Here is a 70,191-nt window from a genome sequence, read left to right as displayed (position 1 = left end):
TCCATTCATGGCCTCACAGCAGCTGTTGTTACCTGCACAATATTGGGCCCATCAACATGTCATCGTGGATGATGGAAGAAGGGGAAAATAGCATAGAAATAGAAGAGCAACTTGTTGGAAAGAATAAGAGGTTCAGTGGAAGAAGGACAAAAGAAAGTAATGGGAAGAGATTATGGTGAAAGCACATACATGTATGAAAATTGTCTATGAAAAAGGTTGCCAGGGGCTGGAGAGATTGCTTAGTGATTATGGCACATGCTTGTAAGACCCAAGGACACACATTCAACTCCCCAGATCCCACATAAGCCAGACACACAAGGTGACTCATGCATAAGGTCACATATGCACACAAGGTGGCATACATTTCTGGAGCTCAATGACATTCATGGAGGCCCTGGTGTACCAAGTCTCTCTCTCTCTCTTTCCTCACTAGCTTGCTTGCTCTTGTTCTCACTCTCTCTCATAAAAAATAAAATAAAAAGCCAGTCTGTTGGGCTTGCCTCAGAAAAAAAGTTGCCAGGAATGGTGGCACACACCTCTAATCTCAGCTTTCAGGGGCTAAAATAGGAGCATTGCTGTAAGCTCAAGTTTGTTCTAGGCTAGAGTGAGTTCCAGATCAACCTGGACTAGAGTGAGGCCCTACTAAAAGAAAGAAAAAACAAAAAAACCTAAACAAAGGAAGAAGAAGAGGAGGAAGGGAAATAGGTAGTTAGTTGAATTGTAGGTGATGAGCCTGAGAATGTGTAAAGTTTACTATATCTCTTAAATGTCATAAAGTATTTTCAGTCTATTTATTTGAATTATCCAAAGGTTACTGGAGTAAGCTCCCTGATGCTCATTACTCAAAGACCAATATTCAGGAGACCAGCACTGAAGGAAGAAGGCAGCAGATGTGGTCTTGGGTAAGATAAGAGGGTTACGCTCCTCAAAGCTCCATCTTGGAGGTCTGTGGTGGTTAGTTTTGATTGTCACCTTGACTGAATTAACACACTATTACCTCATGTGGTGGTTTGATTCAGGTGTCCCCCATAAACTTAGGTGTTCTGAATGCTAGGTTCCCAGCTGATGGATATTTGGGAATTAATGCCTCCTGGAGGGAGTGTATTGTTGGGGGTGGGCTTATGGGCTTTATAGCCAGTTTCCCCATGCCAGTGTTTGGCACACCCTCCTGTTGCTGTGGTCCATCTTATATTGGCCAGGGGGTGATGTCCACCCTCTGCTCATGCCATCGTTTTCCCCTGCCATCGTGGAGCTTCCCCTCGAGCCTGTAAGCCAAATAAACCTCTTTTTCCCAGAAGCTGCTCTTGGTTGGGTGATTTCTACCAGCAATGCGAACCGGACTGCAACACCTCATCAATGCACTAATCCTTTGATGGATCCATAATATGCTGTCATCATGTTTATTGCTGCTCAATTTATAATATCTGGGAAATGGAACCAGCCTAGAAGTCCCTCAACTGATGAGTGGATAATGAAGATGTGGCACATTTATACAATGGAGTTCTACTCAGCGATAAAGAAAAATGAAGTTATGAAATTTGCAGAAAAATAGATGGATCTGGAAAGGATTATACTAAGTGAGGTAACCCAGGCCCAGAAAGCCAAGCGCTGCATGTTCTCTCTCATATGTGGATCCTAGCTACAGATGATTGGGCTTCTGTGTGACAAGGAAAAAACCCAGTAGCAGAGGCCAGTAAGCTAAAAAAAGAGATACAAAGGGAAGAGAAAGGAAGGGAGGAGGGTACTTAATAGGTTGACATTGTATATATGTAAGCAGAAGAATAGATTAACTGGGGTAAAAAGGCCCAAAGTGAGGTCAGGGGAGGAGATTGAGTAAAGGAAAGGTGGAGGGAGGGCTAATCAAAATCTAAAAGGATATAAATAAATCATATGGAATTCTCCAATTTTTGACAATGGAACACTTAGGAGCAAGAAAGAGATCGTTGCAAGAAATTTTTCAGTGCCAGGGATGGGATACCTTCCAGTGAGTTGTTGGCCAGGGAGGTCCCCGATGCCCCCAAAACATTATAGGCCATTGCCGAGGCCCTTGGTTTCCCACCAGGAATAGATGGTAAGACCCTATTGCTGAAGACTCCACATACTTGGGCTGCAAGGCCACTGAGAAATCCTGCTGGAACTGAGCTGATAACCTCCTCCATGTAGACCAGCTGACAGAAAGCTGGAAGAAGCCATTCTACATGCAGTTCAATGGGAGAAAGAGATACCAACAGTGAAGATACTTAACAGTGGACACTGCAAGCCTTATAATTGGCCAGCCAGGCCAAATGAGCCAACAGGTGCAACAGTGGCACATCTGTCATGGTGGAAACCAACTGCCCTCCAATTGGACTGGAAGCCTGCTCCAAGGGAGGGAATACATCCCTGATACTGTAAACTTAAAACAGGGGTAGTCATGAGCCCTAGGGGTGTAACATCTGCTGATGTCTGGATAAAGGTATATAATATGCTTATCAAACTGCCCAGTAAGCACTTCTCTTAATATTCATACCCTTATATTAATGCTACTCCTACTTTGGGTAGAGAATCTTCTCTTTTCAGATGGCAGTGACTTTGGGATGACTCAGAAGGTATCATGGTGCTGGAAGAAGTGACTAGAGTACCAAGTAACATCTCGATCACACCTTCCAAGCTCAGGGTCTAATGCAGAAGAGGTGGTGGAAAGAATGTAAGAGCCAAAGGAAGGGTTGGACTTCTTCCAACGTGCTCCCTCCAGACATAAAATGGCCTCAATATCCATGACCTCATAGTGCCTGACACTACCTACACAAGACCATCATAAGAAGAGGGAAAGATCACGACATCAAAATAAAAGAGAGGCTGATTGAGATGAGGAGGGGATGTGGTAGAGAATGGAATTTCAAAGGAGAAAGTGGAGGGAGGGAGGGTATTACCATGGGATATTTTTTATAATCATGGAAAATGTTTTTAAAAATTGAGAAAAATAAAATAAGACTTTAAAAAATAGCTGTCCTGGCAGCTCCCTCTCCAGCAGATACAGTGCCATTGGGCACAGAACTGCTGTGTTTCTTTAGCAAGTAGAGCTGGATGTCATTTTTCTATGATCTCCAGATCCTCTCTACCTCCACCCCTGTGTGCCTCTGCCACACAGATAACCAGAAAAACTTACAAGACCCTCTGGAAACATCCCTGGCTCAGAAAGGTTCTCTGGCTTATGACTCAGCCAAATGTTCGTGTTGTCCCAGTTGGCCAGCCACTGAGCACAAGTGTTAGTCTCTGTGTGCATCACAGCAGACATATGCCTGCCTGCTCTGCATAGTGGTACTGGGTGATTATTGCAGGGAAGAGGTCCCCTAGTCCTCCTTGCAAAACAACAGAAGCATGAGCAAGTTCCAGGCACCTCTGTGCAAGAAAAGGTCATGCTTCTTAAAGCCAGGTATGTTGCAAAGCATTGACACATGGCATCTAAGAGGCCATGGACTTTGCTGGATAGAATGTTCAGCAAACAAACCAGCATTTCTTACCACATAGCCTTGGGCAGCCCATTTATAAATAGAAAAGTCTGGAAGAAAACATAGCATCAGTGTTTTGAAAACCATAGACCTCTCCTGTCTCTGTAGCTCAATGCAGAAGCCAGCTCTGCTCGATTAGGATTGGTTGGACACAATACCAAATGCTCTGCTCACTTGGGAACCTCAGTGGTTGGAGCAGGGCCTTTCTTCCTGTGTTAATGAAACACATGCTTTGAGCTGTTGTTCACTGAAGTAGAATAGAATATCTTGGAAAATCACTGTAGATCTGCTGACCTGTATCCCTCCAACCTACCCTCTGGAAATCTCTTGGGTGGTTTTACTTCTACTGGTCATCAGCTGCCTGATCTATATATAACATGAACAGTAAAGTCAACTTTCTCAAGCAATCTTATTTCATGGATCTGATTTACACTATGTCCCAACGGAGGGTAGATGGAGACCTCAGGCTGAGAGTCCACTGTACATGTGGATGTTTTGGTAGGGGTGTGATGGCTCAGTAAGGAATGCCAAGATTTTCAAGATTCTAAGCTTAGTGGCAAATTAACGAGAAACATCTTTTCAAAGGTGAACTTCTACCAGTGCATTGCTGTGCTAACTTACTTGGGTGCCTTACCTCTTTTCTGATTTGTATTGCATGTGAGCCTGCCCTTACTCTCTGAACCTCCGAGAGCCTACAGGTGGCTGGTATGAATGGGAGGCTGGCTGGAGGACCATCAGCACAATGATTTGCAGTGTGGGCTTCCTTTTTGGAAAGTTTTCTTAGAACTGTGTTCATTAAATGCTCAAATTCAAATGGAGTGTGGAAGTAAGTAATCTGAGAGTATCTGATTTATTGTCTTTCATTATGAGATAATGGTGGTGGCATTCAGTGGAAAGTTTTCTCTGTGGCTTCCTGGCTCCCAGTGGTTCTCTCTCGGTAAGTGGAGCTCCAATGGGTTAGTGTGAAAGTAAACAAAGCAAAGTGACCCATGTTGTGCTGGTGGCTAAAGACAAGGTCTGTCTTACCACTGACTTGCTAATGTGATTTTTCTCTTTTACAACAAACATGTTTACTTCAGAGATAAGATCATTGCTCCCTTCAGAAACCTCCTGAGCTAATCATCTAGAAGTCCCACTTCTCAAACTGTTATATTGTGGGTTAAGATTCTCAAAGATGAACTGTGGGGGTCATGCTGAAACAATTGCACTGGATGAGTCACTTAACTATAATGTAGCCTCACTTGTCAATTGTTAAAGTGCGATAATAATACTGACCTACCTCAAGGGGCAGTTTTGAGGTGTGACTAAAGCTTTTTGTTAAGCAGTTGAGAGCCTCAGCAGAGGAATTCCTATGTCTTGCAAATTTTGACAGTAGTAGTGTCCACATGAAACTGACATGTTCATACGTGCTGGGCGCCATCATGAGTCAACACTGTTCTCCCCAGAGACTGATTGTTTCGGAGAAGTGTCTAAGTAGTCACAAAATTGGAAAAAGCACATTCATTGTCATGAAAACAGGAAGGACACCTTTCCATTGCCTGAGTGGAAATTTTCTCCTTTTTATGTGGGACTGTTGTAACCTAATGATAATTTTCAATACTTTCTATTAATATCAGCTCTGAAGCTAGTTGTACTGATCTGAGCTTGTGTTTGTTCCTAATAAAAGTGAAATGAACCTGGAAAAAAATAGCTGATAGGAGGAAAGTTTTTATTTATTTATTTATTTATTTATTTATTTATTTATTTATTTGACAGAGTGACAGGGAGAGAGAGAGAGAATGAGTGCATCTGGGCTTCCAGCCACTGTAAACGAAGTCCAGACACTTGCGCCCCCTTGTGCATATGGTTAATGTGGGTCCTGGGGAATCGAACCTTGCTGGGCTCCTCCCCGGTGGGCAGGTAGTGCTGTGGAAGGACCAGGCCAGCTGGTTCCCCCCAAGGGGTTGAGGAGAAGGGAGAGCATCAGACAACTCAAAAACCTCTCCTAGTCACCGGAGAAAAGCCACACTGAGCTGGGAGTCTTGTGGAAGCAGGAACTCTCTTTATTGTTACAAACGATTGCCTATATCATGTTGGGGACGAAGGCGGGGATTTTAGGATGGGAGAAGAGGTAAGGGCCAATAGTAAACTGTGACTATTAAAATGATAATTCCAACTCCTGCACGGAAGTAGCAGGCAAGACGCCATTAGGCGTCTTGCTGAGTCCTAGCTGGCCAGAGACAGGTCGCCAAATTTTAGCTAGGCTCAGGAAGTTCCACTAGGTCTCACGCCCAGGCCTTTCAGGGCCCAACAGAACCTGGGTCCTTTGGCTTTGCAGGCAACTGCCTTAACTGCTAAGCCATCCTTCCAGCCCCAGGTTTGACTTTTATAAAGCAAGATGGCCTCATGTCCGTCCTACAGAAGGTACAGCATGTGCTTGTCTCTTGTTGATGCTGCTAGCAGCCTTGGATGCTCACTCCCTAGATCCATCTATTCATTAGACAATGCAAAACGCTGACTTTCTAATCCTAGCCTTGCTTCTTCATTGACCAGTGATATTACTTCAATAACTGGATCCAGTGGGTTCACAGCTTGGTGAATGTAAAGCCAAAACAAAAGCCAAAAAGTAAAAGGGTAGAGAAGAATTTATCACATGTCACAGGTAAGGAGAGCAAGGGAATTCCAAAGCAATGTCTCCCTTGAACAAAAGAAGCATGAGGGCCAGGTGTGATGGCACATGCCTTTAATCCCAGCACTCGGGAGGCAGAGGTAGAAGGATCGCCATGAGTTTGAGGCCACCCTGAGACTACATAGTAAATTCCAGGTTAGCCTGGGCTAGATTGAGACCCTACCTTGAAAAACAAAAAAAAAACAAAAAATCCTAAAAGGCTAGCTAGTGGGGTAGTTCATTTAAGAAAGATGAATTTGGGGCTGGAAAGATGGTTCAGCCATTAAAGGCACTTGCTTGCAGAGCCTGATGGCCTGGGTTCATTTCCTAAGTACCCATGTAAAGCTAGATGCACGAAGTGGTGCATACATCTGGATATCATTTGCAGTGGCAAGAAGCCCTGGGACACCCATTTTCCTCTCTTTTTCTCCTCTCAATTTGTTTTTGTTTTTGGAGGTAGGATCTCATTCTAGCCTACAATGTGTAGTATAAATTAGTATGACTTTTTAAGAGCAATTTGAGAATGTGAATTTCTTTATTTGTCTTGTGGTGCAGGGGATCAAGCCCATGGCTGCATGTATGCTGGGCAAGTACTTTACTATAGCCCTGTGTTAAATTTTAATTACATATATTCTTTGACCTGGCTATTTCTCTTCTTGGAGCTTAAATGCAATTATACATGCCAAAATAAATATGGACATGGATGTTTGTTACAATATACACGGGTGGAGAGGGGGAGGTTAGAATGGGTACAGAGTTTCAGTTTCGAAATTTGAATAAAGTTCTAGAGATGAACTGTACAATATGGCTTTCTCAGTGTCTTTTTAGCTCCCTTGTATTGTATTCTAATGTAACCATGCTAAAAAATATATTTTGTTATATGCTTCATACATATTATTTTATCAGGGAGAGAAACAGAGAGAAAGAAAAAGAATTGGCATATAAGGTCCTCAGCCACTGCAATCAAACTCCAGACACATGCACGATCTTGTGGGTATGTGCAACCTTGCACTCTTGGGTCATCTTGTGCAGCTGGCTTATGTGGGATCTGGAGAGTTGAACATGGGTCCGTAGGCTTCACAGGCAAGTGCCTTAAACACTAAGCCATCTCTCCAGCCTTTATATATATATATGTATATTTCATTTCTCAAACGGAAGTTGGTGGAAACTGTGTGTGTAGGTGAGTTTTATTTTCTATGATGCACTTTCTGGATAGTGAAAGGGATGTGATAATATGATTGTTATATGAAAGGAACATTTGAGTGGAGAAGGGCTCCATGACCCTTGGTTCCTGTTCTAGGCTGTGTCCTCCACAGACTGGAAACTGTTTGGTGCTGGAAAGTAAAGGACTCAAGCTAAGAAGAGGCCTGGGAACACAAGCATGAAAAATAGGAAAAGCAACATAAAGGTCTACAGGCTTATGCTAAAAATACATATATATTAGATTCATACCTATGTGAATCAGCTTATCCTTTTCCTGGAAAATACTTATCTTTAGTTGTATAATATAAGTAATACATATTCATCATGGAAAGTTTTAAATATGTACAAAATACAGGAAGAAAATTTAAATTGCTCTATTTATACCCATGGATCATCCTTGTAGGCATTTTCTGTACTTTTTTTCAATCGTTTTTATTTTACATGGTAAAGATTATACTGTGAAAGTCTATCTTCTCTAGTTTAATTTTTACTTATGACACATGTCTATGTTTTAGTTTCCCTTAAGTAGGATTTTAACAAAATTATATTTTTAAAGCATCAACTCTTAAAAACAGATATAATCTTTCTAAAACTAAAATCCAGTATCTAGATTCTGAACACTCAGTGGTCAGTCAGCACTGTCTTTTTCTATATTGTTAATTTTAATTGGTTTGTAAATTTGTTTACATTTAATTTGAGAACTCACTTTGATTTTTTGGTCATATAAGAGGCATGAGGATAATGGATCTGTGCCTAGTTTTATGTATGTACGCTTTCAAAAAGAATTCCCATGAAATTGCATCCTTTCCAACAAGGCCTCATTCTCTCCTCTCCTTCACTTCAAGACTTTTCAAGACTTGTCCACATTCTGAATTTACCTCCTAACTTCTCTGTATATTTAATATTTTTTTGTTAAAATATTTAGTTAGAGCTGAGCATGGTGGCGCATGCCTTTAATCCCAGCACTTGGGAGGCAGAGGTAGGAGGATTTCTGAGTTCAAGGCCATCCAGAGACTACTGAATGAATTCTAGTCAGCCTGGGATAGAGCAAGACCCTACCTCAAAAAACAAACCAAAAAATACCTTTATTTATTTGCAAGCGTGGAGAGAGAGAAGTATGGGCACACCATAAATGTGACTATGCATACGCGTACACTCAACACACACACACATACACGCGTGTCCATAAACATGGCCGTGCAAATGTGTACACTCAACACACACTCACGTGTCCATAAACGTGGCCATGCATACGCATATGCTCAACACACACACGTGTCCATAAGCATGACCGTGCATACATGTACACTCAACACACACACATGTGTCCATAAATGTGACCGTGCCTAGTCAACACACACACACGTGTGTCCATAAACGTGATCATACATATGCACACACTCAACACACACACACATGCAATTAATTAATTTTTTTAAATCAGATTTATTGAAGGTTTAGAATGAAAACCAAAATAAAAGGCAATGCTTATTCCTTTTTGCTCTATCTGTCACCTCAATGCTGCTTTGCATTCATTCTCCTGGGCTTGTATGCACAGATATCTGCACATTTCTTTCTTCCTTTCTTTCTTTCTTTCTTTCTTTCTTTCTTTCTTTCTTTCTTTCTTTCTTTTTCTTTTCTTTCTTTCTTTTTTTTTTCTTTTCTTTTTTTTTTTTTTGAGGCAGTCTTTCTCTAGCCCAGGCTGACCTGGAATTCACTATTTCATCTCAGAGTGGCCTCAAACTCTTGGCAAACCTCGTCCTCTGCCTCCCAAGAACAGGGATTAAAGTGTGCAGCCCCACACCTGACTCTTTTTTTAAAGTATTTTATTTCATTCATTTACTTGAGAGAGAAAAAGAGGGAGACGGAGAGAAGAGAATGGGCACCCCAGAGCCTCCAGCCACTGCAAACTCCAGACACATGTGCCACCTTGTGCATCTGACTTACATGGGTACTGGAGAATCGAACCTGGGTCCTTAGGCTTTTTAGGCAAGCACCTTAACCACTAAGCCATCTCTCCAGCTCCATTTACACATTTCTTTTGTGAGTATTTTATTTATTTATTTATTTATTTATTTATTTATTTATTTATTTATTTATGAGAGAGAGAATGTGTTGCCAGGGCCTCTAGCCACTGCAAACAAACTCCAAATGCATGCACCACCTTGGGCATCTGGCTTTACATGGGTACTGGGGAATTGAACCTGGGTTGTTTAGCTTTGCTGGCAAGCACCTTAACTGCTAAGCCATCTCTCTAACCCATTATGAAGTATTTTTTACGTACAAGAAAATGCACCCATTCCAAGTATTCCGTTTGTGGGAATCTTGACAAATACATACCCCTATGTAACTGCCACTGTAATTAAGATATAGGATATTTCCATCACCCCCAAGGTTTCCTCCAGATTCTTTGTGACCAGCTTTCCACCTCCCTCCATCCCTAAGCAGCCATCATCTCCTGCCTACTGCTATAAATGAAAATTTGCTATTTCAAAATTTAATATCCAAAGGAGACACATAGCATATACCTTTGTGTCTGACTTAACCAAAATAGTTTTTGAGAATGACCCATGTTGTTGAATTCCTCCATCTTATAGTACATAAATGTACTAGTTTATTTTTTCATTCACTTATTCTTGGATATTTGGGTAATATTTAGGTCTGGGCCATTCTGATTTTAAAAGCTGCTATGAATGCTCACGTGCATGTTTTCTCCTCTCAGTAAGTGCTGCAGAACGTACAGCACTGCTGCTGAGTTAGAGCTGGAGAGATGGCTTAGAGGTTAAGGCACTTGCCTGTGAAGCCTAAGGACCCAGGTTCGACTCCCCAGTACCCATGTAAACCAGATGCACAAGGTGGCACATGTGTCTGGAGTTCGTTTGCAGTGGCTAGAGGCTCTGGCATGTCCATTCTCTCTCTCTCTCTCTCTCTCTCTCTCTCTCTCTCTCCTCTCTCTTTCAAATAATAAATAAAGATTAAAAATACTAAAAGAAGCTGGGCATAGTGGTTCACATCTTTAATCCCATCACTCAGGAGGCAGAGGTAAGAGGATCACCATGAGTTTGAAGCCACCCTGAGACTACATAGTGAATTCCAGGTCAACCTGGGCTAGAGTGAGACCCTACCTCAAAAAAAGGGAGAGTGTGAGAGAGAGAACAAGAAGAAGAAAGAAAGAAAGAAAGAAAGAGAGAGAGAGAGAGGGAGGGAGGGAGGGAGGGAGGGAGAGAGGGAGGGAGGGAGGGAAAGAAAAGAAGAAAAGAAAAGAAAAGAAAAAGAGAAGAGAGAAAGAAAAGAAATCCCACGAGCTAGGCACAGTGTTGCACACCTGTAGTCCTAACATTTGGGTGGCTGAAGCCAGGCCAGCTAGAGCTACAAATGAGAACTTGTCTTCTCCACAGCCCCCACCAGCACAATAAAACATGATGGGGGCTGGAGAGATGGCTTAGCAGTTAAGGCACTTGCCTGTGAAGCCTAAGGACCCAGGTTTGATTCTCCAGGTCCCATGTAAGCCAGATGCACATGGTGGCATATGTGTTTGGAGTTCGTTTGCCATAGCTAGGGGACTTGGCGTGCCCATTCTCTTTCTCTCCCTCTCTCTGTCTCTAGTAAATAAAAATAAAAACATTTTTTGAGAAACATGATGGAAGGTAGCAAAGAGATGGAGAAAGGGAAGGAATGAATGGATTTAGCTAAGTTGCTGGATATAAGGTCAATATATTAAAGAGGTTTATTCAGAGAATCAGAACCATGGGCATGATGTCTATAGAATAAATGATATACTTCAAAAGCTTGACATTACACAATTCTGAACTGGTGAACTGGTGTCAATTTGGCAATTTCTTCTGTAACCCTTGCTGAGTCTGCACCCACAAGGAAGGTGGCCCTGAAGAAAAAAATGGATATGAAGTGGGAAAGAGAAAGGAAAACCAGAGCCCAAAAAGATCAGTTCGGAGAGCTGGGGAGATGGCTTAGCAGTTAAGGCACTTGTCTGTGAAACCTAAGGACCCATGTTCAACTTTCCAGGTCCCACATAAGCCAGATGCACAAAGTGACGCAAGTGTGCAAGGTTACACGTGCACACAGGGGATGCAGTCTGGAATTCAGCTGAAGTGGCTAGAGGCTCTGGTGCACCAATTCTCTCTCTCTCTCTCTCTCTCTCTCTCTCACGCACACACACACACACACACACACCTCACACACCCTCTCTCTCATGCATATGCACATTAAAAAACAAAATAAAATAAAAAGGCCAGTCTGTTGAGCTTGCCTCAAAAAAAAAGATCAGTCAGGAACCTGTTTGCTCTCTCCCACCAGAATTCACACTGGCCTGATCCGGCCTCCAGAAACAGGAAATGTACTGTGGATTGAATCCAGCCATGTCCTCAGCACTACCTCAGCCTCTTGACTGCCAAGATGGCCAGTGCTTGTAAAGTCACTGGACACACAATGCTGTGCACACAGCTAAAGCTAATGAATTCAATTTGAAAAGATGGAAGGGTCACTTGGGATGGATGATGCCATGCCACACAGACACAAATGTTCCTGATACGATTTCCCATGGGAAAGTTGTCTTTGGTCTCCATTGATGGTTGTTGTTGCTGCTGTTGTTTTGTTTTGTTTTGTTTATTTTTTTAAAGCTAGTATGAGTGGGAGAATCCCTTCCCAGTATTTTTGTCTGCTCTTGCTGGTTTGGGCAGGTCCTGACTGCGTGGGCCTTTCTAGCATCATCACAGCTAGTCTACAGAGAGGAGGTTTCCAGTCAGTTCCAGAAAACTTTATGGCTGACCAACCAGGCCAAATGTGCCAGTGGATGCAATGGTAGCGATTTCTGTTATGAGGAAAACCAGTTGTTCTCTGTTTGAGCTTGAGGGCTGCTCTACTGGAGGAATTAATGTCTGGTTTCTGGAGGCTGGGAAGTCCCTGAACCATAGTGCTCAGATATCTATTCTCGATTGAAACCTGGCTAGCTCTGCTGTATCCTCACATAGCAGAAGACAAAATGACGAAAGTCCCCAACATCGTCCGGACCTCATAAAGCATTCGTTGCATTGAATAGTGTATCATCTTTGTGGAATAATCAACCTCTAAATGCTCTGCCTGTTGATACTGGAGGATTGCACTATTCTGAGCTCATCAACATTTGGACACAGGAAGGGAATACAAGCAAAATATGGTATGTTCATGTATTACCATTCACAATAAGAAAAAAAAAAAGTATTGGTGAAAAAAATGCCAAAGGAAGAAAACAAAGAGAAAGAAAGAAGAGGAGGAGGAGGAAGAGGAAATGACAGGCTCGGATCAATTAGTCACCAAATTGAAAGAAAGTGTGATTCCTACCTGGCTGGGGAGATACCATGGCCACAAAGGTGGTTCTCCCAGGGCAAGGCTTATCCACTGCAATCCAGATGTGCTGACCCCTGCGATTTCCCCAAATGCGGAAACTCAACTGCATACTTTGTGGGAGTGGGGAACTGCATTCGCACTCTCCCCTGAGTTAAAAAGAGAAAAATAAGTAAATAAATGAAAGCAAGTGTGAGGCTGGGCATGGTGGCACATGCCTTTAATCCCAGCACTCAGGAGGCAGAGGTAGGAGGATCACCATGAGTTCAGGCCACCCTGAGACTGCATAGTGAATTCCAGGTCAGCCTGGGCTAGAGTGAGACCCTACCTCAAAAAATAAAATAGATAATAGATACTGCCTAAATCTTAATTTCAGATGAACAACAAATAATTTGTTAATATTTTATTTACTTATTTGTACGAGAAAGATAGAACATAGGCATGCAAGGGCTTCTTGCCACTGCAAACAAATTCCAGATGCATGCACCACTTTGTGTCTGGCTTTACATGGTACTGAGGAATTGAATCCAGACCCATGGACTTTGCAAGTAAGCATCTTTAACCACTAAGCCACCTCTCTAGCCCACAAATAAATGTTGAAAGAAGGAAGGAAAGAAGCAAGCAAGCCAGGCATGATGGTTCACACCTTTAATTCCAAAACTTGGGAAGCAGAGGTAGGAGGATCACCATGAGTTCAAGCCACCCTGAGACTACATAGTAAATCTCAGGTCAGCCTGGACTAGAGTGAGACCTTACCTTGAAAAAAACAAAAGAAAAAAAAGGCGGGGAAAGAAAGAAAAAGCTCTAGGATTGGTTGCTTTCCTTCAGGATATGGTTTACTTCCTTTTTAAAAAAAAATGTTTTGTTTATTTTTATTTATTTATTTGAGAGTGACAGAGAGAGAAAGAGGCAAAGAGAGAGGGGAAGAGAGAGAATGGGCGTGCCAGGGCCTCCAGCCACTGCAAACGAACTCCAGATGCGTGTGCCACATTATACATCTGGCTTATGTGTGTCCGGAAATGAGCCTTGAACCAGGGTCCTACGGTTTCACAGGCAAGCATTTAACCACTAAGCCATCTCTCCAGCCCCTGGGGTATGTCATACTTCTTAAACAAAGAACTGCTGTACAGAGTTTTCAAGAGGTCAAATACATGTATCCAGGAACCAAGGGTTGGAAGTAGACACATCATGCTCACCAGTACTCCCAGTGACCCACTTATGGCCTGTCACCTCCTAGTTCTCAACTCTAAGCTGAGTTGCTAGAGGCCATGGTTTCCAGCGGCAGAATGTTTGTGCCACGGACCACAGAGTCCTAATGAACTTCAAGCTACATCACTGCCAAGAGACAAGGAAAAAGAAAAGAAAAAGAAAAAGATTTCCTTTCCCAATGGAATGGATCTCCCCTTATTATCAGGAGAAGGCAGAGTTCCCAGGAGAACTCAGACAGCGCCCCAAGGGCTTCCTGGAGCACCCCGTGACTACACCTGCAAGGGCAGGAGGCACAGCTTACAAAGGTTCTGGTGACCAGGAACTCGGGCTGCCCAAGCTGTGTCTTCCCTTAGATCAACAGCAATGCCAGCTGGGGCTGGGCACGATCCAGAAAGGGAGACAAAGGAAGGTGTTGACCACAATCCAGTGGCGCCCCCAGAACAGCTGTGGGACTGCAACTTAACCTACTGACTTCCCTTTTATTATTTCCTCAGGAAAAAGGATCAACCAAGATTCTACAAAGGCTCTTTAAGGATGGGATGAATGATTCCAAGAGCAATGGGCTAAGATGCTGTGTGGCACCATGCTTGGCCCCTTCAGGACTTCTCTCACAACTGCTAGGAAGGAGTGCTGTCCCCCCGGGACTCACACATTGAGCCCCATCACAGCCATCACCCTCAGAAGTGGCAGCTGCCCTGCCCGAGTCCTTGCCTCCTCTCGGGGGCATCTTTCATGTGCTTACTGGGTGGTGTGCCCTTTGCCTCAATTCAGCACAAGTCTGAGGTCACCCCAGGTGACGGCTAATGTGGCACTAAGACCTCACTGTAATTCACCCGCTCTCTCTGCCACACTGCTTTCCTCCCACGCCTCTCCAGCCACCTGCACACAAACCTCCACCTCAAGTGTGTTTCCCAGAGAACCCAAAGGATGACAGTACACGTTTGGAGATATAAAGATAACCATGTGTGGAGGGGGCAGGTTTTTTTTTTCTCTAGGGAGAGAATAGGCTGAGTGAAGATGGGGTAGAGGGCCGCCGCTATGTAACCCTCCTCTATTCTCTGTCCTTCAACGTGCACATTGCGTATTACTTCCGTAGGTCAATTTTTAAAAATATTTTTAGCCTTTTGTTTGTGAGCAAAGGGTGAGAGAGAGAGAGTCTGAGTATAGGCATGCCAGGGTCTCTTGTCACTTCAAATGGCTTTACGTGGATACTAAGAAATGGAACCCAGGCCAGCAGGCTTTGCAAGCAAGTGCCTTTAACCACTGAGCCATCTCCCCATCCCCACAATTAAATTTTTTTATAAATAGATTATTTACATAGGTGCTAGGGAATTGAGCCTGGGTCCATTCGGTTCACGGGCAACCACCTTAACCACTAAACCATCTCTCCAACCCTCATTTAAGATTTTTAGGGGCTGGAGAGATGGCTCAGTGGTTAAGGCGCTTGCCTGTGTAGCCTAAGGGCCCAGGTGCGATTCCCCAGTACTGAACGTTAAGTCAGATGCACAGGATAGTACATATATCTAGAGTTTGTTTGCAGTGGCTAGAGGTGCTGGCACATCCTCTCTCTCTCTCTCTCTCTCTCTCTCAAAATAAATAAATAAAATATGTTTTAAAAACAGGTCTGGAGCCGGGTGTGGTGGTGCACGCCTTTAATCCCAGCCCTTGGGAGGCAGAGAGAGGAGGATCACCATGAGTTGGAGGCCACCATGAGAATACATAGTGAATTCCAGTTCAGCCTGGGCCAGAGTGAGACTCTACCTCGAAAAAAAGAAACAAATGAGAAAATAAAAGGACTGGAGAAACAGCTTAGTGGTTAAGGTGCTTGCCTGAGAAGCCTAAGGTCCCAGGTTCAATTCTCCAGGTCCCATGTAAGTCATATGCACAAGGTGGCACATGAGTCTGGAGTTTGTTTGCAGTGGCTAGAGTCCCTGGCGTGCCCATTCTGTCTCTCTCCTCTCTCTGACCCTCTCTGTCTCGAATAAAAATAAAGAAAATTAATTAAAAATTTTAAAGAATCTATCTGTCATTGTGATATACAACTGTAATCATCTCAGCACTTGGGCAAGTGGAGACAGAAGGATCAGGAATTCAAGGTCTTACTCAGCAACATAGCAAATTCAAGTCCAGCCTGGGCTTCATGAGACCAGGAACCAGATGTGATGATAAACACCTTGAATCCCAGCACTTGGAAAGTAGAGGTGGGAGGATTGCTGAGTTTGAAGCCAACCTGGGGCTACAGAGTGAGACCCTACCTCAAAAACAAGCAAGCAAAAATGGTGGGGCTAGAGGTATGGCTTAGCTGTTAAGGCGTTTGCCCGCAAAGCCAAAGGACCCAGGTTTGATTCCCCAGTACCCAAATAAGCCAGATGCACAAGGTGGCACATGTGTCTGGACAGTGGCTGGAGGCCCTGGTGCACCCATTTTTCATATATATATGCCTCTCCCTCCCTCTCTCTCTTTCTCTCTCTCTCAAATAGATAAATAAATAAAATACAATAAAAAGAATGGACTATGGGAATGAACTCTGGAAAAAAACTGCAGGAATATTTCTTATGGATCTTACAAATATACTTTTCTGAGAATATTGCTGTGAGATGCTTTTCTGCTAAAGTTCTGACTTGTAACTTGCCCTGAAGTTAATCTTCCAGCCAAGTAACTAGCCTGCTTGAAGCAACATGACCAGGTTTCCTTAGCCTTAGTTTTCCTGTGGCCTGTACAGCACAGATGACCAATATTGACAAGGAATGTTTCAAGATATTGATCTTAAGCTATGCTCTTGGTCCTACTTCCTCAATACCTGGCTGCACTCCTGACCCAGATAAGATGGTCATGAGAGTAAAATAGACTGACCACGTTGAAGACAACACTTGTTAAAAGAAGCAAATCTCCCACAGGACTGTTGAAAACAACAGGTGTGTTTAATGTGATTGCATCTGTGAATGGAGTGAATGGTGTGCTTGTGTGTGTGCATGTGTGTGTGTGTGTGTGTGTGTGTGTGTGTGTGTGTACCGGATCAGCAGACTCTAATAAATCATAACCATAAAAGAATTTTTTTTTTCAAGGTAGAGCCTCACTTTAGACCAAGCTGACCTAGAATTCACTATGTAGTCTCAGGGTGGCCTCGAACTCATGGCGATCCTCCTACCTCTGCCTCCTATGTGCTGGGATTCAAGGTGTGCATCACTACCAGGTAAAAGCCTTCTTTTAACAAATGCTTAAAGAATGATTTGATTTCAAAAGTTCCTTGTAGCCAGGCATGGTGGTGCACACCTTGAATCCCAGCACATAGGAGGCAGAGGTAGGAGGATCGCCATGAGTTCGAGGCCACCCTGAGACTACAATAGTGAATTCCAGGTCAGTCTGAGCTACAGTGAAACCCTACCTCAAAAAAAAAAAAAAAAAAGAAAAGAAAAAAGTTCCTTGCCCTTTTCCCATGCAATGCTCAACGTATTCACATAGTAGTGGTTTTTTGCTATTCAATAGAAACATTAACGAGTACCTGTCAGTCAGCAGGAGAGCTGCAGGACATGTGGGCAGAGGCACAGGCGGCAGGCTCACCCTTGGTTTATGTGACTCCAAGGCTCAGTTTTCTCCTGCAGGCCCTGCTCTAAGAGATGAGTGAGTGGGCCAGGACCTCCAGCCACCACAATGGACTCCAGACCCATGTGCCACCTTGTGTATCTGGCTTATGTGGGTTCTGGGGAATCAAACTCGGGTCCTTAAGCTTCTTAGGCAAGCACCTTAACCACTAAGCCATTTCTCCAGCCCCAGATTTAACGTATTTTAATAGCAAACTAACAGAGCAGAATGTAAGACAGACAATATTAAAAATATGTACTTGTGCCAGGCTTGGTGGCGCATGCCTTTAATCCCAGCACTTGGAAGGCAGAGGTAGGAGGATCGCCATGAGTTCAAGGCCACCCTGAGACTCCATAGTTAATTCCAGCTCAGCCTGGGCCAAAGTGAGACCCTACCTAGAACTCCCCCCCCGCAAAAAGCATGTACTTATATGGAGGACAACTCAAATAACTATAGTGTGCCAGATGTGGTAGCACATGCCCTTAGTCCCAGCACTCAGAAGGCAGAGGTAGGAGGATACCTGCGAGTTTGAGACCAGACTGGGGAGTACAGAGTAAGTTGCAGGTCAGAGAGAGACCCTGCCTAAAAAACAAAAACAAACAAACAAAAAAAAAAAGTGTGTATGGAATGGAGAGATGGCTCATTGGTTAAGGTACTTGCTTACAAAGCCTAACACCCTGGGTTCAGTCTCCTAGTACCCACGTAAAGCCAGATGCACAAAGTGGCATTTGCATCTAGAGTTTGTTTGCTACAGCAGGATGTCCTGGCATATCCATATACTCTTTCTCTCTCTCTCTTCTCTCTCTAAAATAAATACATAAAATATTTTTGGGCATGGCTCTAATCCTAACAATTGGGAGGCAGAGATAGAGGATCACTGTGAGCTCAAGGTTAGCCTGGGACTGCAGAGTGAGATACAGCTCAGCCTGTACTACAGTGCGATCCTGGCCAAACCCCTCCAAAAAAAAAAAAAAAAAAAAAAAAAACTTTAAAAACTAAATTAAAAAAAAAAAAAAGGACTGGAGAGATTGCTTAGCAGTTGGAGCGCTTGCCTTTGAAGGACCTAGGTTCTATTCCCCAGAATCCACATAAGCCAGATGCACATGATGGTGCATGTATCTGGAGTTCGTTTGCAATGGCTAGAGGTACTGGTGGGCACATTCGCCCTCCCTCCCTCTACTCACTCTCTCTAAATCAATCAATCAATATTTAAAAAAGAAAACTAGAGTGAACAAATGAAATCTAGTGTGTGGTAAAAATGCTACAAATACCATTTAAATTGCCATCAATAAGAAATTTAATTATTTTTTAAAAATCCAAAAGTCCAGAAAAAGCTAACAGGTTTATTTACAATTGTTATACAGTTAACTGTTGAAACTTGTTCACTGAAACATTTTGACTCACATTAGTGCTTTAGATCACCACATTTATAATACAAATTCACACACAAATGGAAATGGAAAACTGGTCAATATCTGTATTCTGTCCCCAAGTTTTCCACTCACATTCATGCATTTAGACACCTTTTGACCCCAGGGAACAAAGTGTCTAACACTACCAATAACAAAAAAGAAGAGAAAAACAATTTTTTTTTTTTTTGGAAAATTAAATGTTTCCCACAGCAGTGGAGTCTTAAGCATGTTCTCCATGCATGCTTTGTGCTAGCTGAATATCTTTTGGTATAATTGTTACACATTTGGCATGTATGGCACACACACTGGTATCTTCAAAACAGCCAACAGATTATGTATGAAGGTTGTCAATAAAAAGCTTAAGAGCCGGGCATGGTGGCACACACCTTTAATCCCAGCACTCAGGAAGCAGAGACCAGAGGATCACTGTGAGTTCAAGGCCACCCTGAGACTACATAGTGATTTCCAGTCAGCCTGAATTAAAGTGAAACCATACCTCAAAAAAAAAAAAAAAAAAAAAGTGGGCTGGAGAGATGGCTTAGCAGTTAAGTGGAAGCCTAAGGACCCCAGTTCGAGGCTCGATTCCCCAGGACCCACATTAGCCAGATGCACAAGGGGGCACATGCGTCTGGAGTCATTTGCAGTTGCTGGAAGCCCTGGTGTGCCCATTCTCTCTCTCTCTGTCTATCTGCCTCTTTCTCTCTGAGTGTGTCACTCTGAAATAAATAAATAAAAATGAACAAAAAAATTTTTTTTAATTTTTTCAAAAGTTAAAAAACAGGGCTGGAGAGATGGCTTAGTGGTTAAGTGCTTGCCTGTGAAGCCTATGGACCCCAGTTCAAGGCTTGATTCCCCAGGACCCATGTTAGCCAGATGCACAAGGGGGCGCACACGTTTTGAGTTTGTTTGCAGTGGCTGGAGGCCCTGGCGCACCCATTCTCATTCTCTCTCTCTGTCTGTCTCTCTCTCTCTCTCTCTCTCTCTCTCTCTGCCTTTTTCTCTGTCTGTCGCTCTCAAATAAATAAATAAAAATGAACAAAAAAATTTTAACATTTTTTAAAAAGTTAAAAATCAGGCCAACCAGCTAGGCATCATTTGCCTCCTTATAGCACCAATAGGTACACTCTCAAAGTACAGATGTGTTTTGAAGTCCTGAGCGATTTCTTACTCCAGACAACCAGATGGCAGTTTGTGAATTAGAAGTTCAGTAAACTTCTGATAGGGTCTAATTTCAGAGTACCGCAGTAGCAGGTGTGTTACCAATGAAGTTCCTTCACCTGTCCAGTAGAGGACACTCTCTTGCAAGGCCACTTGGGCTAGTTGTTTCCTGGGTGCTTTTCCACCAGTGGATTTGTGGGCAGTCTGCTTTGTATGAGCCATGGTATAGTGATTTCCTTGCCCATCCTGCTTCTCTTTCAGCTGGAGCCAGGCAAACCAGGGGCAGCACTGGTATTAGAGCGATGGCTGCAAACACGGTTCCTTGGAGGATTATTCCGTGGATTCAATAAAATAAGTCAGCAAAGCTCTTAGCATACTGCCAACATATAAGAAGCACTTGATTAATGCATGCTTTAAAATAAAGAAAGGGGGACTGAGGAGATGGTGGGTAGGAGCGCTTGCAAGGCAAACACGAGAACCTGAGTTTAATCCCCAGCACTCACGTAGAAATCAGGGCAGTGCCATGCAAACCCCTATCCTGTGGGAGTTGAAACAGGACAAATGCCGGAGTTCACTTGTCAGCAGCCCTGGGTTCAGAGAGAGACTCCACCTCAAAGAAAGAAGGTACAAGAGCAATAGAGGAGGGCATCAGGGGAGGGGGTGCTGCAGAAGAACATTGAATATTGTGCTTTTATTATTATTTTTTGGTGGTACTGGGGTTTGAACCCAGAGCCTTGAGCATGATAGGCAAGTATACTACCTCTGAGCCATGCCCCTAGCCCATATTGTGTTTTTAAACATTAAAAAATAATAATAATAAGCCGGGTGTGGTGGTGCACGCCTTTAATCCCGGAACTTGGGAGGCAGAGGTAGGAGAATCACCGTGAGTTCGAGGCCACCCTGAGACTCCATAGTGAATTCCAGGTCAGCCTGGGCTAGAGTGAAACCTTACCTCGAAAAACCAAAAAATAAATAAATAAATAATAATAAAAGAGGAAGAGGCAGGCATGATGAAACATGCTATAATCCCAGTGGTTGGGAGGCTGAGGCTGGAAGACCAAGAGTTCAAGACCAGGCTATGCTACATAGCAACTTTAAGGCCAAGATGAGCTACATAACAAGATTCAGTAAAAGTTAGCAGAAAGAAAGAAAAAGAAAAAGGAAGGAAGGAAGAAAGGTAAGGAAGGAGGGAGGGAGAGAAGGAGAGAAGAAGGAAGGAAAGAAAGAAGGAAGGAGGGAAGGAAGGAAAGACAGGGAGAGAGGGAAGAAAGGAAGGAAGGAGGGAACAAGAAAGAGAGAGAAGGAGGGAGGGAAGAAGGATGAGAGGGATGGAAAGAAGCAAGGAAGGAAGGAGAAAAAGTACAAGACAGGGATATAATTTTTTGGTTAACATGGGTTCTGGGGAATCAGACCTAGGTCCTTTGGCTTTGCAGGCAAATGCCTTAACCACTAAGCCATCCCTCTAGCCCCATCTTACAATATTTAATATTTGTTTGTATTTATTCATTTGAGAGAGAGATAATGGGCATGTCAGGGCCTCTAGCCACTACAGACAAGCTCCAGACACATGTGCTACCTTGTGCATCTGGCTTACCTGGGTCCCGGGCAATCAAACCTGGGTCCTTTGGCTTTGCAGGTAAGCACTTTAACTACTAAACCATCTCTACAGCCCATCCTACAATTTGTTTTTTAATTTCTTGAGGTAGGATCTTGCTCTATCCCAGGCTGGCCTGTAATTCACAATGTAGTCTCAGGTTGACCTTGAACTCACAACAACCTGCCTACCTCAACCTCCCAAGTGCTAGGATTAAAGGAGTGTGCCACCACATCTGGCTGCATCTTATGGTTTTAACCAACATCTTGTCAATGGCTCCATCCTGTTGCCTAGGCCAAAGGCACCATAAAGAAAGCAAAGCTGTAAACAGCAATGGACATTGAAAGTTTTAAGACTGGCTAGCCATACCAAATGTGCAACATATGCAATAGGGGCATGGCTGTTGTGGGGGAAATCAACCGCTTACTAATTGGACTGGAGGCCCACTTCACAGGAAAGAATATATGCCTGGAACTGAAAACCTAGTCAAGAGTCTATGGGGAGGTCATGAGCCCTAGGGGAATAATATCTGCTGTTGTCTGGCCAAATATATACATTATGCCCACCAAACTGGCCTGTAAGCACTTTTATTAATGTTTATACCCGTATACTAATGCTACTCTTACTTTTGGTTAGAGAAGCTTCTCTTTTAAGATGGCAGTGATGGGCTCGAGGGATGGCTTAGCGGTTAAGCACTTGCCTGTAAAGTCAAAGGACCCAGGTTCCATACCCCAGGACCCACATAAGCCCGATGCACAAGGTGGCTCATGTGTCTGGAGTTCGTTTGCAGTGGCTGGAGGCCCTGGTGTAGCATTCTCTCTCTGTCTCAAATAAATAAATTAAAATTAAAAGGAAAGCAAATGCTGTGGGCATGGTTGGTCATGCCTTTAATCCCAGCACTCGGGAGGCAGAGGTAGGAGGATTGCCATGAGTTATAGGCCAGCCTAAGACTACATAGTGAATTCCAGGCCAGCCCGGGCTACAGTGAGACCTTACTTTGAAAAACCAAAAAAGAAAGAGAAAGAAAGGAAGAGGGAAGGAAGGGAGGGAGGGAGGGAAGGAAGGGAGAGAAGAAAGAAAAAGCAAGCCAAGCAAATGTCGACTCCTTCCAACTTTCTGCCATAGCTGGTGGGTCGGGCGAGAAAGGAGCCCTGAGCGTGGAGGGTGCATTGCACACGACACACAGCCAGTGGCAGGCGTTTCTCGCAGCTTCCCAGTGGGCCAGAGCCCCCTTGCCCTGCCTGACGGGAAGGCTGTGTCGCCCAGAGCTCGTCAGCCAAGGCAGGGGAGGCTTCTGCCTCGCACGTGGCAGGTGACTGCAGCAGGCCAGGCCGCCACACTTCCTGTGCGCGGCTCGGCGCCGCCTCTCCGCCTGGCCGCTGGGGCCTTCTTCAGAAAATGGTAGGTGAGCCCCGCTTTCGCATCCGAACACTGGAAACAGCGGCCCCCGGTACTTCATTCTGGTGTTTTCTAAAGGTCTTCGGCTTTCTTCTCAGGAGTAACCAGCCGCCTGCTTCGGGGAGCGGAGTCTGGGGAAGGATGCGGAGGAGCGCGCTCTGGACGGTTCTGGGCCTGCTGGCAGGTGAGCGCGGCGGGCTGGGCGTGGAGCGCTGGGGAGCTCGGGCTGGAGGCAGGCGAAAGAACTGTACCTCGGGTGCCAGGGAGAAGCCTCAGGAAGCAGGCAAAGAAAAAGAGCAGTTGGGATGATTGTATCAGTGAAGAGCAAGCCCGTCTGTCAGTGATCTTAATAGGCCTTTAAGACAAGAGAGCGAAGAGCTAAGCTGCGCTCTGTTTGGGGGAGACTAGCTAGTTAAACCCAAAATCTGCACAAGGCGTGGAAAGTTAATATTTTTGAGACAACCATTTCATAATATTTAGACTTTTTTCAGGTAACCAGGAGATTTCAATCAGTTTAGTCCTTTCTGAAGGAAGAGGAGCTATAAACTGATAACCAAAGAGTGCTTGCATATCTTCAGGGAGGTAAATAATGCCAAAAGGTTGCCACGTATTAAGTGACAATACTATGTAAAGAAAAATTCTTGGCCTGGTGTGGTGGCACACACCTTTAATCCCAGCACTCGAGAGGCTGAAGTAGGAGGATCACTGTCAGTTCAAAGCCACCCTGAGACTATAAAGTGAATTCCATAGTGAATTCAGCCTGGGCTACAGCAAGACCCTACATCAAAAACCAAACAAAGAAAAAATTATTGTCATATGTTAATTTAGTTCTGCCTTGGAATAAAGGTGCTACAATCCCTCTTCTACAGATGAAGAAAAATGTGCTCAAAGAAACTAAGTACCTTATTTAAAACAGTCTTAAGTGCTGAAGCCCATCTGGGAAACCAGGTCTTTCTGTCTACACAGCATATATGCAAGATGGCTGTACTGTGTGAACCAAAATGGCTCATGACGGTTTTATTTTAAGGGCCTGGGAAACTGTCCCAACTAGGGCTCCTGCCCCAGAGCCACAGCTACTGTGTCTCCATTTCCTGCTTCATGTTTAGGCTACTCCAGCTTGACTGCGCACGCAGAATCACTGAGCATCCTGTTAAAATGCAGCTTCTTGGGCTGGAGAAATGGCTTAGCAATTAAGGGGCTTGCCTGCAAAGCCAAAGGACCCAGGTTCAATTCCCCAGGACCCACATAAACCAGATGCCCAAGGTGGTGCATGCCTCTGAAGTTCGTTTGCAGTGGCTGAAAGCCCTGATGAGCCTAATCTCTCGCCCTTTCTATTTGCATATCTATCTATCTATCTATCTCCCTCTCTCTCAAAATAAATAATTTTTAAAATAGAGTGTCTATTTCAGAAAGCCTGGAGTATGCATGGGAATTTTTTTGAGATAGGAACTCACTATGTAGCCCAGGCTGGCCTTGAACTCAAGATCCTTGTATCCCAGTCTCCTGGGTGCTGGGACTGCAGGCATGTGCCAACATACCCTGTGAGATGCCATATTCGTACACACTCTCAGGTTTATTAATCTGTGCTTGGTCCCAAGAACACACCTTGTACTTCAATGACCAGGATAGGAGTCCTGCAGGGATTGATCAGACATTCTCTCAAAACTTACAGTATAAATTGAATGCATCTTAAGAAAATAAAAGGGAATGGCCTTTAACCCCAGAACTGGGGAGGCAGAGGGAGGAGGATTTCTGTGAGTTCAACACCAGCCCGGAGCTGCAGAGTAAATTCCAGTGCAGCCTTTGCTAGAATGAGACCCTATCTCAAAAAAAAAAAAAAAAGAAAGAAAACAAAGAAGGGGGAGAAGAAAGAAAGAAAGAGGGAGAAAGAAAGAAAGGAAGGGAGGGAGGAAGGAAGGAAGGAAGAAAAGGGGGGGGAAGCAATATCAAAGACCCAATACCCCGGAAAATATGGCTGTAAGGACAGCAAATGTCTCACCCAATGCAGAGGCCACTGGGACACATAAAACTCTCAGACAACATGGAGAAAACTGGTCACTGTAATGAGTCCAAGTCTCTTGAGTGAGGGGACCCCAGAGTGTCCAGTAGAAATGTGACCTGGCTGTTCCACGCATGAGCTCTAGTTGATGAGTAATCAAAGTTTCAAATATTTCCACCACTATTTCAAGCAAAAAACAAGTGGAAAAACTGAACCATCAGATAGCGGGAGCTGAAGATAGAACAAGAGTCCTAACACCTGTACCCACCAACAGTTTGCTTTTCTTCCCCAATCACAGACCAGTTTTCAACATGGAGGCTCAGCTGCAAAATTAATTTCCTGTTACATTCAAAAAACGGCCTCATTTTTTTTTCTTTAAATTCTGTCAGTGAAATACCTGGTGTTCATGTTTAATGTTAGATGTTTCCTTGTTATATTTCCCCCCTAAATTGACCAGGAACCTTTCACCATTTCCCTCCAATCAATGCCCCTTCTCTGAGATAGCAAAATGACTGTGATCTGGGATGGTTGGGAAGGACTTTAGATTATCAATAATGGTCAGACTGGACCGCAGCTCTTTTTCTGTTTGCAATTTCAGGCACTCACAACATATACTAACTCTTTATTATCATTATTTATTTTCCAGCTGGCAGCTGGGGGCAGAATGGTAAGATACTATTTCTTTCCTTATTGTGAAGTCAACCTATGAACTTTTTAATTTTGTTATTGTTAACAACTTTCATAACTCTAGACAATAAACCATAATAATCCCCCCACTTTCCCCTTCACAACTCCATTCTCCATTATATCTATTGTTCTTTAAACAACCACCACCAAATAACAGTGTTCTCAACAACTGACCATATATATGTTCAACAGTAGTCCCACAAGATTAGATTGGAGCTGAAAATTCCCATTACCTAGTATTTTTACTGTATCTTTTCTATGCTTAGATATACAAATACTTATCATGGTGTTATGATTACCTACAGTGCTTAATATTCTGTATAGTAATGTGCTGCAGGTGTATGGACTAGGAACAATTGATTATGCCATATAGCTTAGGTGTGTAGCAGATGACCATGTAGATTTATAAGTACATGCTGATATTTTTTGCATAATGAATCACTCAATGATGCATTTCTCAGAACTGACTGTATTTATGAGAGAGACTTTATCTAAATGACCCACATAGCTTCCACAGGCACCAGCAAACATTTTTCTTGTACATGTATCCTTGTATATGTAGAAAAGGGGCTCATGAAACTTCAGAAATAAGGAGTCCTAATGAGTGAAAAGAAAATTTGAAACCATTAAAATTTTGAAAGTACCAACCGAGCATGGTTGTGCACACCTTTAATCCCAGCACTCAGGAGACAGAGGTAGAAGGATTGCTGTGAGTTCAAGGCCAACCTGGATCTACAGAGAGAGTTCCAGATTACCCTGGGTGAGAGTGAGACTCTCTACCTTGGGGGGGGGGGGATTTTAAGTCCCAACAGTTTTCATTCATTAGGTTTTTGTAGAGGATGTGTGGTTAGCCGGAATGTTTGCACAGGGTGACTCTGGATAAACCTTGGGGCGGCATTGGGGTGCACACTCAGAATTGCATGGCTGCATACTGTAAATGTGAGTGTCCATGTGTGTACAAGCCTAGACTTTACTTTTTAGTCAGTAGAGTCAGGAGTGTCCCAACATGAGAAGTCTGTCTGTTCCCTCAGCTCCTCCAGACTGAGGGAACCACAACTGTGTTCAAAAGCAACAAGTTTCTCTCTCTCCCTCTCTCTGACCCTCTCTCTCTTTCTCTTTCTCTCTCTCTCTCTCTCTTTCTCTCTCTCTCTCTCTGTCTCTGTCTCTGTCTCTCTCAAATAAATAAATAAAAATGAAGTTAAAAAAATAAGGGCTGGAGAAATGGCTTAGTGGTTAAGGTGTTTACCTACAAAGCCAAAGGACCCTGGTTCGATTCTCCAGGACCCACGTAAGCCAGGTGCACAGGGGAGCACACACATCAGGAGTTCGTGTGCAGTGGCTGGAGGCCCTGGCATGCCCATTCTCTCTCTCCTTCTCTCTGCCTTTCTCTCTCTCTCTCTCTCTCTCTCTCAAATAAATAAATAAAAGTGAAGTTTAAAAAAAAAAAGCAGCCAGGCGTGATGGTGCATACCTTTAATCCCAGCACTCGGGAGGCAGATGTAGGAGGATCACCATGAGTTTGAGGCCACCCTGAGACTACATGGTGAATTCCAGGTCAGCCTGAGCTAATAGCAAGACACTACCTCAAAAAAAAAAAAAAAGCAACAAATATGCTAGTCCCACTTCCCACTATACCACCTGCCTGATGTCCGCCATGGCCATTGTGCAAACAGCCATCAGATTCTTTTTTTTTTTTTTTTCTGTTGGTTTTTCAAGGTAGGGTCTCACTCTAGTCTAGGCTGACCTGGAATTCCCTATGTAGCCTCAAGGTGGCCTCGAACTAACTGTGATCCTCCTACCTCTGGATTAAAGGCATGCGCCACCACACCCAGCATTAGCCATGAGATTCTTTAATGTAGAATGTAAGGTCCAAACCAGCTTGCTACCTATAGCCAAGGCAACTTGAAGATGCATCGTTTTCTCAAGATTGAGGGAAGAGGCCTAACCTGTGGGAACAGGATCTGGCCTTACTTGCTGACAGGCATACGGCTAATGACTTCTTACTGTTTTGTTTTCAGATCCTGAAATCCCTGGTAAGAGAATTTTCACTCTATGCAACCACTTCTCAGATACAGGACAGACTGATGACAGAGGACAATCACAGCACTGACAATGAAAACCAGAGATAGCAGAGGAAAAATATGACGACCTTTCCATGGGATCTAAGTGAGATGTGCGGGTACCCTTTGCTGGCTGTCATGTCTGGTTATAGCTACACACTCATGCATCCCTGAGTAAACTGTTAGGAAAAACACACAGGTGGGTGTGGGTTGGGGCTCTGCTGTTTTGTAGAAATCATGAGTTCCCTAAAGGCATTTATCTGGCCCAGTGCCTGGCCCATAGCAGATGTCTACTGACTCTTTTGAATGAATTAATGAACAAAATATGAAGATTTTACAAGTTAATTGTCCTCAAGAAGCCAACTATCTGGTGTAAAACACAAATAATTGATAATTTACTGTGATGCATATAATGATATGAGTAGATGCACTGTAAAACATACACAAAAGTGAATGGTCAACTTGAGTGTAGTGAAGGCAAGCTACCTGAGGGAGAGGATTCTTTTTTTTAATATATTTTATTTATTTGAGAGAAAGACGGGGGAGAAAGAGAGAAAAATTAGATGTGCCAGGACCTCCAGCCACTACAAACGAACTCCAGATGCGTGTGCCCCCTCTTACATCTGGCTTACGTGGGTCCTGAAGGATCAAACCAGGATTCTTTGACTTTGGCAGGCTGGCGCCTAAACCATTAAGCCATCTTTCCAGCCCTATAAATTCTTTTTGAACACATCTATTTCTCTCTCTCTCTCCCTCTCTCTCTCTCTTTTTTTTTTTTTTTTTTTTTCCTTGAGGTAGGGTCTCACTCTACTCCAGGCTGATGTAAGACTTACTCTGTAGTCCCAGGCTGGCCTCAAACTCACAGTGGTCCTCCTTCCTCTGCCTCCCAAGTGTTGGGATCAAAGTTGTGTGTTACCATGCCTGGCTGAACACATCCATTTCAAAGTATAGAAATTTAGGCCTTTGTATGATCATGTGTAAGTCTAAACTCTGCCACTGAATTGGAGCTCATAAGTAAGTAAGTAATTTTAATTGTAATTTTTTAAAATTTTTTGTTCATTTTTATTTATTTGAGAGTGACAGAGAAAGACAGAGAGAGAGGCAGAGAGAGAGAGAGAGAGAATGGGCACGCCAGGGCGTCCAGCCACTGCAAAAGAACTCCAGATGCGTGCGCCCCCTTGTGCATCTGGCTTTTGTGGATCCTGGGGAATTGAGCCTCGAACCGGGGTCCTTAGGCTTCACAGGCAAGTGCTTAACTGCTAAGCCATCTCTCTAGCCCTGTAATTTTCTTTATGTGTGTTTTTTCATACAAACCTGCGTAGCACAGTATGACTATTTTTAATTTATCTTATTTGTGACTTCTAGTTTACATAAACTACCTAAGAAACATCAAAGGCAAAATATTATTAGAATGGTGCTAGAAAGATGGCTTACCAGTTAAGGCACACGTCTGCAAAGCCAAAGAACCTTGGTTCAATTCCCCAGGACCCACGTAAACCAGATGCACAAGGTGGTACATGCATCTGGAGTTCATTTTCAGTAGCTTTAGGCCCTGGCGTGCCCTCTCTCTCTCTCTCCCTCTCCCTCTCTCTCTCTACCTCTCTCTCAAATAAATAGTTAGAAGTACTGGGTGGACATGCCTTTAATCCCAGCACTCGGAAGCTGAGGTAGGAGGATTACTGTGAGTTCAAGGCCAGCCTAAACTATAGAGTGAATTCCAGGTCAGCATGGGCTAGAGTGAGACCCTGCCTCAAAAACAAATATTAAAAGTATCATCTCTCATTATTATTACATATTCAACCGTTGAGCCCTGGGTGTTAGCAGGTGGCATTTGAGTATGTTCCATATGGTCCCAGCCAGGTGGCTGCTGGTACATGTGCTGCTGAGGTGAAGCTCAGCTCTGTTTTCCATAGTACCAGGACCCCAAGAAAGGAGGAAAGTAGCTAGGAGTGGTGGAACATTCCTGTAATTCCAGGACTTGAGTGGTGAAGACAAGAAGGTCAGGAGATCCAGGCTAGCCTTGGCTATATAGCAAGTTCAGAACCAGCTTGTGCTATGTGGGACTCTGTCTCAAAAAAAAAAAAGAGGGAGGAGTAGCAGTTTTCTTGACTATTTTGCCTTCAAAAACCATCCAAATCCAGGAAGGGAGGAAGGGAGGTACAGAGGGAGAGAGGGAAGAAGGGAGGAAGGAAGGAACCAACCAGCCAACCAACCAACCCACCCTGTTGTAGACTGGGCATTTTATCTATATTACCCAATAAAGAAACTGAGGCTGGGGGTCCTAATGCACAGCTGTATTTCTAGCACTCAGGAGGCAGAAGCAGTAAGATGGAGAGTTTGAGGCCAGCCGGGGCTATATAGCAAGATCCTGTCTTAAACAAATAAGAAAAAATGAGAGAGGAGATCTTTCTCTCTGAGAAACCTTCTGAGAACTACCTAGAAGATGATTCCGGGTAATGCTGGAGGATGACCCTGACTATCACTAGGATTTTCTGTATTAGGATTTTTAAGTCTTTCTGAGTTCTGGTGGGTCTGGACCTGGGAACACATGCTACTACATTTTGATTTGATGTGTCTGGGTTATATGAATTAAACGTATCTCAGAGGCTGAATACATACCTCACCTTTGGGGAATGCAGTTCCCTAAATGGTGAAGACTCTTTGGGAATTCTTGGGGGACAATATGTAGTTCCATTAGAAAACTTCCCTCAAATTTAAATGTAACCAAGATTATTTTCTTATCATTTCCTTTCTTTTCAATTTCAGGTGAAAGAACACAGAAACGTGAGTTTGTGCTTTTCTTTTTAATTTTTTTAAAATTTATTTGACAGAGAGAAAGAGGGAAAGAGAGAGAGAATGGGCACACCAGGGGCTCCAGCCACTGCAAATGAACTCCAGATATATGTACCACCTTGTGTATGTGGATAACAGATTACTAGGGAATTGAACCTGGGTTCTTTGGCTTTGCAGGCAAATGCCTTCACTGCTAAGCCATCCCTCCAGCCCAAATTTGTGCTTTATTTATGCACTGTACAAAGACACAGATTAGTGGGTAGAGAGAATGGTACTACAAGAGCCATTAGGCCTAAGACCTGAGGACCTCCCAACATTCCATTCCATTCCTTTTTTTTTTTTTTTTTTTAGGTAGGGTCTTATTCTAGTCTAGGCTGACCTAGAATTCACTATGCAGTCTCAGGCTGGCCTCCAACTCAGCGACCTTCCTACCTCAGCCTCCCAGAGTGCTGGGATTAAATGCATACACCACAATGCCTGGCACATTCCATTTTTAAAAGGCTCCAAATCAGGACTTTTGTAGGATTTTCTTTACTTCCATCCTTCCCATCCCAAATCACCATGCTCCTTCCTATAACATCAAGAACCTTCCAGAAAGTTCTCTGATCCCCCTCTTCCCACATATCCCCTCTCTCACACGCCCTAGCCAATATGTTTGCCTTCTGACCCCAAGACAGTGACTTCTGACATTTGGTTGATTCTTTTGTCACTAATTTGCCTTTTGTGAATTTTTCCTGGTATCTCCCTCTGATTTCCTTTCCCTTGTCCCCCTTTCTTCAGAGTACAAAGTCTCCATCTCAGGAACCAGGGTAGTACTCACATGCCCTCTTGAATCTGGCACAATAAATTGGGAAAAAAATGACGTAGAAATGCGTGATGCTAACGACGAATACCTGGTTCTGGAGGACTTTTCAGAAGTGCAGGACAGTGGCTATTATGCCTGTTACTCAGATGCCAAGCAGAAGAACCAGTATCTCTACCTGAAAGCTCGAGGTAACACAAATTCCTTTACCACCCGTGCTCCGAGATGTCCCAGTACCCAGCTGGCATCTCGAGGCTCCCTCCTGCACTCAGTCTCAGAGCTCTAGGGACTCATATCACATCAGTATTTTCTGGAACACATTGAATGCCAACTTGGGATTGTCTGGGCTAGGTCTAACCTAACAACTTCTCCAGAGGTAAGCTTGGGTCATTTGTATTGTGTTACGCCCAGAATGAATGCTTACCAGTGCGAGTTTGCCTGACATTTTATCCAGAGATACATTCTTCAGAAACACTTGCAAAGAGACTCCAGAGCATTACTTAAGTCCTAAGTGGAGGCATAACAATCAGATGAGAAGAGCTGACATTTGTCAAGTGCTTCAAAAGTTTTAAGTACTGGCTGGACATAGTGGTGCATGCCTTTAATCCCAGCACTTGGGAGGCAGAGGTAGGAGGATCGCCATGAGTTTGAGGCCACCCTGAGACTCCATAGTGAATTCCAGGTCAGCCTGACCTAGAGTGAGACTCTACCTTGGAAAAAAAAAAGTTTTAAGTACCACATTCAAACTCCCTATAAATGCTAGGGATTTTTAAATTTTTTGTTTATTTATTAGATACAGAAAGAGGGAAGGAGAAAGAGAGAGAGAGAGAGAGAGGCAGATAGAGAGAGATAATGGGCACACCAGTGCTTCTAGCTACTGCAGATGAACTCCAGACACATGCGTTACCTTGTGCATCCGGCTCACATGGGACCTAGAGAATCGAACCTAGGTCCTTAGGCTTCACAGGCAAGCACCTTAACCGCTAAGCCATCTCTCCAGCCCCATGCCAGAAATTGCTTTTTTGTTTGTTTGCTCTTTGTTTTGTTGTTGTTTTCAGTGCTGGGATGGGACCCAGGTCCTGGAGCATGACAGGCAAGCACTCTACTACCAAACTACTACTACCCCTCTGTACCCATTTCAGGGATGAGGAAACAGAGGCCTCCTGGGTGGAAAGCCACTTCACAATTCCCATAAGTAGTGAGTGAAGGAGCTGAGCCTGACTCCATAGCCACGCACCTTGCTCCTTGTCGTTCTTACTGAACAGGATTGAAGGAGAGGCTCCGGTGGTGTGCTCATGCAGATGCTGAAGGAAGATTTGCCTTTATTTGTTCATTTGCCCGTGCCTCTTCTCCAGTGTATTCCATGCTCCATCATTTCTTTTTTGTTTTTTGTCTTCGTTCAAGGTAGGCTCTCACTCTAGCCCAGGCTGACCTGGAATTCACTGTGTAGTCCCAGGCTGCCTTCAAACTCATACGATCCTCCTACCTCAGCCTTCTAAGTGCCGGGATCAAAGGCGTGCGCCACCGCGCCTGGCCTGATCACTTCTCTGCATCCTTTTCCCTGTCTTCTGCAGTGTGTGAGAACTGTGTGGAGGTGGACCTGACAGCCTTGGCTATCATCATCATCGTGGATATCTGTGTCACTCTGGGCTTGCTGATGATAGTTTATTACTGGAGCAAGAACAGGAAAGCCAAGGCCAAGCCAGTGACTCGGGGACCTGGTGCTGGCGGCAGGCCCAGGGGTAAGACAGTGGCACGGTGTCAGAGGACATCCATTCCTGCCCAGCAGACATCTAGCCCGGGCCAGGACGGGAAGAAAGTTCCAATACAATCAAAAGAGCTTCTTTAGAATATGAACTGTGATACCAAGGTCTCCACAGTGGGCTTCCCAGTGGAGAACACTCCTCCCCTTCCCACCCTAGAGAAGCGTTAGCAGCCCTTACCAGCCAGTGGGCTTCCTCAAATGCCGGTCAGCATTCTGCGGTAAGCAAATTCCATCACCAAGCTGTGGGAAGAGACTTCAGGTGTTAGCTCTGGCCATTTCCTCTCACCTCTCCCATGCAGAGATGGAAGGACCTGATGAGAACAGTGTGGGAATGTTATGGATGGGGAGAGAGAAAGAGGAAACAAAGAGTGGCTAGGAAGGAAAATGAGGTAGGAGGAAAGGACAGCAGGAACTGCCATCTCTAGGGATGGGTCTCATTGCCACCATCAGTACTGCAGGATTAATGAATGTCCAGAACGGAAGTAATATTTTTCTCCTCCCTCTGTGCAGGCCAAAACAAGGAGAGGCCACCACCTGTTCCCAACCCAGACTATGAGGTAACAGGGACTAGAGTGGGCAGGAAGTGGGAGGAAGTGTTCTTCTAGAGGGAAGGGGAATGAGTGATACCTTCCATCTCCCCTGCCAGACGCTTCAGGACAGGCCCACCTCTGCCTTCTTCATGGAGCAGGGCCACTTTAAAGGCAGTGTGCCTTCCACAGCTATGCAGAAATATGAGGCTGGGGTAGGGGCACATTCGTTATTCTCTGGCTTATTCATGGACTCAGACTTAGACATGGAGAACCACACAGGCAAATGCTAACCTGACAAATGGGATGGATGTTCTACCAGCGTGCACTGATGAAGTCAACCAGTCGTTAACACAGGACAACACGGGCTGAGGAGATGTTCCGTGGGTAAAGCACTTGCCAGTGACGCTTGGGTATCCACCATAGCTATGGCAGACTCCTGTAAGCCTTACATGCTGGTGGCACGCACAGCAAAGAACAGTAGCGGAGCGAGAATTCTGCCTTGCAGCAGAAAGGCAAGGGCTGGCATGAAAGTTGTCCTTGACCTCCACACACATGTCATGCCATGTGCACACACATATACACACACAAATTTAAAAATAGGAAGAAGCCGGGCGTGGTGGCGCACGCCTTTAATCCCAGCACTCGGGAGGCAGAGGTAGGAGGATCTCCGAGAGTTCGAGGCCACCCTGAGACTCCATAGTGAATTCCTGGTCAGCCTGAGCCAGAGTGAGACCCTACCTCAAAAAACCAAAAAAAAAAAAAAAAAAAAAAGGAAGATACAAAGTCCTTAAATGGCCTCCAGCTTCCCCACATCTCACCCACACAATCAGACATCGCAGCCCCCTCCCACCATACTGTTTATGCTGTTTGCCAACTGAAGAGTTAATGCCTGGCACAAGAGAGGAACACCAGCACTGTCTCATTGGTTGGCGGGTGTGCCCCCCCCCCCCCCCCACCGTAGCTGAGGCTCCCAGGAGACAACCTGCTTGAGTATCACACTTGTGCCAAATTGGAACCTAGGCCTGCCTGCCAACTCCAAGCCTGGAGCTCTTGCCCCTGCGCTACATGTAGCTCTTCGATGCCTGTCTTCTTTAGGCTCTGTCTCCTCTCACCCTCGTAACCACTCCCTGTTCCATCCCCAGCCCATCCGCAAAGGTCAGCGGGATCTGTATTCTGGCCTGAACCAGAGAGCAATCTGACAGCTCCATGGAACACTGCCTTCCACTGGCCTACGTCCGGACCTCTGGATAGCCTGCTATTCCTCATTCCCTGGACAAACTGTGGACCCCCATACAACAGCTGCTCTGTGGCCTTGTGGTGAACACCTACCCTATAACCTTGCCCCCAGCTCCGCCCTTCTTGCCGCCTTTGCTGGTGCCCAATTCCAAGACATCAGTGCCTCAGTATCCTTTGAAACATCACAGGTAGTCAGGCCCTCACACCCAGTCCACCTTTTTGTCAACATATTTATTTCTGGGGCTGGAGAGATGGGTCAGCAGTTAAGGCACTTGCCTGCAAAGCCTAACAACCTAGGTTCAATTCCCCAATACCCACGTAAAGCCAGATGCACAAAGTGGTGTATGCATCTGGAGGTTATTACAGAGGCTAGAGGTCCTGATGTGCCCATTCCCTCTTTCTCTTTTTTTTTCTCTCTCTCTTTATCTCTCCTCTCTGTGTGCAAATAAATAAAATACTTTTTAAATTTTATTTATTTTAAAATAATTTTATTGACAACTTCCATAATTATAAACAATATCCCATGGTATCCCCCTCCCCCACTTTCCCCTTTGAAACTGCACTCTCCATCATATCCCCTCCCCCTCTCAATCAGTTTCCCTTTTATTTTGATGTCATCATCTTTTCCTCCTCTTATGATGGACTTGTGTAGGTAGTGTCAGGCACTGTGAGGTCATGGATAGCCAGGCCATTTTGTGTCTGGAGGAGCACACTGTAAGGAGTCCTACCCTTCCTTTGGCTCTTACATTCTTTCTGCCACCTCTTCCGCAATGGACCCTGGGCCTTGGAAGGTGTGATAGAGAAAGTTCAGTGCTGAGCACTCCTCTGTCACTTCTTCTCAGCACTATGGTGCCTTGTGAGTCATCTCAAGGTCACTGCCACCTGAAAAGAGAAGGTTCTCTAACCAAAAGTGAGAGTAGCATTAATATATGGGTATGAACATTAAGAGAAATGCTTATTGGGCAGTTTGATGAGCATAGTATACACATTTAGCCAGATACCAGCAGACATTACACCCCTAGGGCTCATGACTACCCTGTTGTAGGTTTTCAGTATCTGGGATATATTCCCTCCCATGGAGAGGGCCTCCAGTCCAATTAGAGAGTGGTTGGTTTCCCCCATTACAGATGTGCCACTATTGCATCCAATGGCTCATTTGGCCTGGCTGGCCAAATATAAGGCTTGCAGTGTCCACTGTTGAGTATCTTCACTGCTCATTTCTCTCTCTCCCTTTGAATTGGATGCTGCATAGCTTTTTCCAGATTTCTGTCTGCTGGTCTACATGGAGGGGGTTATCAGCTCAGTTCTAGCAGGATTTCTCAGTGGCCTTGCAGCCCAAGTATGTGGAGTCTTCAGCAATAGGGTCTTACCATCTATTCCTGGTGAGAAACCAAGGGCCTCAGCAATATCCTGTAATGTTTTGGGGGCATCAGGGACCTCCCTGGCCAACAACTCTGGAAGGTATCCCATCCCTGGCACTGAAAATTTTCTAGTAACAATCTATGCCTCCTGTGTGTTCAATTGTCCAAAAAAGTAGGTTTGCATATGATTTATTTATATCCTCTTAGATTTTGATTATCCCTCCCTCTACCTTTCCTTTACTCAATCTCTTCCCCTGACCTTATCTAGGCCTTTTCACCCCCATTAATCTATTCTTCTACATACATATATACAATCCCATCCTATTAAGTCCCTCCCTCCCTCCTTTTCTATTCCCTTTATATCTCCTTTTTAGTTTACTGGCCTCTGCTAGTATTTATTTCTGTTATTCACTCTGTACCAGCTCCTCCCTGGCCCCACCCCATGGATGTCATTTATCTTTAGTTTTCTCCTTTTCCTAAATATAAATTGTCCCTCATCACTAACCATTACCTATAGCTTTCTGTTTTTTAGCTGTCTTTTGCAACCTTCTCTGGGGATAGACAGGGTTAATGGAGTAAAGGTCCGGCCCCATTCACAGATCCTAGCCAAGCACAGGCCCTGGGCTCTTTCCTAATGTTCAGGTCATTTGCATCTCCATGATGCAAGTTTCTGTCTGCTGAGGTATAAAAGCAATAAAGTATATTTGCCTGAAAGAGTTGCTATCCCTCTTCTCTGGAAGATCCCTAAGACAATTCAAGTTCTCTCCTTCCATTTGAGTCAGTGCTTGCATATATTGGAGAGAGAGAGACAGAGCAAACGCCAAGGTGCATAAAGTGACTGGAAAGCAAGGGTCCTTGATGGAGTGGTCAGTTCATAGAGTGGCTAAGAAAAACAGGCTCCAAAAGGCAGGAGGATGCAGAGAAGAGAAGTTGGACTGTGAGGAGGGAGTGAGGGCGGAGACTCGGGCTTCCTCCAGCGGGCTGAGCGAGCCTTGGGAAGTGGAGGAAAGAGGTGCTCTCAAGCCACCATGTTCCCTCCCACCATAGAGGCAGCTGCCTGAAGCCAAGGCAGTTGTGGTTAAGCTGCAGGATGTGGGTTGCAAGAGAGAGAAGATGAGCGGGCTGGGTGGCGGTGGCCAGGGACTGAGGATCAGCTGCGGGAGGCCTGTTGTTCTTAGTCTCCCACACGCTTAGCTCTGAGGCTGGAGACCAGAGACTGAAAGTGCTGCTCAGAGCAGTTGGCTGTCTTCTCTCCTTGTCTGCCTTCAGAACTCTTTGAAGACCTCTGAGCTAGTCCTGCTTATCTATAACCAAAAACAAGAGCTTCTGTGGGGGCTGCAGAGATGGCTTAGCAGATAAGGTACTTGCCTGCAAAGCCAAGGGACCCAGGTTCAATTCCCCAGGACCCATGTAAGCCAGATGCACAAAATGGTACATGTGTCTGGAGTTTGTTTGCAGTGGCTGAAGGCACAGGTGCGCCCATTCTCTCTATCTGCCTTTCGCCCTCTCTCTCAAATAAAATAAATTATTTTCTGAAATAAAAAGAGCTTCTGTGATTAGCAACGCTGTCTATGTACTATATACCAACAACCTTGAACTTGTTACAGCTTCTACTTGTTGGTCCCCACTGAAGTGTCACGTGGCTCGAAAGGGCTCTCAGTGATGTTGCCCAGGACTAGAAGCTGAGCTGCAGGCTGGCCCAGGGAGGGCAGGGTTTGTCCCAGATCTATTTGGTTGTGTTTGGGCAAGGTACAACATAGCTTAGCAGGATAAGAGCAGTAACAGCTGGTATTTATTAAACATTTACTATGCTCCTGAAATTGTCGTTATCCCTATTATGTGTTGTCTCATTTAATCATTATGATTCCACAAGGTAGATTGTTGCAGTCAGGTTTGCATTGCTGGTAGAATAAATAAAAATAAACAAAAAAAAAAGGTCATGTAGGGGCTGGAGAGATGGCTTAGCGGTTAAGTGCTTGCCTGTGAAGCCTAAGGACTCCGGTTTGAGCCTCGACTCCCCAGGACCCACGTTAGCCAGATGCACAAGGGGGCGCATGCATCTGGAGTTTGTTTGCAGTGGCTGGAGGCCCTGGCGCGCCCATTCTCTCTCCCTCTCTCTATCTGCCTCTTTCTGTCCCTCTCTGTCTTTCTCAAATAAACAAAAATAACCAAAAAAAAATGTCATGTAATCACTTCCATAATGAAACATACCATCCATGGCAACTTGGGTAAGTATCCTAGGACCACACTCACTCATATGCGGCAGAAATCACCCAACCAAGAGCAGCTTGTGGGAGGGGAAAAAGGAGGTTTATTTTGGCTTACAGGCTCAAGGGGAAGCTCCATGATGGCAGGGAAAATGACTGCATGAACAGAGGGTGGACATCAACCCCTAGCCAACATGAGGTGGACAATAACAACAGGAGAATGTGCGAAACGCAGGCAAGGGGAAACTGGCTATAACACCCATAAGACTGGCCCCCAACAATACATTGCCTCCAGGACTCATTAATCCCCAAATCTTCATCAGCTGGGAACCTACCATTCAGAACACCTAAGTTTATGGGGGACAACTGAATCAAAGCACCAGATAAATGCTGTCATCCTTGCTTTACATCTGAAGACAAGTGGGCTCAGAGGAGCTAAGTCATTTGCCCAAGTCACAGTTAGTGAGGAGGGATAGGGCTGGGCTTAGTCATCAGAGCCAATCAATTTCAGTGTTCTAGACATCTACCCAGTACTGATTGTGACCATAAGGTATGCTCTCCCTTCTACCAAAAGTCTCTGGAGAGGTAGATGGAGGCATGAAATCCTGGGCTGGTGGTGTACCTAGGAAACAGGCAGAGTAACACAAGATAAAGATGGGTGCTGAGGTAAGGAAGGACAAGCAAATACCAGCACAGAACTCTGGCGGGGTGTGGTGACACACGCCTCTAATCCCAGCACTCAACACAAACTCTCCCTGAGTAGGAGAGTGCCAAGTCTGCCTGTGCTAGACTGAGACCCTACCTCGAAAAACCAAAAATGTTATAAAGTAAAAATAAAACAAAAGCCAAGCGCAGTGGCCCATGTCTTTAATCTCAGCACTTGGGAGACAGAGGTATAGGAGGATTGCCATGAGTTCGAGGCTACCCTGAGACTACATAGTGAATTCCAGGTCACCCTGGGCTAGACTGAGACCCTGCCTCAAAAAAAAAAAAAAAACAATTCAGATCTTGCTCCAAATAAGAGACCGGTTATTCTGTGCTGCATACAAGCAAGTGTGGTCCTAGGATACTTACCCAAGTTGCCATGGATGGTATGTTTCATTATGGAAGTGATTACATGACATTTTTTTGTTTATTTTTATTTATTTATTTGAGAATGACATAGAGAAAGGAGGCAGAAAGAGAGAGAGAGAGAATGGGCACGCCAGGGCTTACAGCTACTGCAAACAAACTCCAGACACATGTGCCCCCTTGTGCATCTGGCTAAATTGGGTCCTGGGGAATCAAGCCTGGAACCGGGGTCCTTAGGCTTCATAGGCAAGCGCTTAACTGCTAAGCCATCTCTCCAGCCCTTACATGACATTTTTATAATTGTAGAACATAAAATCATAAATCAAGCCGGGCGTGGTAGCACACACCTTAATCCCAGCACTCAGGAGGCAGAGGTAAGAGGATGGCTGTGAGTTCAAGGCCAGCTTGAGAATACAGAGTGAGTTCCAGCTCACCCTAGGCTAGAGTGAGACCCTGCCTCAAAAAAAAAAAAAAAGTCACAGGGTCCATTGTGGAAGAGGTGGTGGGAAGAATTTAAGAGACAAAGGAAGGATAAGGCTCCCTAACATGTGCTTTTCCAGTCACAAAATGGCCTGGATATCCATGACTTCTCAGTGCCTGACACCTACCTACACAAGGCCATCATTATGGAGGAAAAGATGATGACATCAAAATAAAAGAGAGACTGGGGCTAGAGAGATGGCTTAGCGGTTAAGCGCTTGCCTGTGAAGCCTAAGGACCCCGATTCAAGGCTCGGTTCCCCAGGTCCCATGTTAGCCAGATGCACAAGGGGGCACACGTGTCTGGAGTTTGTTTGCAGTGGCTGGAAGCCCTGGCGCACCCATTCTCTCCCTCTCCCTCTATCTGTCTTTCTCTCTGTGTCTGTCGCTCTCAAATAAATAAATAAAAAATGAACAAAAAAATATTTAAAAGAGAGACTGATTTGGGGGGGAAGGGGTTTGATGGAGAGTGGAGTTGCAAAGGGGAAAGTTGGGGAAGGAATTACCATGGCTTATTGTGTATAATTATGGAAGTTGTCAATAAAAAAAAGAAAATGAAAATTTTAAGTCATAAATCAAAGCTTTCACCAAATACATTGGTGGAGATATTGGGCGAATTACAGCAAAGTAAGGAAGTCGGTGCTCTAGGCTTCAGATGATATCTGATGCCATTCTTAGGTCTTGAGTTGGCGGAAGCTAATGGTCTGCTAAGTTAGTGCATTTCAAAGGTTTTATCTGATAGTCAAAAGGATGTTACATCAGATACAGAGGTTGGTGCTAAATGGCTGTTAAGGGAACCAAACATAGCACAAGATCATTCTGGATCTCGTTGTACAACATTCCAGCTCTTCACAGTCACAAAATTTGGGCTGGAGAGATGGCTTAGTGGTTAAGGCGCTTGCCTGTGAAGCCTAAGGACCCAGGTTCAACTCTCCAGATCCCACGTTAGCCAGATGCACAAAGGTGAGGCAGGCGCAAGGACCCACCTGCTCACTAGGTAGTGCAAGCATCTGGAGTTGCATCGCAGTGGCTGAGGCCCTGGCTTGTCAATTCTCTCTCTCTCTCTCTCTCTCTTTCTTGTTTTCTCTAAAAATAAATGAACAAAGGTTCAATCCACCAGCCGGCAGGATCTTGAGCACTGATGCGGCTTTTTGGGGAACTTCAGCGCACACGGGTCTGGGTGCGGTGTCCACACAGAGGATGGGGAGCACAGCTCGCAGGACTCTAGTATTGCAGATGCGTGGTGGGAAGGAAGAATATAAAGGAATGGCAAAAAGACAAGAGATCAAGTTTTTAGATGTTTTATTTATTTATGAGAGAGAATGGGCACACCAGGGCCTCCAGCCACTGCAAACAAACTCAACACATGTGGTTCCAGCAAATCAAACCCAGGTCCTTAGGCTTTGCAGGAAAGCACCTTAACTGCTGAGCCAACATTTCCAACCCACTAAAGAGATTTTTTTTTTTGACATTAGCCAAGATGGAATAGTAAGAACTAAATTTGCCCTCCTGCTGGAAACAACTAAAACATGAGACAAATGGATAAAACGAATAATTTGTTAGATATTGGATACTAAACAACAGTGGATTCAGACTCCTAAGAGATGGAAGGAGAGGTGGGAAACAAACAAGGTAGACCTAGGATTGTTCCAGTTTAAGACCTAGAAATACTTTCCAGAGCCAGGTGTGGTGGTGCACACCTTTAATCCCAGCACTTAGGAGGCAGAGGTAGGAGGATCACTGTGAGTTTGAGGCCAGCCTGGGCTAAAGCAAGACCCTATCTTGAAAAATCAAAAAAATAAAAAGAAAAAAGAAAGATTTTCCAGATGTGGCCCAGACGTCTCCCTGAGGTAAGCAGACTGAGATGGAGGCCAAGGCTCCCAGAGTGTGTAGGAGAGAGCACAGGAGAGTTGAAGCCTCCAGCTGAACAGAGAGCACAGCACGTGACCAAGAATCGGTGAAAGGATCAGAAGCAGACTGGCTGGAGCTCACACAGGCCTGGAGGCCATCGCTCGGATCTTGCCAAACAAGAGGCTATGAGACGAGCTGACACTTCCATGGCAGAAGGAACAAGTGAGCTCTCAGGAGCTTCTCCACCCCCGTTTTTTTTTTTTTTTCTTTTTTCTTATTTTTAGAGAGACAGTGAGAGCGAGAGACAGAGAGACAAAGAGGGAGAGAGAGAGAATAGGCATGCCAGAGCCTCAGCCACTGCGCTCTAACTCTAGACACTTGCACCATCTCATGGGCATGTGGAACCTTGCACTTGCATCATTTTTGTGCGTCTGGCTTACCTGGGACCTGGAGACAGATAGAGCCTGGGTCCTTAAGCTTCACAGACAAGTGCCTTAACCACTAAGCCATCTCTCCAGCCCTCTCCCCTTTTGCTGAGGTAGGGCCTCACTCTAACCCAAGCTGACCTGGAATTCACTATGTAATCTCAGGGTGGCCTCAAACTGTCAAACTCATGGTGATCCTCCTACCTCTGCCTCCCGAGTATTGGGATTAAAGGTGTGTGCCACCACACCCAGCTTCTTTTTTATCCTTTCTTTCTTTTTTTTAAAAAAAAATATTTTATTTGCACAGAGAGAAGAGAAAGAGAGAGAATACCAGGACATCTAACCACTGCAAATGAATTCCAGGCGCATGTGCCACTTTGTGCATCTGGGTTTTCATGGATAGTGAGGAATTAATCCTTTGTAGTCAAGAGCCTTTCCTGCTGACCCATCTCTCCAGCCCTCCTTTTTTTTCTTTGTGTGCATATGTGTGAGTGTGGGTACACATGTGCCATGGTGTATTTGTGGAGGTCAGAGGACAACCACCTTGCTTGAGGTAAGGTCTCATGTTACTCACTACTGTGTGCACCAGGCTAAACTGGCCCTTGAGTTTCCAGGAATTCTCTGGACTCCGCCTCCCATCTCACTGTGGGGGAGCTGGGATTGCAGGTGCATGCTACTGCATTCAGCTTTATGTGGGTTCTGGGGATCCAACCTGAGGTGGATGCAAGCACTTTTCCTCCCCAGCCCATGAGCCTCTTTCACAAGAGAACTAATCCTATTTGTGAGGGCTTTGTCTCCATGACCTAATCTCCTTCATGTCCTAATAACATGGTGTTGAGAGTCAGGATTTGAACATTTGAATTTTGTGAGCACAAAAAAATAAAATGAGGGCTGGAGAGATGTCTTAGCGGTTAAGGTGCTTGCCTGTGAAGCCTAAGGAACCAGGTTCAATTCTCCAGGTCCCACGTAAGCCAGACACACATGGTGGTGCATGCGTCTGGAGTTTGTTTACAGTGGCTAGAGGCCCTGGCACACCCATTCTCACTCTATCCCTCTCTCTCTCTCCCTCTCTCTGTCTCTAAAAAATAAATAAATAAAAATAAATCAGAAAAAAGTAAAATGATGACACACACCTATAATTCCAACACTTGGGAAGAAAAGGCAGGAGGGTCAGTGGAAGTTGATAAATTGAGCCAACGTGGTTTACATTACCAAGTTCTAGGCCTGCCAAGGCTAGCTAGATAGGAACTTGTCTCAAGGAAGGAAGGAAAGGAAGAAAGGAAGATCACAGATGTATGTACCACTTTACATCCAGTTTTACCTGGGTGCTGAGGAACTGAACTAGGGTCAGTAGGCTTTGCAAGCAAGCACCTTTAACTGCTGAGCCATCTCCCCAACCCAAGAAAATATATATATAAATATACATATATATGTATGCATATATATATATATATCTATATATGTATGTATGTATGTATGTATAAAATTTGTGTTCTGTTTATTTCAAGGCAGGGTCTCAATGTGGCCCAGGTGGACCTGGAACTAACGGCATAGCCCCAGTCTCCCCTTAAACTCACAGCAATCCTTCTACTTCAACCTCCCAGTGCTGGGTCTAAAGGTGTGCACCACCATGCCCGACTTAGTGTCTATGTTTTTTTTTTTAATTTTTATTAGCATTTTCCATGATTATAAAAAAAATCCCATGGTAATTCCCTCCCTCCCCCCCCCACACTTTCCCCTTTGAAATTCCATTCTCCATCATATTACCTCTCCATCACAATCATTGTACTTACATATATACAATATCAACCTATTAAGTATCCTCCTCCCTTCCTTTCTCTTCCCTTTATGTCTCCTTTTTAACTTACTGGCCTCTGCTACTAAGTATTTTCATTCTCACGCAGAAGCCCAGTCATCTGTAGCTAGGATCCACATATGAGAGAGAACATGTGGCGCTTGGCTTTCTGGGCCTGGGTTACCTCACTTAGTATAATCCTTTCCAGATCCATCCATTTACGTCTATGTTTTAAATAAATTTCTCAGGCTCCCAAAGTCTGAGAACTACCCAGTGGCTAAAGAAGTGACCAAATGAAAAACTTCCAAACCTCTCCCAGCCTCAACTCCAGCCTTTCAAGTAAGTGGACAGGAATGCTGTGTTTGATGAAGAGTATGAAGGGTTGTTCTCTCTCTCTTTCTCTTTTCTTGGTTTTTGGAGGGAGGGTCTCACTCTCGCCCAGGCTGACCTGGAATTCACTATGTGTCTCAGGGTGGCCTCAAACTCACAGTGGATGATCCTTCTACCTCTGCCTCCCAAGTGCTGGGATTAAAGAAATGTGCCACCACACCCGGCTATGGCAAGCACTTTTACCTGCTCAGTCATCTCCCCAACCTGTCTGTTGCTTTTCAGATAGCTTCACATTGTAGCCCAGACTGGCTTCAAATTCGTGATCTTCCTGCCTCAGTCTCCCAATTGCTAAGATTGCAGCTATGCATCACAACACCCAGCTTTGATGAAGGCTTCCTGATTCCAGGTTATCATACAGAAGACAAGGTCAGGTGGATAAAGGAAGATAAAATAGTACCTTCTATACTCAGGAAAGGGGGTCTAATGAGCTTCGTTGGAGACCACCTCACAGCTAGTGGCAACTACTCAACAGGGTTCGTAAAACCAAGGGCACCCTTTTAACAGCAGTGGGACTTTTCACACACACGTTCATCTTCTGAGTCCCGGTGGCCTTTGATGTTTCTGCCACCTCCACTCATGATGTCATGGAAACTTCTTTGTGGTTCGGCTTGTCAACACAAAAGCCAGCCCTCATCTGTGGTGAGGCAAGCAAACCCTGAAAGGGTTGTTAAGTTTGGGGACAAATGTCAACAAGCAGCTGAGGAAATGTGGTGAGGCAGGCACGCCCCTGAGGAAGCTCCTGTGGGCTAGAAACCCCAACGAGCCAGGATGGATAGGAGACTGTCCATCCCAGTGCCCATGTACGACAGAGACAGGAAAGAGGAAGAGAGGGCAATATGCCAGCCAACTCAGGACAGCTCAGCCCCTGCCCACAGACTCCTAGAGAGCAGACACCTGCTGAAGCTGTATGAGCACATCTTTATTTGGTGAGCACAGAGGGAATGAACAGTTCATAATTATGCTTCCAGTTCTCTCATTAAAAAAGTATTTTTGCTAATATATTTTTATTTACATATATATTTATTTATTTGAGAGAGAGAGAGAGAATGGGTGCACCAGGGCCTCCAGCCTCTGCAAAGGAACTCCAGGTGCATGCGTCCCCTTGTGCATCTGGCTTATGTGGGGCATGGAGAGTCGAACCAAGATCCTTCTGCTTTCAGGCAAACGCCTTAACCGCTAAGCCATCTCTCCAGCCCCCGTAATGTTGCTTCTAGGCTCAGGGTCACTTGTTGTGAGGCCAGTTTCCTCCAAGACGGCTGTACTGACCATCATCATGATCTCGGAGGGGCTAAGAGGTGACAGTAAGAAGAGGAACAATAAGGCAGGGTCGGAACTCTCTATTCCTCTCTCACATTCCAGGGAAGAGCTCCCCTCTAGGACTCTCCACACATGCTCTCAAGTCCTAGTGTGGACCTCTCCATCCCTACTCCACCTTCCTCCCATTATGGCCTCCTTCCCTCAAGGCTCACCTGATAGAGCTGTTCATTCCTCAGCAGAGCCTGAGTGTCATCAGCTGGAAGAAGCAGGGAGCATCATTAGGAGCTGGGAAGGATGAAACAATGGCACCCGAAAACTCTGGGGGATCTATGGTTGGTCACACCCTCCCTCACCCCCATATATGTGAATGAGCAACAAGGGCACACAAGTACTTTTTGCACCCTGTGGCAAGAGTCCTTAGGACATCACAAGAGAGACTCCCAGGTGAGGACAAACCTACCCCCTTCCTTTGGCTTCAGCCAGTGCGTGAGTTCGTTCACACATGCATACAACTTCCACTCACCTCCAGAGGACCTCCCAGTCTCATGTCCTGCAAAGCAATAGACTCCCAAAGCAAGGAGCAGAGTGGCAATGATGTCAGAGATGATGATGCCAGCCAGGGTGGTTGAGTCCAGCTCCACACAGCTTTGGCACACTATGGAGGAAAGGAGGAGAGAGAATGGGGGTGAGCTTTGAAGACCTATGATCTCTCATGTCAAGACCCAAACTCCAGAGAGTTCTTGATGGCCTTGCTACTTCCTCCTTGACCAGTATCCCAAGGAATCCCTAAGGAGAGGCAAGAAGTAATCACAGCTTTGTGGAAGTCAACTTTATTTAGCCTCTCTCCAAGCTGACAACAAGGCTCTCTCCTGCTCTGCCTTGCTTAATTAAGCTCTCTCCCTTGCTGGAACCCCCAAATCTTCCTTGTGCCATCATAATGGCCCCAGTTCGTTTAGAAAACAGATAGATTCACCACAGCCCACCTCTAGCCAGAATGTTCCCACATGCAGAGGGCCCACTCATTCCACCCCAGTGGTCCAGAAAGCACATACTTCGATAATATATTTGCACAGTAGATACTTCATTGGCCAGATCATCTGTCCCTTCACACAGATACGTTCCTCGTGGATCCAGAACACGTTTTCCCAAGTTCAGACTTGTATTTTTTGCTAAGTGTTTTCCCACCGTTCCCTCTAGCCACGAAACACTGGTATTGCAATTTAAAAACACTTGGTCCTCAAGTTCCTCCACGGGTATCTTGAAAGGGCTCACTAAGGGAAAAATAAATAAATAAATACCACAATCAGAGGCAGTGTTTTGGTCTGTGCCAGACCCTCTTATTCGGCTGAGGCTCATATGTAAGGACCACTTTGGTAGCCTGAACAGTTTATGATTTCTAGCAAGAGGGGGACAGTGACAAGAGAAGGAAACTTCAGGAAGCTCTCCAGGATCTACAGGGCCAGGAAGGACATTAGGCTGTAATCCAAGCAGAAGACAGATCCTGAGGGACCTAGAGCAAAAGAGGAAATCCTGAAGGTGACTTGATTCAAGAACCTTCCTGAAAACAAGTTCAGACCACTGATTCAAAGTAGGGGAACAGGCCAGGCGTGGTGGCGCACACCTTTAACCCCAGCACTCGGGAGGCAGAGATAGAAGGATTGCTGACAGTTCGAGACCACCCTGAGACTACATAGTTAATTCCAGGTCAGCCTGGACCAGAATGAGACCCTACCTCAAAAAACAAACAAAAAAAAAAAAATGTAGAGTAACAGGGCCTGGAGAGATGGCTCAGCAGTTAAGGCACTTGCCTGCAAAGCCAAGGGACCCAGGTTTGATTCCCCAGGACCCACATAAGCCAGATGCACAAGGTGGTGCACACATCTGAAGTTCATTTGCAGTGGCTGGAGGCCCTGGTGTGCCCATTCTTTCTCCCTCTCTCTCTCTCTGTGTCTCTCTCTCTCTCTCTTTCTCATAAATAAATATTTAAAAACTAAACAAAGTAGGGGAACATAGATTGTGGAGGCCCCCAAGAGATACAGAAAGGCAGGTAGATGTTCCTATGCTGGAGGGTGTGCAATTTTACACTCTCGGGCTTCTAATTCTACTTCCCAGCTGCCTACAACACTCTCATATCACCCCCTGATCCACTTCCTTCCCTGTAGTCCCTGCTCCAGCATCTGCCAAGGTAATCAGGGGCTCCCTACCCCAGGACCACTCAAGGCTGGGGTAGGGAGGAGCTATATGCACTACCAGCCCAAGGCCCACATCTTCTAAGGCAAATCTAATATAAAAGATTTTTCAGCCAAGTGTGGTGGAGCACACCTTTAATCCTAGCACTTGAGAGGTAAGAGGATCCCTGTGAGTTTGTTTGCAGTGGCTGACAGCCCTGGTGTGCCCATTCTCTCTTTCTCTCTCTCTCCCTCATTCTCTGTTAAGTAAATGTAAAGGTAGGAGGATTGCCATGAGTTCGAGGCCAGCATGAGACTACATAGTGAACTCCAGGTCAGCCTGGGCTAGAGTAAGACCCTACTGCCAAAAAAAAAAAAAAAAAAAAAAAAAAAAAAAAAAAGGGCTGGAGAGATTGCTTAGTGGTTAAGGCACTTGCCTGCAAAGCCTAAGGACAGGAGTTCAATTCCCCAGGACCCACATAGAGCCACATAGATGGACAGAATGGCACATGCATCTGGAATTGGTTGGCAGTGGCTGGAAGCCCATTCTCTCTGTTTCTCTATCTCTCTCTGCTTGAAAAATAACTAAAAATATTTAGAAAAAAAAGGTGGAGAATGACTGAAGAGAATATCTGATATTACCCTCTGGCCTCCACTTATACATGCACACATGTGTGTGTTTACACACATACACACATGTACACACACACACCCCCACATACATACACATGCCTAAAGAAATATTTAGCCTGGCCTGGTGGCTCACGCTTATAACCCCAGCACTTGAGAGATGGAGGCATGAGGACTGTTATGAGCTGGAGGCCAACCTGGGCTACATAGTGAATTCCAGGCCAGCATGGACTATCACTATAAACTGAGACCTCATCTCAGAAAAAGAAAAAAAAGCCAAGCGTGGTGGTGCATGCATTTAATCCCAGCACTCAGGAGGCGGAGGTAGGAGGATCACTGGGAGTTTGAGGCCACCCTGAGATTACATAGTGAATTCCAGGTCAGGCTGAGCCATAATGAGACCCTACCTTGAAAAAATAATTGGGCAGGGGGAGGCTGTTTTAGTTGTTCCATACTTGCTTAAGGGAAGACAGTTATAAAACAATGAATCAAGTCTGTTCCTGAAGGCTCACACCAGGCAGCTCCTGTGGGAAGTGTAAGTACCAGAAGAGACAAGCATGGGGACGTTCTGAACCCCTGAATTGCTCCGCCACCTGAGAGCTTCTCCACAGCCCGCAGGAGCAGGGGCATGTCTGCCAGTGCAGGCAAGTTGGGTCTCTATTCTCCCTGAGCTTCACCCCAGCCACCAAATGGGCTCAGGAGCATCCTCTAGAAAACGAAACCGATGCTTCTGCGTGCACTCGGGAAGACACGCGTACACACAGCGCTCCCTCTTCTACAGTGACATCTTCTCTGGAGTTACTCCATGAAAATCCTGGACGTCCAGAGCAGCTATTAGAGTGGTCATTTAGTCCAGTTTTCCTGGGACTGAGAACTTGCTGGGACCCAGGCTTTTGGGGGTATGGTTTTGTTTGGTTTGGTATTTGGCACTGTTAGAGATCTACTATCGATTTACAGCCCCAACATGAGTTTTAATTTTAAAGCTAGGCTGGAGAGATGGCTTAGCGGTTAAGGTGCTTACCTGCAAAGCCAAAGGACCCAGGTTCAATTCCCCAGGCCCATGTAAGCCAGATGCACAAGGTGTTGTATGCACATGAAGTTTGTTTGCAGTGGCTGAAGGCCCTGGCCTACCCATTCTCTCTCTCTCTCTCTCTCTCTCTCTCTCTCTGCCCCCTCTCTCTCAAATAAATAAGTTTTTTAAAACTAATTTTAAAGCCACACAAAGTGGGATTAGTTGATATTCTACTGACTGTACAATATACCCCTCCATCTGCTCTTCTTCCTGATCAGCCTAACACTACCCTGTCCTTAAAGGGGTCTCCAGGATTCTTATATATGGCTCCAGGTAGTCACTTAATGATGGCCAACAATCAAGAGTCCTCATCCCAACCATCTGCCTTAGAAAGAACGATGTGTGTATTACTAGCCCTAGGCTCAGACACATGCAATACGAACCATTTCCCACAGATCTCTGGTCCAAAGCCTTTGGAGACACATTCAAGACCAACATGAGCCACAGCTAAAGAAAGTCAAAGCCAAGTGTTGCGTCCCACACCCCCGCCCACCGTCCTGATCCCTGGGGTGCTGAATGAATTCAAGCTAACATTGACACGCACCTTCCAGGGGACCTGTCCCAGTGGTGATGTCTCAGGCACCTTCCTCCACCCACCCTGAGAATCCTCACTTACCTTGGGGAAGAAAGGCAAACAGCATCAAACCAGCCAGAATCTTGCTATGTTCCATCTTCCAGTAAAATTCAGCCAGCAAACAGAACCAGGTCACAGAACGCTAAGCCAGGGCAAGCACTGCCCTCCGCCAACTGACTCATAAGTATTCAGAAAAAGGAAAGCATTGGGGGAGGAACTAGAAGAGTTCTGCCTGTCTCCTCTTTGCCTTTGATTATGGGAGACTGTCCCAGCAAAGGTAGACCTAGGGGTAGAGCAGGAAGCAAGCAAGTGCAAATTGCTCTTTCTAGAGCAGGGACCTTGGGACTGAGGCCCAAGGCAGAGAGGAGAGTTTGGGAAAGGTTGCTCGGATTCCGAGGAGGTTGAAAGGAGTTTTAGAATGGTCTTTCTTGAGCCGCTGATGGAAAATGAGAACTATGGGCTTCCTATTGAAAACTACATTCATTTGCTATCAAAAACTTGCCAGGCTGGGGGCCGCACGCGTCTGGAGTTCGTCTGCAGTGGCTGGAGACTCTGACGTGCCCATTCTCTCTCTCTCTCTCTCTCTCTCTCTCTCTCTCTCTCTCTCTCTCTCTCTCCCCCCCCTTTCTCTGTGAAATAAATAAATAAATAAATAAATAATAAAACTTGCAGCCTCTCAAAGCCCCTTAAAAGAAACTATGAGCCATATTACCTAGTTTCCTTCTATTTATGGTGCATCTGATAGCAACCCTTCTCAGGGAAGCCTGGTGTCTACGTCTAGCCAGCGGAAAGTTGGGCTTCACCCCAGTCAGATATTTAAATCCTGGTTCCAGTACTCAATACCCATGGAGCCAGAAATGTTTCAGTGCTTGATTCCCTAGTATCATTATAGGGATTTAGAGTGGAGAGTGTTTATGTGGTTGGCGCCTTTCACAACGAACATGAGGTTCTTATGAATAACAATATTATCAACTCATTGGTAGAATCGAACTTCCTCAGGAGACAATGGACTTTTTTTTTCTTTTTTTTTTTTGCCTGCTAGAATTGGGCTACCTATTCTCTTCCAGGTGGGCACCGCTTTAATGATCTCAAAAGAATAGCAGCAAAATCTCTACTCCATCAGCGATCCCGTGCCACACACCTGAGAGGCCTCTCTAAATTTATGACCTCCAGCACCATGTAACAAACATCCACAATACTAGCAACAAATATAGGCAGGACATTTTGTCAGTCTCATGAAAAAAAAAAAAAAAAAGTGGCTCAGAGTGGTCCCCCAAACCAGCCTTCAAAGAGGTTCTCAAGCTAAGTGGATCTCTGAGTGGGAATCCAGTACTCTCTGTCCCCCTCCCCCCCCCCCCACCACCCCACCCTGCAAGCCTTGCAGGAAAAAAGCAAGAGATATGAGAACCAGTGGTCCTGCTGGGGCCCCTGCTGCCCTCACTTGAAGCAGAGGGTGGAGTAACTGGGGTTTTGCCTCTGTGCTGGGGCCTGAGCACAAAGGATCCTGGGTGGAGCCAGGCTAGCTAGGGCATTGGCACCCTGGCTGCTAAAGACTGCTCCACACTTGGTGCAAAGGACAGAGACTGACATGGAGCAGGGGAAGGGCCTGGTTTGCTTCATCCTGGTGATCTTCCTTCTTCAAGGTAAGAGGTAAGGTCTCACGGCCTGGGGAAGAGACAGAAATGTTGGAAGCCTAACCTTGAGCCAACCTTATCTGTCACGCTAGAACTGGAAAAAAAGCAAAAATGGAGCTTCTCATTGTTCTCTGCTGGAAAAAAGTCGTGTGTCCCCAAGGGACAAAGGAAAGGACTTCGCTGGCTAGAGAGAGGGTTGTGGGGCTGCCACCTTGAGCTTGACTGCAGCTGGAAAGGATCCAGACAAGGCATTGGGAGGAAAGGGTACAAGTCCTTAATGCAGAGCTGGTGTTAGTAGTAGACCTATGGAACACTTGCTCACACAATTGGTTACCTGGTTGATAAGTGTGAGTAAGACCCAAACATGTACTCCAGAGGGTAAAGACGAGACTAGAAAGCGTCTGCTCTGGAGGCCAGTAAGTTAAAAAGGAGACATAAAGAGAAGAGAAGGAAGGGAGGAGGGTACTTAATAGGTTGATATTGTATATATGTAAGTACAATGATTGTGATGGGGAGGAAATATGATGGAGAATGGAATTTCAAAGGGGAAAGTGTGGGGGGGGAGGGAGGGAATTACCATGGGATATTTTTTATAATCATGGAAAATGCTGATAAAAATTTTAAAAAAATAATAATTTAAAAAAAGAAAGTGTCTGATCTGAAGATCTCAGGGATTCATTGGAGAACCAAGTTTCCATGCTTACATGTTTACATGTTTACACTGAGTAAAAGGCCCAGTTTGACATAGTCAACGGGAAGTAGATGAGCAAGGTTGCCATCTAGACAATTGGGGAAGATTAAAGTCATGAAAATTCTTGAAATCACAAAGTGCTATTTGATGCGTCAGGAGCAAGAGGCTGAGGACAGGGCTGTGAGATACCACCTTTCAAAGAGCAGTTCCAAGGGAGGGGGGAGAATCTCAAGAAAGATTTAAAAAAAGAATGATCCAAGAGAATGAACAGATAATTACAATACTATAGGAACCAAAGGAATACTTTCTAAAAAGAGAGGATCACCAAGACTATGAAGTGTTAGCTGGGCATGGTAGAGTGCCGTAATTCCAGCACTAGGTGTAAAGGCAGGAAGATCAGGAATTCAAAGCCAGCCTGAACTGTGTAGTTTGAGGTCAGTCTGGACTACATGAGGTCTGACTGAAAAGAAAAAAAAGTGGAGGTATGAAATGTTAAAGATAATTCACTAACATAAGATTATATTTACATTTTTAGTTTGCAAGCTTTGGCAAAATGAAGACCGTGGCTAAGATAGGACGGTTTTCAGTGTAGCAGTGTGAGAGGAAGGAAAATGGATGAGTTAAGGTGAAAGGCAGGTGTAAGAGCAGCAAAAATTGACTCTACGTGGGAGAAATGTGGGTGAGAGGCAGAAGCGATGGTAAAAGGGAAGCTGAATGCGAGAAGACAATTTATTCCATTTTATTTATTTGAAAAAGAAAGAGAAAGGCAGATAGAGAAAGAGAGAAAATGGGCACAACAGGGGCTCTAGCAAACAAACTCCAGGCTCATGTGCCACCTTGTGCATCTGGCTTACGTGAGTCCTGGGGAACTGAGCCTGGATCCTTTGGCTTTGCAGGCAAGTGCCTTAATCTCAAAGCCATCTCTCCAGCCCCAAGAAGAAAAAATTTTGAGGGCAAGAGAAATGAGTATATTTTTGCTAAAGAAGAAGGTGGTGTTAGGAAGCTAACTAGGTGTTTGCAGGCTCAGAAGCCATGAAGATGGACCCCTCCCTCATGACCAGTTTTACCTCTCCTTAAGGGTTCAGGGTCCATGTGGCAGGGAGCATGGTGGAGGCAAAAGGGCTTTGTTGAGGCCCGTTAGGGAAAGTTCCTCCTGGTCAAAAGAATAGCAGCTGGGTGTTACCTCTGGCCCCTGGTGAAGACAAGACTTTCTAAATTAAATTAACCAAACATAAGATTATTAAGGGACAGATAGATAGCTCAGCGGTTGAAGGTGCTTGCTTGTATGTAAAGCCTGAAAGCTTGACGGCCCAGATTCAATTCCCCAATACCCACACAGAACCAGATGCACAAAGTGGCACAGATGTGTGGAATTCTTTCGCGGTGGCGGGAGGCCCTGGCATGCCCATGTTCACTGTCCTTCTGTCTGCCACCTTCTCTCTCTCTCTCTCTCTCAAATAAATAAATAAATAATATATTTTTTAAAGATTATAAACATACTTACTGGGCAGATAAGATATCATCATCACGAAGGTGGCTCTCCCAGGGCAAGGCTTATCCATTGCACTCCAGATGTGCTGACCCCTGAGATTTCCCCAAATGCGGGAAACGGCTGCATAATTTGTGGTAGTGGGGTGCTGTATTCACATTCTCCCCTGAAAAAGAAAAAAAAAACGATTATAAAGATATACTATGGTCCTTTTCCTTGAGAATTAATTTAACTAAAAAATGGAGCACTGGGAGGCCAGGGAGATGGCTCAGCAGTTAAAAGTTCTTGCTTTCAAGTCTTCTGGGCCCCAGTTCAATTACCAAGCAGTCACATAAAGCCAGACACAAATTGGTACGTGTATCTCGGATACCAATGCACCCACTGCAATGGGAGGCAGAACCAGCAGAATCCAGAAGCTGCAAAACAACCAGAGGGACTTGGTCTCAAAAAGCAGGTGGAAGGAGAGGACAAAACCCCAGACTGTCTGGTGTGGTGATGCATGCCTTTAATGCTAGCACTTGGGAGCAGAGGCAGGAGAATTGCTGTGAGTTTGAGGCCAGCCTGGGACTACTGAGTGAGTTCCAAGTCTACCTGGCCTAGGAAGACACTGCCCCATAAAGAAACAAACAGGTTTTTGTTTGACCTCTACACAGGCACAACTTACACACACACATAAATAAATTAATAATAATTAAAAACTGAGCGTGGTGGGCTGGAAAGATGGCTTAGTAGTTAAGCGCTTGCCTGTGAAGCCTAAGGACCCTGGATCAAGGCCACAAGGGGGCGCACGCATCTGGCGTTCGATTGCAGTGACTGGAGGCCCTGGCGCGCTCCCTCTCTGTCTCTCTCTCTCCCTCTCTCCCTCTCTCTCTCTCTCTCTCTCTCTCTCTCTCTCTCTCTCTCTCTCCCCCACTCTTTCTCTTTCTGTTGCTCTCAACTAAATAAATAAAAAGTATTTTTAAAAAACTGAGCATGGCCGAGTGTGGTGGCACACGCCTTTCTTTAATCCCAGCACTTGGGAGGCAGAGGTAAGAGGATCGCCGTGAGTTCAAGGCCACCCTGAGACTACATAGTGAATTCCAGGTCAGCCTGAGCTAGAGTGAGACTCTGCCTCAAAAAAAAAAAAAAAAAAAAACAAAACCTGAGCATGGTGGTGCATGTAATCCTAGCACTGAGGAGGCAGAAGCAGGGGAATCAAAAGTTCACCGTGGAGGCACACGCTTTTAATCCCAGCACTCAGGAATCAGAGGTAAGAGGATCGCTGTGAGTTCGAGGCCACCCTGAGGCTATGTAGTGAATTCCAGGTCAGCCTGGGCTAGAGTTGAGACCCTACCTTGAAAAAAAAAGTTCATCCTCACCACATAGCAAGTTTGAAGTCAGCCTAGGCTACATGAGACCATGGCAAAACAAAGAGAGAAGGAGGAGGAAAGAGAGGGAGGGAGAAAGAAAGGATCTAATTGAGCCTGTCAATCACCCCGCAAGAAAAACTGATTTATCTGAAGACATGCTAAGGAGATGAGAGGAATAATTATCCCTTAGTAAGATAATGTATTCATGCCCCCAGAAGTCCCTCCCTCAATGCAGGTACTTGCAGATTTTCGCTGCTCAGGCTGCCTTTTCCTTTCCCCTCATGTCTTTTGTTGTATAGTGGCCAAAATCCTGATCATGCTTGCCGTAACACTGGGCTTTCCCACTGATTCTCACTAACTTTGCTTTCCTTTACCCCCTCCTAATCGTCCAGCTGGCTAATTTTTCACGGTCCCAGACAGGACGCTGACAGTAAGAAAATCTGCAACAGTACGTAGAGCAAAGACCTGGAGTCGATGTTGATTCCAGCGTGGAGCTGAGAGCAGAGTCAAGGGAGGAAGACTCAGGCCAGGTGGCTTTGGCAGTAGACCTGTAAATAGAAAGGAAGCCAATGGAGAAAGAGCACCTGTGCTCTAAAAAAAACAAATGAAGTGGGAGCCACTGTCACTTGCTGGAACCAACTTAGATGAAGGCAGAGTTGGGGAAATGACAGAGTAGGAAGACAGTTTCCAACTCTTTCTAAGAGGAAAGAAGGAGCCAGCTATAGACAGCACAAGTGGAGGATAGTGCTAAAAGCCAGAGTAATGCCCCTGGATGGAGTGGAGAGAGTATGAGGTTGAACAGTGAAAACCTGGGCTCTGGATCCAGCCACCAGGGGGTTGTGTATCTCTTAACTACACCTCTGTCCTTTAGACTCAGTTCTCTCACCAGGCAATCCACATATTTGGCTCTATACGCTCTCAAGGGGAGGCAGAACTGGGATATGCAAGATTCAACGATGTCAGCAATCAGTTCCGTCTCCTGTGGCATCTGGGTTGGAATGAAAAGTCTCTTGGTTCTCTATGATAACCAAGTGGTTGAGGATGAGAGCTAGTAAGACAGCTGCTCTGCTGTGGCCATTTCTGCCTTTCATGCCTGTGTCCATTCATCCAAAACATGTAAGACTCCTCCCATGTTCTGGGCACTACAGTTTACCTCTGGGTGAAGTTCTAGAGCAGTAACTCTTCCAACAATTTCAATTATACCCATAAATAGCTCCTGTATCACAAACTCTACCTCTAGGCACACTACTTCTCCTGACCTTTTATTGTTGTTTTGCTTTACTTTGTTTTTTGAGGTAGGGTCTCATTATAGCCCAGGCTGACCTGGAATTTACTATGTAGTCTCAGGGTGGCCTCGAACTCACAATGATCCTCCTACCTCTGCCTCTTGTCCATTTTAAAGTATTTTATTTTTAAGTTTTTTGAGGTAGGGTCTCACTCTAGCTCAGGCTGACCTGGAATTCACTATGCAGTCTCAAGGTGGCCTCAAACTCACAGTGATCCTCCTACCTCTGCCTCCTGAGTGCTGGGATTAAAGGCATGCACCACCATGCCCGGCTTAAGAATTTTTTTAAATTTTATTTATTTGAGAGCAACAGACAGAGAAAGAGGCAGAGAGAGAGAGAGAATGGATATACCAGGGCCTCCAGCCACTGCAAACTAACTCCAGCTGCATGCACCACCTTATGCATCTGGCTTACGTGGGTACTGGGAAATTGAGCCTCAAACCAGGGTCCTTAGGCTTCACAGGCAAGTGTTTAACCACTAAGCCACCTCTCCATCCCAAGAAATATTTTTAGTATTTACTTGAGACAGGAAGAAAGAGACAGAGAGAGATTTAGCATGGGTGCACCAGAGCCTTCTGTTACTGCAGACGAACTCCAGACACTTGCACAATCATGTAGGTCTGGCTTTAAGTGGGTACTGGAGAACCCAGGCCTCGGGCTTTGCAAGCAAGTGCCCCTAGCAGCTGAGCCAACTCTCTAATTCTCCTGTTCTTTTTTAAACCTGTGTCTAAAGCCAGGCATGGTGGCGCATGCCTTTAATCCCAGCACTCCAGAGGCAGAGGAAGGAGGTCACCGTGAGTTCAAGGCCCTGAGAATACAGAGTGAATTCCAGGTTAGCCTATACTAGAGTGAAATAAAAAAAGGGCCAGAGAGATGGCTTAGTGGTTAAGTGCTCACCTGTAAAGCCTAAGGACCCCGGTTCGAGGCTTGATTCCCCAGGACCCACATTAGCCAGATGCACAAGGAGGCACACGTGTCTGGAGTTCACTTGCAGTGGCTGGAGGCCCTGACACGCCCATTTCTTTCTCTGTATCTGCCTCTTTCTCTCTCTGTCTGTTGCTCTCAAATAAAAAAAGAATTAAAAAAAAACCAACCGTGTTTATCCAAAAACTACCTCTCTCTCTGTGTGTGCATTGAGTTTTTGCTTGTTCTTCAAGATTTCACCTACTGTTATTTCTTCTATTAAGCTTTTTTGCTTGGGAAGAATCAATAGTTCCTATTCTCTTCCATATACATTCATATTAGTACTAGCCCTTGCTCACACCTATAACCCCCGCACTTAGGAGGCTGGAGCAGGAGGAACACTGTGAGCTCAAAGCTAGCCTGGGCTACAGAGTGAGTTGTAGGTCAACCTGGGCTAGGGTGAGATTCTGCCTCAAAATAAAAATACTAGACTGTCTTGGAGTTGATATCAGTAGCTTCAAAGTCACAGTCCAATAATCATATGGGGTATCAGGACCAATCCCATCCCAAATAATCTAAACTCAGGTATGGTCCATGGGTCTACCATGAATAATAAGGCACGTTCATCACTCATGAAATCCCAAAGTGAGTTACAGAAAGGAGAGCAGGACAACTATAAACTCCAACCCAGGAAGCCAAGACACATTCATTACCATCATCTTTAATTCAGTATGCTCATTTAGACTACACTCGGGTTACACATACTGTCACGATCCTGGGTAGGATCTTTCTTGATCTTGGCCTCAAGTGACTATGTGAATACCTCAGGGCATCAGAACAAGTCCATGCCCAACTGATCCTTGACCTCTCTTCTGTCTCTCTAGGTACTATGGCCCAGACCAAACAAGGTAGGAGAAATGGTTTCTCTCTATTATCAAACTGAGGAAGTCCATAGATTTACGCTTTCCTACAACAGGAGCTGTCAGTTCAGAAAGGGAACAATTTGTAAAGGGTTAAGTGATGGGAGGTAGATAGCCCATATCTCCATTGTCAACCAAATCACTGTGCGGACCCATTCTGGGCAGCTTTCCTAGAGCTAAACAGTTAGTTGTAGGGTTAATGCTGTAGAAACAAGACCCTAGTGGCTGTCTCAAAATAAAACTATACCCTATCAGTATCACCTAGGAGCATATAAGTAACACAGAATCTCATATCCCCAAAACTAATGGAGAGGACCTTGAAACTCTAACATCATCCCCATGTGATTTGTGTCGACACTGAAGTCTGAAAACTATTATTGCAATGTTCTTCTCCTGGTACATTAAGGCAGAGAAAATTTCAAAGACAAGGTAATTTTTAGAAGTTTTTTATTAGTATATATTAATTGCACATAACAACAGGTTTCATTATGACATTTCATGCATGTGCACAATATAATTTGATTATATTCATTCAGTACCATCTGAAAAGTCCTTGACTCATTCCCAGCGATTCCCTTCCTCTTCCCAAGTAGCCCCCCTTCTTCTTTCATGCTGAGAGAAGATTCTTAACAGAACCAGGCTTTTCCCTTTCTTAGGAAGCCATCTGGTAAAAGTAGATGACAACCGAGAAGATGGTTCAGTACTTCTGACTTGTGACCTGAAAGACAAAAATATCCAGTGGTTTAAAGATGGAAGCATAGTAAGTTCCTTAAATACAAATAAAAATACATGGAACCTGGGAAGCAGCACCAAGGACCCTCGAGGCACATACTGGTGTCAGGGATCAAAGAACACGTCAAAATCACTGCAAGTATATTATAGAAGTACGTATCCCCTTCAGGATGTTTACTGTGAAGTTCGGCGGTACTAATATTCTAGGGAGCACATACTGTCTGGGATGAGATGGAATTCTCTGCATCACAGGTTATCCCTTCTTTAAATTACCCCAGCTTCTTGAAAAAGCATAGTCCTATAAAACCTGGATAGCCTTTGCGTGGGCCTCATGGATTGGAGCAGTTCAACACCATAAGTAAACTGAGCTGGGAAGAGGGGACACAGGGGGATTGAGCTGCAGAGAGGAGAGCAGGATAGTTGAGAGTCGAAATAGTACCCAGTCAATGTTCCTTCTATCCCACATATTTCCTGGTTACATACAAGTAAGCAGGCCTCTCTGACTTCTCAGTAGAAGTACCAGTTGTCAGGGAAAGAAAGGGTCCTCCTTGCCATACCAGCCAGAGAGAGAGGAGCCTGCTGCCCTGGTCAGAGGTATTAATGCTGGTCCACAGGAAAAGAAGAGCCTCCACACCCTGAAGGAGGCTTATCCCTCACTGTGCCTTGCTCCCCACAGCATGCGAGAACTGCATTGAACTAAATGCAGCCACCATATCTGGCTTTATCTTCGCTGAAATCATCAGCATTTTCTTCCTTGCTGTTGGGGTCTACTTCATTGCTGGACAGGATGGAGTTCATCAGTCAAGAGGTAACGAAGTTAGGCATGGTGGTACATGCCTGTATTTCCAGCCACTCAGGAGGCTCAAGCAGGAGGACTAGGTGTTCAAGGCCTGCTGAGCAAGTTAGTGATAACTGGTCTCAAAATAATATTCAAAAGAGGTTGTGGGCTGGAGAGATGACTCAGTGGTTAAGGTGTTTGCCTTCAAAGCTTAAGGACCCAGGTTCGACTTCCCAGAACCCACGTAAGCCAGATGCACATGGTGGTACATGTGTCTTGAGTTCCTTTGCAATGGCTAGAGACCCTGATGTGCCCATCCTTCCTCTCTAATAAATAAATAAAATTGTTAAAAATGTTATGGTTGGCATGGTGGTGCATGCCTTTAATCTCAGCACTTGGGAGGCTCAGGTAGGAGGACTACAGTGAGTCTGAGGCCAACCTGGGCTGTACAGTGAGTTCCATCCAGGTCAGCATGGGCTAGAGTGACACTGTGCTTCAAATGAACAAAAATAAAAATAAATTAAAAAGAGCACTTATCTACATGTGTGAGGCCCCAGACTCGTTCCTAAGTACTAGAAAGAAAGAAAAGAATGTTCTGAGCCGGGAAGGTGGTGCACGCCTTTAATCCCAGCACTTGGAAGGCAGAGATAGTAGGGACACTGTGAGTTCGAGGCCACCCTGAGACTACATAGTGAAACCCTGCCTCGAAAAACCAAACAAAAAAAAGAATGTTCTCAGCTGAGAGACAGAACCACATGAAATCGTTGGTCCCTTCCTATCAAAATAGACCCAACAGAAGAGACAGACTTGGTGCATGCTACAGATGTGCATAGTTGGGTGACACTGTCTTTGTAGGACAGGAAAGAAGACATTTGCTGTTGTCCAAGCCTGTTCATCTATCTCAAGATCCAGCTCCCTCTGATTTGCCCTCTTGTTTTTTCTTTCAACTTTTTTATTGACAACTTCCAAAATAAACCATGATAATTCCCTCCCGTCCCCCACTTTCCCTTTCACAAATCCACTGTCCATCATATCTCCACCCTCTCTCAAATAGTTCCTCTTTTTTTATTATTTATTTATTTTGTTTTTTTTGAGGTCTCACTGTAGCTCAGACTGACCTGGAATTCACTATGTAGTCTCAGGGTGGACTCGAACTCTCAGCGATCCCCCAATCTCTGCCTCCCAAGTGCTGGGATTAAAGGTGTGTGCCACCAAACCTGGCTCTCTCTTTTATTTATTTATTTATTTATTTATTTATTTATTTATTTATTTATTTATTAGAGAGAGAGAATGGGAGCACCAGGGCCCTCAGCTGCTGCAAACAGAACTCCAGATGCATGCACCACCTTGTGCATCTGGCTTACATAGGTCCTGGGGAATTGGACCTGGGTCCTTTGGCTTTACAGGCAAGTGCCTTAACTACTAAGCCATCTCTCCAGCCCTCTCTTTTATTTGATATCATCTTTTCCTCCTATTATGATGGTCTTGCGTGTTCTCTTTGTTTTGAAGTATTTATTGAAGCCATATGGTGGGGCACGCTTTAATCCCAGCACTCGAGAGACAGAGGTAGGAGGATCGCCAAGAATTTGAGACTACATAGTGAATTCCAGGTCAGCCTGAACTACAGTAAGACCCTACCTTGAAAAACCAAAAAAAATATATATATATTTATTGAAGCTAGGGGAATGGTTTATGCCTGCCACCCCAGCACTAAGTAAGCTGAGGCCAAAGAATTGTCATGAATTCAAATGCCTGAGCACTATCTTAACTACTGAAAACCTTTTGTTGACAATTTTTATACATGTACATAATATATCTTGAACACAATCCCCTCCCCTACTCTTCCACTGAACCCCTTCTTCCTAACTCATCCCTCTTCTATTTTGATGGTTCTTTTTCCTGTCCTGTCCATTATTCATAATGACATGATGATGGGCATAATATTGTACAGGTAACAAAGCTGCCCATGAGGTTATAAATGCAACTGCCACTTCATGTCTAGAAGACAATGTTTCAAAGCACTCCTCCCCATCCTCTGGCTCTTGCATTCTGTCTTGACTTCTGCCCACACATTAATTTTGCTTGATTTTACTGTTTATGCAAATGGACTCATGGAGTATATATTCTTGTGTGGGATTTCTTTCGCTCAATAATATGCTTATGAGAGTGATCCTTGTTCTTGTGCATAGAAGATTCTTATACTTTGTGATTAACCCAATTTATCTGCAAATGTCTATTTTGTCTATTTTCTGTGCAGCTTCAGACAAGCAGACTCTGTTGCCCAATGACCAGCTCTACCAGGTAAAAGATGAGGAATGAAAGAGATGGTGCTACAATTGGTCAGAGTGAACCTTTGGTATTGGAGGCAAATTACTTGGAAGGTCTTATCCAGATAAGGAACTACTTACAGCAGGCCACATGACAGGTGGACTGCTGCTTTGGGGACAGGAGGAGAAATAATAAGAAGGGCTGAGAGAAACTGAAGTGAGAATCAAATGGGGAAACATTGAGGAAATGCTGAGAGATACACACAAAGAAACTACACTGAGTTTTCTTCTCCTCATCTTCTTTGAGCCCCTAGAGCCATGAAGTACCTACTCCAAAGTCTTGTTAATAAAAAGTATCCAATAAGCCGGGCATGGTGGTGCATGCCTTGAATCCCAGCACTCGGGAGGCAGAGGTAGAAGGAGCACTGTTCAAGGCCACCCTGAGAATACATAGTGAATTCCAGGTCAGCCTGAGCTAGTGAGACCCTACCTTGAAAACCCAAGGAGGGAAAATGCGGGATTCAATAAGCATGCTTCAAATTAATTAAGAGAGGATAGAAAAATCAGCTGATCACTATGTCATTGTTCTTTTCAGCCCCTGAAGGATCGGGAAGATAATCAGTACAGCCACCTCCAAGGAAACCAGCTGAGAAAGAAGTGAGCTCAGACTCAGGGTAGGTGGGTTCTCTCCCAGCACCTCTGAGTGACCTAACCTCCCCTAACTTCTGCCAAGTCTGTTCCCCCAATAAGGCCTCTCTCTCTCTCTCTTTTTTCTCCTCTATTCTTCTCTCCCTTCCCTTTCCCTCCCCTCCTCTCCTAACTGTAGAGTCTCTTTTCGAAAAACACTGGGACCAGGACTGATTGCCTTGGCCTCAGAAAATACGGATACCGTGTGTATATCTGTAAATCCTTAGAGTCGGGCCTCAGGCTGTGGAGATGCTGGATGTTAATCTTCACCTCTTTGGGGCTGCTCAGCATCTACACTTTTAGCATTTGTGCCAGTCAGTTCTTTGCAATGAAAGGTTGTCCTGCGCATTGAAGGAAATATAGCAGCATCTTGGCCTCTATCTACCAGATGGCATTACTATGACGAGCAAAAGTGTGTCCTGGTGCCCCCTCTAGGGGAAAAAAACTCTTAAGAAATATTGACCAAAAAAAATTTTTAAAAAGAAATTTTGACCTATATTAATCTTTCAGTCAGCCTGACAATCAGCCAGTAGGTAGCATTTAATCAACTCATCAGAGGTTTCAATCAAGGGGACAAGTTGGAAAACCTCATTTGGCTTTCTGACCAATTGGAATATTTTTTCTCATTCCAGGTGTTCTCCCTGCTATCTACTTCTCTGAACTAAAGCAATACTTTTGGGACCTCCTAGCAGAGAGATTGTCATTCATAAATCTAGACTCAAGGTTCACAAAGGTGGAAAGAGCCATCAGAGCAAATTTGTTTTGCTAAAAATCAAATAAAAGTCAGAGTTGAAGAGCATGGGTCAGTGGTAGAGCACTTGTAAAGAAAGCATAAAGCACTTGGTTAGAACCCCAGTACCTCCCCCCATCTCTCCAAAACCCACTCAAGTAGACAAAAGACATGGTGTTTCTGGAGTGCCACCTACTGGAGGAAATTGTAAAAATATAAAATTTTAAAACCACTCTGCTTGAATATAATTTTTTGGTTTTAATCTTTACTGGGTTTTTTGTTTTGGGGAGAGGTTTTGCTCTAGCCCAGGCTCACCTGGAATTCACTATGTTGTCTGAAGCTGGCCTCGAGCTCACAGAGATCCTCCTATCTCTGCCTCCCAAGTGTTGGATAAAAGGGGTGCACCACCACACCCAGCTTTACTGGGTTTTTTATAGGTTACAATTCCAATGCAGTGGGAGACACACTCTCTCCCCAGCCACAGCCGCCTAGTCATCTTCTCCAGGGGTAAACTTTCTTAGATATGTTCTGGGTATATTCTAGGCCTATGTTATAAAATACATGTGAAGTATCCCCCATGGGCTCATGTGTTCAAACATTTGGTCCCCAGCAAAAAATAAAAATAGATGGGCTGGAGAGATGGCTTAGCAGTTAAGCGCTTGCCTGTCAAGCCTAAGGACCCCAGTTCAAGGTTCGATTCCCCAGGACCCACATTAGCCAGATGTGCAAGGGGGTGCACGTGTCTGGAGTTTGTTTGCAGTGGCTGGAAGCCCTGGCGCACCCACTCTCCTCTCTATCTGCCTCTTTCTCTCTCTGTCATTCTCAAATAAATAAATAAAAACAAAAAATAAAAATAAAAAGTGTGGCTGTTTTGGAAACTTGTAGAACTTTTAAGAGGTGGAGTCTTACTGATGGAAATTGGTCACTGTGGGCAGAGCTTAAAAGTTGTGTGGTCCTGGGCTAGAGAGATGGCTTAGTGGTTAAACACTTGCCTGTGAAGCCAAAGGACCCTGGTTCAAGGCTTGATTCCCCAGGACCCACGTTAGCCAGATGCACAAGGGGGCACACGTGTCTGGAGTTCATTTACAGTGGCTGGAGGCCCTAGCGCACCCATTCTCTTTCTCTCTCTCTCTCTCTCTCTCTCTCTCTCTCTCTCTCTCTCTCTCTCTCTCTCGCTCTCTCTCTCTCTCTCTGCCTCTTTCTCTCTCTGTCTTTCTCAAATAAATAAATAAAGATAAAAAATTTTTTTTTTAAAAGTTGTGTGGTCCAGCCCCATGTTCTGTTTCCTGGATGATGGAATGGAGCAAAGGCTCCCTGCCATGGTCAAACTTTCCCTCAAAGCTATAAACTGCATTAAACCGTTTCTTCTGTAAGTTGCTTCTGGTTTTGGTTTTTATTATTATTATTAGAGAGAAGAGACAATGGGCACACCATGACCTCCAGCCACTGCAAATGAACTCCAGATACATGCGTCACCATGCGCACCTGACTTATATCTGGAGAGTTGAACTTGGGTCCTTAGGCTTAGCAGGCAAGCACCTTAACTGCTAAGCCTTCTCTCCAGCCCTGGTTTCATATTTGTTCACAGCAACAAGGAAGTAACTTACACAACATCTGAGAGCAAGTTCTCAAGTACACGTTATTCTCTCTTCCTGTTTTTCACACAAAATGTAAAATACATGTTACATTTTCTCCTAATTCAACCTGAAGATTATTTCACACCAGTACATGATTTTTTAAAAATATGTTTGGGTGTATGTATAGCATGTGTGTGTGCACATGTGTATACAAATGCACATACCTAATGAGATGCTGTGGAGGCCAGAGGAAGATGACAGGTGTCCTTCCCTATTGTTGCCCCTTTATTTCCCTGAGAGTCCTGCACTGAATCATGAGCTCTCCATTTCTGCAGTTAGGCTGCTGACCAAGCAACTCCAGCAGTCCTGTCTCTGCAGCAGGGTTACAGGCGTGCCATGTCTACATGGGTGCTGGGAATTAAACTCAGGTCACTAAGCTTGCACAGTAAGCATTCTTTTTAAAAAATATTACTTATTTATTTAAGAGACGGGGGCAGATAGAGAGAGAGAAGGAATTAGAGAATGGGCAGCCAGGGCCTCCAGCCACTGCAAACGAACTCCAGCTGCATGCATCACCTTGTAGATCTGGCTTATGTGGGTCCTGGGGAATTGAACTGTGGTCCTTTGGTTTTGCAGGCAAATGCCTTGAGGGGAGGTAGAGTTAGGGTGAGTGGACCCCTGAAGGTAAAAAGGGCAGGAAAGTTAGCACTTGCTAGAAATCAAAGATGATCTGATTTCTTATCTCTCTTGCCTAGTTACATAGACTGTTTGTCCACAGACTGGACCTCTCCTGGAAGGGAGGTTTTTCATAGGACTTAAACCTTGTGGTTGGTCAAGTTCAACCCCTGGAACTTGGTGCCAGAGCTAATCTCTTCCTGAGATAGCCCCTAGACCTAACCAACCAGCTAGCCCTCTGGTTCACCTGTGCCAAAAGACATCCCACCATTCCAAGGTAATAAATACCTTTGCAAGGGGAGGGCAGGCTCTTGCTCTGTGATCACTTGGGAACTTCCAGCTGTGGGTGACTTTTTCTCTGGGCTGGCTTTGCCCAGGCTCAGCTGGGAGGCCCCCCAGCCATCACTCTCCACATGGGTTCTTTATCCCCTCCAGCTCCCACCTGGCAGGAGCTCCTTGAACTTTCTTCTGTCATTTCTTTCCATACTTTCCCCCCCCCCATCTGTACCTGGTCACATGGACTCCTGAGCTACACATGGCCCACATGGGCTTTTTGGGCTCCACGTGGCATACTTCTCTTCTCCCCACTTTATTTCCCCTCATCTCCCAGCCTCCCACTTTCTGTACTCTTTTGTAAAATCTGAATAAAATGTAGTATTTTAAAAAATCATTCTCTTGAATCTGGAATTGTCAATTCTTTGGTTAGTTTGCAGATATGAACTCAGGCCTTGGGTTTCCAGGAAGCACCCCAGAACCCCAATTTCCCCATTACAGCCTTAACAGCTAAGCCATTTCTCCAGCCCATGGCAAACTTTTTTTTTTTTTTTTTTTTTTTTTTTTGCGTGGGGGGAGTTTCGAGGTAGGCTCTCACTCTAGCCCAGGCTGACCTGGAATTCACTATGGAGTCTCAGGGTGGCCTCAAACTCATGGCAATCCTCCTACCTCTGCCTCCCGAGTGCTGGGATTAAAGGCGTGCGCCACCAGAACTTCTTTTCATGGAACTACAGTGTATTGATGTATTATGATTTACCTAGTCATTTATTAATGAATCTTTAACATGTCTCCAATCTTTCCCTCTTACAATAATGCTTCAAAGACTAAGGTATATCATTTAAAAATAACTGCAGAGGCCTGGAGAGATGGCTTAGTGGTTAAGGCATTTGCCTGTGAAGCCGAAGGACCCAGACTCAATTCCCCAGGACCCACGTAAGCCAGATGCACAAGGGGGCACATGCATCTGGAGTTCGTTTGCAGTGGCTGGAGGCCCTGGTGTGCTCATTATCTCTCTGTCTCTCTTCTATCTTTCTCTCTTTGTTTGCAAATAAATAAAATAATAAATTTTTAAAAATAAAAAATAACTGCATAAGCTGTTGCAGGGTGGATCACTTTTTTAAATTAGTTTTTAAATTTATTTGTAAGCAGAGAAATAGAGAGAGAGAGAGAGAGACAGAGACAGAGAATGGGCACACCAGGGCTTCCAGTGCTTTCTACTGCACACAAACTCCAGACCCATGCATCTGGCTTTACCTGGGTAGTAGAGAATCAAGCCCCCGTCATTAAGCTTTGCAGGCAAGCACCTTAATCTTTGTGTCCTCTCTCCAGCATTGGATCATGTTTTTAATCCCACCATTCGGGAGACTGAAGTAGTAGGAGGATCACTCTGAATTCCAGGTCAGCCTAGTCTAGAATGACATCCCACTACAAAAATATATAAATAATAATAAGTTGCATCGATGGAAGAGGTAGCAGAAAGAATGTAAGAACCAGAAGATGGGGGAAAGTGCTTCCAGACATAACATGGCCACTGTACTCATGACCTTGCAGTGACTGTCCTTACCTCCACAAGACCTGTGCAGATTGGGCTTGTCAACCTTTGTTCGTGGAGGATGTCGGGGCACAGGACCACTCAACCCTTTCTAAGGAGAAGACATTTAGTCCAATGGTGCAGTCACTGGTAAACTGTCCATGCTCTGGTAAATGACCCTTATTCATGCTATGCAAGCGACCTTAATTTAAACTCAATGGGTCACAAAAAAATGACATTAAAGGGCTGGAGAGATGGCTTAGTGGTTAAGCACTTGCCTGTGAAGCCTAAGGACCCCGGTTCGAGGCTCACTTCCCCAGGTCCCATGTTAGCCAGATGCACAAGGGGGCGCACGCGTCTGGAGTTCGTTTGCAGAGGCTGGAAGCCCTGGCGCGCCCATTCTCTCTCTCTCCCTCTATCTGTCTTTCTCTCTGTGTCTGTTGCTCTCAAATAAATAAATAAAAAATTTTTTAAAAATGACATTAATGTAGAAATGCAACTAGTTAGGAGGAAGAAAGGGTTCAGCAGGATTGGTAACGCACACCTTTAATCCCAGCACTGGGGAGGCAGAGGTTGGAAGATCACTGGGAGTTCAAGACCAGCCTGGGACAACAGAGTGAGTTGTTCCAGATCAGCCTGGACTAGAGTGAGACCGTACCTCAAACAAGTAAAGAAGATGAATATGATTAAAATACATTATAAATTTCCAATAAAAACAATTGTGGACCAGAGAGATGGCTCAGCACTTGCTTGCAAAGCCTAAAAACCCTGGCTCAATTCCCCAATACCCATGTAAAACCAGATGCACAAAGAGGTGCATGCATCTGGAGTTTGTTTGCAGCTGCTGCAAGCTTTGGCACGACCATTCTGCCTGTTTATATCTCTTTTATCTGTCTCTATCTGCAAATTAATCAATTAATTAAAAACTAATTAGGGCTGGAGAGATGGATTAAAGTGCTTGCCTGCAAAGCCTAAGGACCCAGGTTTGATGCCCCAGTACCCACATAAACCAGATGCACAAGGTGGCACATGCATCTGGAGTTTGTTTGAAGTTGCTGGAGGCCTTAGAACGCCCATTCTCTCTCTCTCTCTCAAATAAATATTTCTTTTTTTTTTCTTTTTTCTTTTTTTTTTTTGGTTTTTCGAGGTAGGATCTCACTCTTGTCCAGGCTAGCCTGGAATTAACTCTGTAGTCTCAGGGTGGCCTTGAACTCATGGCAATCCTCCTACCTCTGCCTCCCGAGTGCTGGGATTAAAGGCGTGCGCCACCACGCCTGGCTCAAATAAATATTTCTTTAAAAAAGTAATTGTCAGTGGAATGGCGTTGGGGAAAAGGGGAATGGGGCAACACATGATTTGTCCACACAAAGTTTCTAATTAATTCAAAATTTAAAATTTGTTGCAGTCAGCTCCAGCTGGGATGAATTTTCAAGCAGACACAGTTTATGGGAGGAAGAGATTTATTTCAAGTTGACAAATGCAGGGAAAGTTGCATTGATGGCAGAAGAAGCTGCTTCCATTCATCCAGGCAGAGAAATACTGCAGCAGCTAGCAGGGTCCCCAGAGCTCAAACTCCTCTCTAAAGACCTTTGGGCTGCAATTTGGACCTGCCTCAGTGACACGCCCCTATAGCTTGAGTCCACCTGCTAAAGGATGAAGCTGCAACTCAACTTAAAAAAAATTTTTTGTTTATTTTTATTTATTTATTTGAGAGCGACAGACAGAGAAGAGAGAGAGAGAATGGGCACACCAGGGCTTCCAGCCACTGCAAACGAACTCCAGACATGTGCGCCCCCTTGTGCATCTGGCTAACGTGGGTCCTGGGGAATCGAGCCTTGAACGGGGCCCTTAGGCTTCACAGGCATAAAGTTCACCAATCTTAAAAAATATTTCTATTTGATAGCAAGTCAGAGAGAGAGAGAGAGAGAGAGAGAGAAAAGAAAGAGTTGAAGATCCCAGTGCTGTTTACCATAGCTCCCTATTCTCACCCTCGGCCCCAGGGAACCACAAATCTATCTTTTAGATATTTCATGTTAATGGAATCATAAAACATGGGGTTGTTGTACCTTTCTTTTAGCGTGTTTCCGGGGCTCACTCAGGTTGTATCACACATATATTGGTATTCGGTTTCACTTTGTTCCTGGAAAGTACTTCACTATTGGGTTTTCTACATCTTTACATCTGGTTCATCAAGTCATCAAAAGACATTTGGATGGCTTCCATTTGTTTTCTATTATAAATTGCGCTGCTCTGAACATTCTCGTATAGGTCTTTTGTAGAAATATAATTTCACTTCTCTAGGGTAAAAACTTTGGAATAAAGCATAACCAGATCATATGGAAAATTCATGCTATTAAGAAAGTCCTTGCTGGGCTGGAGAGATGGCTTAGCGGTTAAGCGCTTGCCTGTGAAGCCTAAGGACCCCGGTTCGAGGCTCGGTTCCCCAGGTCCCACGTTAGCCAGATGCACAAGGGGGTGCACGC

At 44.8% G+C, this 70,191-nt stretch overlaps 3 protein-coding genes and 2 non-coding genes across 8 annotated transcripts; 4 read left to right on the top strand and 1 right to left on the bottom strand.

Moving 5' to 3' along the window:
- Positions 1–12,670: 12,670 nt before the first annotated feature.
- LOC123459841 lies at positions 12,671–12,833 on the top strand. Its single transcript, XR_006636578.1, has one exon. It is a non-coding gene; the product is annotated as a U1 spliceosomal RNA (small nuclear RNA).
- Positions 12,834–23,034: 10,201 nt separating this feature from the next.
- On the top strand, positions 23,035–35,109 carry Cd3e (CD3e molecule). The gene is made up of 8 exons (XM_045146065.1): positions 23,035–23,218; positions 25,680–25,700; positions 27,739–27,753; positions 30,547–30,564; positions 31,354–31,566; positions 32,950–33,117; positions 33,651–33,697; positions 34,813–35,109. The coding sequence occupies exons 1-8, from the start codon at positions 23,035–23,037 to the stop codon at positions 34,867–34,869; spliced, it is 723 nt and encodes a 240-aa protein (XP_045002000.1). The 3' UTR covers positions 34,870–35,109.
- A 10,508-nt stretch (positions 35,110–45,617) lies between these two features.
- Cd3d (CD3d molecule) lies at positions 45,618–50,344 on the bottom strand. 3 transcript variants are annotated; one of them, XM_045146557.1, is made up of 5 exons: positions 50,229–50,344; positions 46,795–47,013; positions 46,266–46,397; positions 45,955–45,998; positions 45,618–45,773 (listed from the first exon to the last, which is right to left on the bottom strand). In XM_045146557.1, the coding sequence occupies exons 1-5, from the start codon at positions 50,281–50,283 to the stop codon at positions 45,708–45,710; spliced, it is 516 nt and encodes a 171-aa protein (XP_045002492.1). In that variant the 5' UTR covers positions 50,284–50,344; the 3' UTR covers positions 45,618–45,707. The 3 variants fall into 3 exon arrangements, with proteins under 3 accessions (XP_045002492.1, XP_045002493.1, XP_045002494.1); XM_045146558.1 differs by having other exon boundaries at positions 46,795–47,009; positions 50,225–50,283; XM_045146559.1 differs by lacking the exon at positions 46,266–46,397.
- A 1,430-nt stretch (positions 50,345–51,774) lies between these two features.
- Cd3g (CD3g molecule) lies at positions 51,775–63,836 on the top strand. Of its 2 annotated transcripts, XM_004667403.2 has the most exons (7): positions 51,775–51,829; positions 58,423–58,446; positions 59,115–59,342; positions 59,867–59,998; positions 62,226–62,269; positions 62,831–62,909; positions 63,555–63,836. In XM_004667403.2, exons 1-6 carry the CDS (start codon positions 51,775–51,777, stop codon positions 62,894–62,896), a joined length of 549 nt encoding a protein of 182 aa, XP_004667460.1. In that variant the 3' UTR covers positions 62,897–62,909; positions 63,555–63,836. The 2 variants fall into 2 exon arrangements, with proteins under 2 accessions (XP_004667460.1, XP_045002173.1); XM_045146238.1 differs by lacking the exon at positions 58,423–58,446.
- On the top strand, positions 54,008–54,169 carry LOC123459863. Its single transcript, XR_006636599.1, has one exon. It is a non-coding gene; the product is annotated as a U1 spliceosomal RNA (small nuclear RNA).
- Positions 63,837–70,191: the final 6,355 nt, after the last annotated feature.

Source organism: Jaculus jaculus, chromosome 3 (genome assembly GCF_020740685.1).
Source record: "Jaculus jaculus isolate mJacJac1 chromosome 3, mJacJac1.mat.Y.cur, whole genome shotgun sequence".
Taxonomy (NCBI): domain Eukaryota; kingdom Metazoa; phylum Chordata; class Mammalia; order Rodentia; family Dipodidae; genus Jaculus; species Jaculus jaculus.
The sequence above is the reverse complement of the archived record's forward strand: the minus strand, read 5'-3'. Positions and strand labels throughout refer to the sequence as shown.

Bases quoted from the DNA above. Each gene is read 5' to 3' on its own strand.
- Cd3e (XM_045146065.1), top strand. From the start codon at position 23,035: ATGGTAGGTGAGCCCCGCTTTCGCATCCGAACACTGGAAACAGCGGCC. The intron at 31,567-32,949 runs GTAACACAAATT...TGTCTTCTGCAG, and splicing joins TCTCTACCTGAAAGCTCGAG to TGTGTGAGAACTGTGTGGAG. The intron at 33,698-34,812 runs GTAACAGGGACT...TTCCATCCCCAG, and splicing joins TTCCCAACCCAGACTATGAG to CCCATCCGCAAAGGTCAGCG.
- Cd3d (XM_045146557.1), bottom strand. From the start codon at position 50,283: ATGGAACATAGCAAGATTCTGGCTGGTTTGATGCTGTTTGCCTTTCTT. The intron at 46,398-46,794 runs GTATGTGCTTTC...TTTCCTCCATAG, and splicing joins TGTGCAAATATATTATCGAA to TGTGCCAAAGCTGTGTGGAG. The intron at 45,999-46,265 runs GTGAGTGGAAGT...TGCTTCTTCCAG, and splicing joins GACTGGGAGGTCCTCTGGAG to CTGATGACACTCAGGCTCTG.
- Cd3g (XM_004667403.2), top strand. From the start codon at position 51,775: ATGGAGCAGGGGAAGGGCCTGGTTTGCTTCATCCTGGTGATCTTCCTT. The intron at 59,343-59,866 runs GTACGTATCCCC...TGCTCCCCACAG, and splicing joins ACTGCAAGTATATTATAGAA to CATGCGAGAACTGCATTGAA. The intron at 59,999-62,225 runs GTAACGAAGTTA...TTTTCTGTGCAG, and splicing joins TGGAGTTCATCAGTCAAGAG to CTTCAGACAAGCAGACTCTG.